Here is a 72,089-nt window from a genome sequence, read left to right as displayed (position 1 = left end):
GTTTCAGGTGCAGATAAGCTTAAAAGACAGCTTTTCAGCCTGCAAGTCACACTTGTATGAAAACTTGCATAACTCAAAAAGTTGAGCTTTTTTCACCAAATCTGCACTAAATATAGAAAATTCAGAAGATTTCCAACCCAGGAAAGCAAGAATTATGATTCTAGCATGTATGGTTCAAAAGTTATTGTCATTATTAAATGATTGCTTTTTTGGACGTTTCAGGCGCAGATGCGTGTAAAAGAGAGCTTTTCAGCCTGCAAGTCACACTTGTATGAAAACTTGCATTACTCAAAAAGTTGAGCTTTTTTCACCAAATCTGCACTAAATATAGAAAATTCAGAAGATTTCCAACCCAGGAAAGCAAGAATTATGATTCTAGCATGCATGGTTCAAAAGTTATTGTCATTATTAAATGATTGCTTTTTCGGATGTTTCAGGCGCAGAATAGCTTAAAAGAGAGCTTTTCAGCCTGCAAGTCACACTTGTATGAAAACTTGCATAACTCAAAAAGTTGAGCTTTTTTCACCAAATCTGCACTAATTATAGAAAATTCAGAAGATTTCCAACCCAGGAAAGCAAAATTTATGATTCTAGCATGCATGGTTCAAAAGTTATTGTCATTATTAAATGATTGCTTTTTCGGACGTTTCAGGCGCAGATAAGCTTAAAAGAGAGCTTTTCAGCCTGCATGTCACACTTGTATGAAAACTTGCATAACTCAAAAAGTTGAGCTTTTTTCACCAAATCTGCACTAAATATAGAAAATTCAGAAGATTTCCAACCCAGGAAAGCAAGAATTATGATTCTAGCATGCATGGTTCAAAAGTTATTGTCATTATTAAATGATTGCTTTTTCGGACATTTCAGGCGCAGATAAGCTTAAAAGAGAGCTTTTCAGCCTGCAAGTCACACTTGTATGAAAACTTGCATAACTCAAAAAGTTGAGCTTTTTTCACCAAATCTGCAATAAATATAGAAAATTCAGAAGATTTCCAACCCAGGAAAGCAAGAATTATGATTCTAGCATGCATGGTTCAAAAGTTATTGTCATTATAAAATGATTGCTTTTTCGGACGTTTCAGGTGCAGATAAGCTTAAAAGAGAGCTTTTCTGCCTGCAAGTCACACTTGTATTAAAACTTGCATAACTCAAAAAGTTGAGCTTTTTTCACCAAATCTGCACTAAATATAGAAAATTCAGAAGATTTCCGACCCAGGAAAGCAAGAATTATGATTCTAGCATGCATGGTTCAAAAGTTATTGTCATTATTAAATGATTGCTTTTTTGGACGTTTCAGGCGCAGTTACGCGTTAAAGAGAGCTTTTCAGCTTGCAAGTCACACTTGTATGAAAACTTGCATAACTCAAAAAGTTGAGCTTTTTTCACCAAATCTGCACTAAATATAGAAAATTCAGAAGATTTCCAACCCAGGAAAGCAAGAATTATGATTCTAGCATGCATGGTTCAAAAGTTATTGTCATTATTAAATGATTGCTTTTCGGACGTTTCAGACGCAGATAAGCTTAAAAGAGAGCTTTTCAGCCTGCAAGTCACACTTGTATGAAAACTTGCATAACTCAAAAAGTTGAGCTTTTTTCGCCAAATCCGCACTAAATATAGAAAATTCAGAAGATTTCCAACCCTGGAAAGCAAGAATTATGATTCTAGCATGCATGGTTCAAAAGTTATTGTCATTATTAAATGATTGCTTTTTCGGACGTTTCAGGGGCAGATAAGCTTAAAAGAGAGCTTTTCAGCCTGCAAGTCACACTTGTATGAAAACTTGCATTACTCAAAAAGTTGAGCTTTTTTCACCAAATCTGCACTAATTATAGAAAATTCAGAAGATTTCCAACCCAGGAAAGCAAAATTTATGATTCTAGCATGCATGGTTCAAAAGTTATTGTCATTATTAAATGATTGCTTTTTCGGACGTTTCAGGCGCAGATAAGCTTAAAAGAGAGCTTTTCAGCCTGCATGTCACACTTGTATGAAAACGTGCATAACTCAAAAAGTTGACATTTTTTCACCAAATCTGCACTAAATATAGAAAATTCAGAAGATTTCCAACCCAGGAAAGCAAGAATTATGATTCTAGCATGCATGGTTCAAAAGTTATTGTCATTATTAAATGATTAGTTTTTCGGAAGTTTCAGGCACAGATAAGCCTAAAAGAGAGCTTTTCAGCCTGCAAGTCACACTTGTATGAAAACTTGCATAACTCAAAAAGTTGAGCTTTTTTCACCAAATCTGCACTAAATATAGAAAATTCAGAAGATTTCCAACCCAGGAAAGCAAGAATTATGATTCTAGCATGCATGGTTCAAAAGTTATTGTCATTATTAAATGATTGCTTTTTCGGACGTTTCAGGCGCAGATAAGCTTAAAAGAGAGCTTTTCAGCCTGCAAGTCACACTTGTATGAAAACTTGCTGAGCATTTTTAATTGCAGCCCTCAGATCCGTTGAAAACAGTCAAGTTTAGTCAGAACTTAAAGGGACAGTCCGAAAAAACTTGAGAAACATTCAACTCCATTTTCTTAGTGTTTCTGTGAGCTGCAGTACCGCAAAAACGCCACCGGAGGGAACTCGTTAAATAGACACCCATTCATTTCCAAAGGCTCAATGTATTTACAATAGGACCTGCAGTACGGGAAAAATCCCACAAGATGGCACTCAACCCGAAAGTACAACACAGTTAAGGTGCCAATTCATTTCTATCGGGGGATTTTGAAAAAAAGTCACAACGGTTACAAAGTTATCGTCATTATTAAATGATGTTATTTTAAAACATTTCAGGCTGAGAAACGCATAATAAAGCAGTATTTAGGATTCCAGTCACATTTTTTTTTAAATTTGCATAACTAAAAAGTTGAACTTTTTACACCATTCCTGCACAGAATATATAAAATTTACAAGTTTTCCAAACCGGGAAAGCAAGTTCAATGATTCTAGCTTGTACGGTTACAAAGTTATCGTCATTATTAAATGATGTTATTTTTGGAGTTTCAAGCTGAAAAACGCATTATAAAGAGGTATTTAAGATGCCAGTCACACATTATTAAAAGTTTGCATAACGAAAAAAGTTAAAAATTTCCACCATTCCTGCACTAAATATATACCATTTTCAGGTTTTCCTACCCAGGAAAGCAAGTTTTATGATTCTGGCATGTATGGTTACAAAGTTGTTGTCATTATTAAATGATGTTATTTTCGAAGTTTCAAGCTGAGAAACGCATAATAAAGCGGTATTTAGGATGCCAGACACACTTTTTTAAAAGTTTGCATAACGGAAAGAGTTGAAATTTTCCACCATCCCTGCACTAAATATATACAATTCACAAGTTTTCCGGGAAAGCAAGATTTATGATTTTAGTATGTATGGTTACAAAGTTATTGTCAGTATTAAATAATTGTTTCTTTGAGAGTTTCAGGCTGAGAAATGCATAATAAAACATCCACAAGTGGCGGGCAAACACCAGCCCGGGGTTCGGCCCACTAGTCCCCAAACACAAGCCGGGAAAACATCCACTCGTGGCGGGCACCAGTCCCCAAACTCAAGATCCGGTGCTCGGCCCACTTGTCCCCAAACACAAGCCAGGTCTACATCCACTATTGGCGGCCGACAAGTTCCCAAACACAAGCCGGGAACATCCACTATTGGCGGGCACAAGAGTGTTATCCATAAAGGGACACCGTGTGAACAAACCTGAGTCCCATGAAATTATATTGACTCAAATTGTATTTAATTTGTGCCCACAGAACCCTTAAAAGCAGCCAAGTTTTGACAGAATTTAAAGGGACAGTGTGTGAAAAAATTTGAGACACATTCAACTCCATTGTCTCAAAGCATTTTTCTAATGTGAGCTGCAGTACCACAATATCGCCACCGGAGGGCCCTAGTTAAATAGGCGCCCATTCATTTCCAATGGCTCAATGTATTTACAACGGGAACTGCAGTGCGGCAAAAATCCCACAAGATGGAATTCAACCCAAAAGTGCAACACCGTTAAATAGGTGCCAATTCATATGTATGGGAGCATTTGTATCAGAAAAGTCATTGCTTTGTCAGTCATAAAGAGACAATGTTTAAATTCTAAAAAAAAAGTCTTTTTATTTACATTGACTCATAAGGTTTTGTTTTTACTACCGCCTGAAGAACAGTTGAAGCAGCCAAGTTTTGTCAAAAATTAAAGGCACAGTGAGTGAAAAAACGTGAAACCCATTTAATGACTTTGGCTCAAAGCGTTTTTTCAAATTTCAGGTTGCAGTGCCTCAGAAATGCCCCTGCTTGCCTCGGACATAAAGGGATAATGTGTATATAAAAAAAAGTAATTTTACTTAAATTGACTCTGAGCATTTTTAATTGCAGCCCTCAGATCCGTTGAAAACAGTCAAGTTTAGTCAGAACTTAAAGGGACAGTCCGAAAAAACTTGAGAAACATTCAACTCCGCGCCTCGACCGAGACATACCTAATTGGTATAATGGCGGCGCCCTCTGGCTGCGGCTGCATCGACTCGCTACAACGGGTCAGATGTATCGACATTTCGTTCTGTGTACATTGTTACAAAGAATGACAATACAAAGGAAATTGTTATTATTATTATTATTATTAAAGTGTTTCTGTGAGCTGCAGTACCGCAAAAACGCCACCGGAGGGAACTCGTTAAATAGACACCCATTCATTTCCAAAGGCTCAATGTATTTACAATAGGACCTGCAGTACGGGAAAAATCCCACAAGATGGCACTCAACCCGAAAGTACAACACCGTTAAGGTGCCAATTCATTTCTATCGGGGGATTTTGAAAAAAAGTCACAACGGTTACAAAGTTATCGTCATTATTAAATGATGTTATTTTAAAACATTTCAGGCTGAGAAACGCATAATAAAGCAGTATTTAGGATTCCAGTCACATTTTTTTTAAAATTTGGATAACTAAAAAGTTGAACTTTTTACACCATTCCTGCACAGAATATATAAAATTTACAAGTTTTCCAACCCGGGAAAGCAAGTTCAATGATTGTAGCTTGTACGGTTACAAAGTTATTGTCATTATTAAATGATGTTATTTTTGGAGTTTCAAGCTGAAAAACGCATTATAAAGAGGTATTTAGGATGCCAGTCACACATTATTAAAAGTTTGCATAACGAAAAAAGTTAAAAATTTCCACCATTCCTGCACTAAATATATACCATTTTCAGGTTTTCCTACCCAGGAAAGCAAGTTTTATGATTCTGGCATGTATGGTTACAAAGTTGTTGTCATTATTAAATGATGTTATTTTCGAAGTTTCAAGCTGAGAAACACATAGTAAAGCGGAATTTAGGATGCCAGACACACTTTTTTAAAAGTTTGCATAACTAAAAGAGTAGAAATTTTCCACCATTCCTGCACTAAATATATACAATTCACAAGTTTTCTAACATGGGAAAGCAAGATTTATGATTCTAGTATGTATGGTTACAAAGTTATTGTCATTATTAAATGATTGTTTCTGTGAGCGTTTCGGGCTGAGAAATGCATAGTAAAACAACCACTGGTGGCAGGCACAAGTCCTCAAACACCAGCCCAGGGTTCGGCCCACTAGTCCCCAAACACAAGCCGGGAAAACATCCACTGGTGGCGGGCACCAGTCCCCAAACACAAGCCCCGGAGTTCGGGCGACAAGTTCCCAAACACAAGCCGGGAACATCCACTATTGGCGGGCACAAGGGTGTTATCCATAAAGGGACACCGTGTGAACAAACCTGAGTCCCATGAAATTATATTGACTCAAATTGTATTTAATTTGTGCCCACAGAACCCTTAAAAGCAGCCAAGTTTTGTCAGATTTTAAAGGGACAGTGTGTGAAAAAATTTGAGACACATTCAACTCCATTGTCTCAAAGCATTTTTCTAATGTGAGCTGCAGCACTGCAATATCGCCACCGGAGGGCCCTCGTTAAATAGGCGCCCATTCATTTCCAACGGCTCAATGTATTTACAACGGGAGCTGCAGTACGGCAAAAATCCCACAAGATGGCACTCAACCCAAAAGTGCAACACTGTTAAATAGGTGCCAATTCATTTGTATGGGAGATTTTGTATCAGAAAAGTCAATGCTTTGTCAGCCATAAAGAGAAAATGTTTAAATTGAAAAAAGTCTTTTTATTTAAATTGACTCATACGGTTTTGTTTTTATTACTGCCTGCAGAACAGTTGAAACAGCCAAGTTTTGTCAAAAATTAAAGGCACAGTGAGTGAAAAAAACGTGAAACCCATTTTAATGACTTTGGCTCAAAGCGTTTTTTCAAATTTCAGGTTGCAGTGCCTCAGAAATACCCCTGCTTGCCTCGGACATAAAGGGACAATCTGTAAATAAAAAGAAGTAATTTTACGTAAATTGACTCTAAGCATTTTTAATTGCAGCCCTCGGAACCGTTGAAAACAGTCACGTTTAGTCAGAACTTAAAGGGACAGTGTGAAAAAACTTGAGACACATTCAACTCCATTGTCTTAAAGTGTTTCTGTGAGCGGCAGTACTGCAAAAACGCCACCGGAGGGAACTCGTTAAGACGCCCATTCATTTCCAAAGGCTCAATGTATTTACAATCGGACCTGCAGTACGGGAAGAATCCCACAAGATGGCACTCAACCCGAAAGTACAGAAAAGTCAATGCTTTGTCAGTCAAAAGGTGATTACCTTTTTGAAATATTTTAAAGGGACAGTGTGTAATATTTACTGCTTGGTGGAAACATCTGTTGGTCTGGAGAGAGATGGACGGGCGCGCTCAGGCTGTACTTACCCAAGACAGAACATAGTCAACTCATTTCATGTTTGTTTGTATAACCCTTGATCTATGATGATAAGGAGTCTCAAGGGCTGCACAGACCACCGATTATTCCAAACCAGACTATTACGACACCATCCCCTGATCTGAAACCTACATGAGGGCAAGGAAAAACTCAAAAATAAAGAAACCTTGAGAAGATACTGCACATGAAGTAATCCCCCTTCCAGGATGACCAGGCCGCAATGGATGTTGCAATAACAAATAATACACTGAAGTTGTCAACAGGATAAAAAGGTCATTCATAAACTAGAGAATAGAATTGTGTGTTTAAAACTGAGGTTGCAGGCCGAATCTCAGGAAATGATGCAATGGTGTGCTTAAGGGACTCACTCACTAAACGAGTGGTACAAAAAATATGTCTTTAGAGTAAAAAAAAAACCCTATTGTATATATATTCCCTACTTTTCGACTTTCTTTGAGAAATGCTGAAAGAAAATAGGTGTTTTTTTGCTCCCATTCCGTCTACGTAGTTTGTAGTCTTCCTGAGACTCATTTCTGTCTGCACTACACATGAAAGCAACATCTCGGGGACAGGACCAGTGGAATGTTTAATCAGCGCTGTTTTTTTTTTTTAGAGGCGGCACAGCAAGTGGATGGTTAGCGTACAACCCACAGTGCGGAGATTTAGGGTTCAAGTCCAGGTGCCGCGGGATTTGCATATTCTCCCTAGGCACTCTGGTTTCCCATATTCCAAAGACATGCATGCATAGTTAGTTCGCCGGTCCAAATTGTCCCTAGATGTCAATGAGCGAGTCAGTTTCTTGATTCTGTGACATGCAATTTGGCTAGCCATCAGTTCATAGTTTTCTCTGCCCACTACTGAAAGATAGCTGGGGGGGGTTCGAGCACCCCAGCAACCCTGGTACTTTTGAGTCACTTTTGAGAACTGTTATGCACTCCACAGTAAAGCTTATTATTCAGAAATAAGCTTCATAATAGAGGGCATAACAGTTTAAATACAAGCGATTTGAATAGAAAAAGGCAAAATAAACATGTTACCTGCTCAAAAGTGTATTGTATACGGTGTGCATTACCGTTCGATTACATTCACAACAAACACAAAGACGGAATGGTTTAAGTTGTATTACATTCCCAACAAATGCAAGACAAAGAGGTTTTGGTTATATGTTCGCCACTACATTCCCGAAAAGTGATATAAAAGTGAGATAAAACGAGGTAAAAATGGATATGGTAGCGAGAGGATGCAAATCTCGGCAGGGATGCATTTCTCGGCATAACACTAGCTCATATGGCCTATTAGATGTGACCGCTTTGGCGCACTGGCCTCTTAGATGCGGGTCTCACGCGACCGCCCTATAATATGAAAACTATTCTGCGTATTAGATTTTTTTTTAAAGCAAGAATACAACCGAATTGTAAAAACAAAAAACAAATTTAAAAAAAGATTAAACAGTTTGGTAATCACATTTTTCTAAACAAAGCTCTCAAACTCAGATAGTTGGGCAGATAGTGAAAAGTATCACTAGGAGGCGTGCTTTCACTATAAGTGTCAGACTGTCAGTGAAAGTTTTGGACTGATAAAGTGATTACGAATTAATTTGTTGTCTATCTCATCTCATCTCATCTCATTAGCTGCACCGCTTATCCTCAGTAGGGTAACTGGGGTGCTGGGCATCGGGCAGTGGGCAGGGGACACCCTGAATTGGTTGCCAGCCAATCGCAGGGCACACAGGGTCAGACAACTCGCTCGCTCATTCACACCTAGAGACAATCTGGACCGGCCAATCCACCTGAAATGCATGTTTTTGGAATGTGGGAGCAAGCACGGGGAGTACATACAAACTCCGCACAGTAAGTCCAGTAGCTGGATTTGACCTTAGAACTGTGCCGCACACGCGCTAACCACTGCGCTAACCACTGTCTATGTAAAATATTATTTTAACAGCACTAAATTACTAACACAAATCACATACAAAGCATGTTAAAACAACATTTTAAAAATAACAAATGAAAACGTCCTCACCCTATTAATCCAAAAGAAACACAAGGAACATTTCTCATTTATTTCTCGTGTTTGTTGCGGTGTTTTGTGAATAAAAAAATTGCACTGAGAACTTCAATTTCAATTATTTTGTGTGGTGGTGATGGGGGGCACCATAAAGCATTTGTGCTTAGGGCACCCAAATGACACTGCTCCTATGAGACTCAGGTCTGAGCATGACCCAGATGTGTCTGCGTTGTTCTACTGACTATTTTGCGATACATCTGTCATATGATTCGAGCAATAAATCACATATAAACGATCACCAACCCAACAAATCTAAAAAATAAAGGGAAAACATGAAATGGGGGTGTACCTACGTCGCCTCGACTGCTCCGGGTTTAACCGTCATTTCGATTTACCAAAACGACTTCGTCTTGCATTTTTTGGGAATGTAATACAACTTAAACCATTCAGTCTTTGTATTTGTTGGGAATGTAATCGAACAGTAATGTACACCGTATATAAATCATTTTTGAGGACTGTTATGCACTCTACCGTAAAGCTTATTATGCTGAAATAAGCTTTATGGCAGAGTGCATAACAGTTTAAATACGAGCGATTTGAAAAAGGCAAAATGAACACGTTACCTGCTCAAAAGTGATTTGCGAGGGGATGCAAATCTCGGCAGGGATGCGTTTCTCGGCATAACACCGGTGAGCAGTCCAATGGTTCGAGTTTGTCCAAAGCGGGCCCCGTCGGATTTGAAGTAGACAGCGGTATTGTTCGGGAGCAATTTCAGCGAAATGCCGATTTTTACAAGCTTTGGTACGTCTGCCATGTCCAAAACTGTGTGTCAAACCCTTCTTAGTGTCCTTTAGAATGGTTTCACACGCAAAGGTGAAGGGTTGCTCAAACTACCTGGATTTGCTGCTTTAATCCATTAGCCATTAGCATCATTCCCTAAACTGCCGCTCAGTCCCCCCACGACAACCCCCCCTCTCTCTCTCTCTCTCACTCGTTCTCTCTTTCTCTCCTACACTCTTTTTTTTCTGTCTAAAATGTTTTGGGCCACAAGATGCCCTCCTTTAAACAGAGCACTAAAGGTAAGTAAGAATAAACAATGAGTTTTTACCCCACAATGGCAAATGACCAAAAATAAAGTGGGCCTCGACGTGGATGAAGTCCAATCAATTTAAAATCAATCAGGTCAAGTCAAGTAATGTTTTTTATATATCCCTTAATCACAAGTAGTCTCAAAGGGCTGCAGAGATCAGACTATTGCAAAATACAGACTATCATTGCACCATCTGATTTAAACCTCCATTAGGGCAAGGAAAAACTCAAATATCTCAGCATGAGGAAAATGAAGAAACCTTGAGAAGGTACCGCAAATGAGGTAATCCCCCTTCCAGAATGACGAGGCTGTAATGGATGTTGCATTAACAAATTGTCACGTTAATTTTTTTTTTTATTTAAAAAAAGAAAAGTACAATATATAATGAAGAATGAAAATTTAAAATAAAAAGGTTGACCGGGTTGCAATGGATGTAGCATTAACAAACAGTACACAGATACTGTCAAAATGGAATATAGGTCATTCTTGTGATTTATAATATAAGTGTGTTTTAAGCCTTGTCAAGTCAAGTCAGATTCATTTATAAAGCCCTTAATCACAAAAATGTCTCAAAGGACTGTCAGGAACCAGGAACGGAGACGGGAACCCAATTGCGTTAGTTTCTAAGTTTTATTTGAAAAGAGATGTAAGCTAGCACCCACGATCCAGTGATCGTTGATTGTGGGGAGCAGGTCGCTTCGTGACGCGGAAGTCGCACTTCTCTTAGCGGGAGCTGAAGGTTCGCAGCGATCGGACGGACGGCAGTCCTGTGACAGGTAGGCAGAATCAATACGTCTTAGCGGGGAGGTCGATGGCCAGGGCAGGAGAGTAGCTCGTAAACGTGGGGCAGAAACAGGTCAGAATCGAAGGCAGGAATCAAAACAGGAGAGTAGTTTTTGGTACTTGTTAATCTGGCGAAACACACAGGAACACAGGAGTACAATCGGACGTCCTTGTCTGGACGCTGACCGCTTAAGAAGTGAACGTCAGCAAATTAGAGAGCGCGCTCCGGGGCGCCAAACGATTGCCACAGGTGTCCTCACTTCGGCAATCATGACAAGGACTGCACAGGATTACAATTACACAACTAGACAATTCCCGCGGCAATTGTAAGAGTTGTGATTGATCTGGAAGATGATCCCGGTACGTATATATAACCCCGGTTGTTAGCATTATGAGTTAGCATAAAGTTTTTAGCTCAGAGAGATGTTTCTGTTATTTTTTACTTGGTTATGTGGGGGGACTCTGCCCCCCCACACCGGTACTGGCAAGTTCATTTGAGATGGGCCCACAACCGTTAGCAACAAGGATATGCCTTGTGGAGGTCTAAGAAACACGTTCATGGTAAAAACCATAGTAATAACACTGTTATTACACTTTAAAAACTTTTGAAATATACATGTTCAAATAGAATGGGCCGTTCGATTTTAATTGGCCCATCCGGAATGCATTGAGCCCATTCAATTTGCTGAGTCGTTAGCATATTAGCATTAGAATAATTTTGCAGCATGAAGAAGTTAGCATTTAGCCGTTAGCATCACTTTTTAGCATGTATCCGTTAACATAACTCATCAAATGAGGCCATTAGCATAATTTTTAAATATTAATTCGTTACAATATTGCCATTACCAAAAATGTTTTGCATGAAGTTAGCATTTAGCCGTTAGAATCACTCTTTAGCAGTTATCCATTAACATAAGTCGTCAACACTGCAAAAACTGCCTCTAAAAAAACAAGAAAATCTAGCCACTATTGCAGGAAATTTACTTGTTTCAAGCAAAATTATCTGCCAGTGCAGCAAGAAAATCTGACTCATAAAGTTTTCTTGAAACAAGAAAAAAAGAAAAGAAAATAAGATACCTAAAAATTTTATTATATGCAGTAATACTATTAAGTGTACTTGTCAAGTTTTTTTTTTTGTCTCATTTTAAGATATTTGTGCTTGTTTTGGAGAATTATTGTTTAGAAACAAACTGGGTTTAAGCCAGGATTGCTCAAAAGTAGTTAGCAAGAAGGTTACAACAAGATCAATATTCTTGTATTAAGTTGGAAATAAATTAGAAAATGGGTCAAAAACAAGATAAATTTGCTTGTAATAAGTAATAAAAATCTTAGGCGAGAAAGTCTTGTTTCAAGAAATTCTCTACGTTTCGATATATTATACAAATGCAAAAATAGTTTTAATGTGAAAATTACCATTTTATTGGCAAACCACAAACCTTTGTCATTATCACAAAACACAATTGACATACCAGTAACAGAAATACTCATTTTCTTGACAAGATCCTGAAACGTTTGTTGGCGAACTGTAAATCAAAGTTATCACTTACACATGTATCAGTGAACTGTCAAACAGACAACACATTTTTTTGCCTACAGGATATAGAGTGCAAGTTACCAATTTCTAAAAGAGAACTGCAAACATTATTTTTTGTCTAATTTTAAGAACATCAGTTGGGTTTTTTTTTAAATCAATGCTTAAACTCAAAACAAGGCAATTAAAACACACACTTACAGGGAGACTGAGAGGCCAAAGTGTAAGGGGTCACAAATGTTTTATAACAGAAAAAGTTCTCAAAGTACGTACATGGCTGGGTGTGTGGGTGTGTTCCCGAGGGGAGGCAGCATTATACAAAGTTATGCAAAAAAGGCCATCCAATCACTTCTTGCTTGTTTGAAAGCTGGTGTGGCATCTTTGTCATGGATTGAGTCCCCCAGGACCTCAGTTTGTAGAAGGGAAAGAACAGAGGCCACACATTTAGGGTAGGTCATATTTAATACATAATAGTATGCAATTATGTAGAATACTGCATCCCCTAGGTACCTTTGGGGTGATGGGATTGCTTCGGTTCCAAGGCAGAGAAAGGAGTCGAGATTTTCATCCACCAAAAGGAGTGGTGTGGTGAGTGGCCTTCTGTTCAGGAACGTCTCGGGGTCCTCTGTGGGCTTAACAGAACACAACATCAGTAGGACAGCAATCACATCCCTCCATTCCCCGACTAAACATGACAATTTAGTATGAAGAGGACCAACAAAAGGATCAACCATATTTGAGAAAGTTTAGTATGCACTTATGTAAAAATTTGTGACTTAACAGAAGAACATGAATGAGCGCTTCAAAGGTGGATATCATCTTCTTGGGCACAGCAACATGAGACGGGAACAGAGCTAGCAGCATGGTCAAGAGGTTTATTGCTTGCTCCTCTAAAAAAAAAAAAAATCAAATCAAATATTTGTCTCTCAGTATACAGAAACAAACAAGGATACAGATTCTATTGGTATTTGTTGGCTGTTTGTACCAGCTGAAAGTGACATTGGAGGTTTCATTGCCCTCTTGTAAACCCCATAGAGGCATAATCTAGATTTGAATTCGAGCCACCGCTCCCTCATCATTTCATTTCATTTCATTTCATTTCATTTCATTTCATGTGAATTTTGCTACAAGAGGTAGGAACACATTAGACCTGGCCTACACAAACATCAAAGGTGTATATAAAGCAGCCCCCCGCCCCCACCTTGGCTCATCAGATCACCTTTCTGTTATGCTAATTCCAGCATACAAGCCCCTGCTGACCAGAGAAAAACCTACAGTGAAGCAGGTGAGGGTTTGATTTTTTTTTTTTTTGAGGAGCAAGCAATAAACCTCTTGACCATGCTGCTAGCTCTGTTCCCGTCTCATGTTGCTGTGCCCAAGAAGATGATATCCACCTTTGAAGCGCTCATTCATGTTCTTCTGTTAATGATGTTGGAGTTGTTGTTGTCTATTATTCGTCTTAGTTCATCAAGAACCTTTGGTGGGGAAGACACACAGAAGTGTTGTATGGAAATATCCAACACATAGTAGTTAAAGCATCACTTGAAAACAACAATTATATATAGAGGTATTCTGAAAAACTATGTTCCCCTGCCCCTCCTCCATTTGTGAAAATAATTCTATTCACACTGATGATAAAACGCTAATAGACAGGTGTGTTGCAAATAACTTGCGAAACAGATGGACTATGAGATATTCTAAAGAAGGGAAAATCACACCACAATGCATAAATGCTGTTTTCCCTGTCTACATGCAGAAATAAAACCAGATTGCTCATTTTCGTTTTTCAGATAAAATACATGAAAGGTTTTCCTGCATGTAAATGGGGTCTGAAACAGCTATTTAATGTATCAAAGCAGTATGCATCCAATGTTCAAAAGAACAATTTCACTGTTCAACTGAATCAAAGTGTGAATTGTGATCATACTTACATGGTCAATATCTCGAAAGCATGGATATGCCTTCAATATTTTTGCCGGTCTGTCTTGTTCCCTTATTGTGTCCGAATCAATGAAGGCCCTCTTCCCCTCAAACTCAAGGTCAAGAAGTTGTGCCACATCAGCTCTGTTCTGTTTGGTATTGCGATATAGCTCCTGCAGAGTTGTGTAGTGTTTAGCCTGGGCCATGCGGCTGTCCTGCCTACATTCTAAAAAGGTAAAAGAAAATATCACAACACAGTTGAGGTCAAAATTATTTGCTTCTTGCTAATGTTATTCATGCTATTGTTTCTACTGGAACAAAGACAAAATGTCCACTACAGCTAATAAAGACATTCATTAATATTACTTGAGTTTGTTTGTAATGTGCACCCCTAGGAACTTGATACTGCTGACAACCTCCACAGCCTTGTTGTTGATGCAAAGTGGGGCATGGTTGGGCTGGTTTTTCCTAAAGTCGACAATGATCTCTTTAGTTTTGTCAACATTCAGGACCAGGCTGTTGTCCCTGCACCAGGCCACCAACTGCTCCACCTCCTCTCTGTAGGCCAGGTCGTTGTCGTCCCTGATGAGGCCCACCACTGTTGTGTCGTCAGCATACTTCACGATGTGGTTTGTGGCGGACCTAGGGACGCAGTCGTGTGTCATCAAGGTGAACAGCAAGGGGCTCAGGACACAGCCTTGGGGGGAGCCCGTGCTGAGGTAGATGACATCTGAGATGTTCTGACCTATCCGCACTGATTGGGGTCTGTCACTGAGGAAGTCCAGCAGCCAGTTCCGCAGGGGGGTGTTGAAACCCAGGAGTCTCATTTTGTCTACCAGATGTTGTGGGATGATGGTGTTGAATGCTGAACTGAAGTCCAGGAACAGCATCCGCACATGGGTGTTCTTCTCCTCTAGGTGTGTCAGGCTCAGGTGAAGCGCAGAGGAGATGGCATCCCTGGTGGAGCGGTTTGTCCGGTAGGCAAACTGAAAGGGGTCGAATGAGGAGGGGAGACTGGAGGTGATGTGCTCTTTAACCAGTCTTTCAAAGCACTTCATTATGATAGGAGTCAGTGCAACGGGCCGGTAATCGTTGAATGATAAGATCTGGGGTTTCTTTGGCACAGGGATGATGTTGGCAATTTTGAAGCATGATGGTACTTTGGCTTGGTCTAGCGAGGTGTTGAAAATATCTGTTAGTACACAAGCCAGCTGATCGGCGCACTCCCTAAGTATCCGCCCCGGAATCTTGTCCGGGCCTGGAGCCTTCCTTGTGTTGACCCCTCTCAGGGTCTTTCTCGCGTCGGTTGAGTCCAGGTGGAGTGCTCTTTCGTCCTGATTTGGAACCGCTTTCGCTGCAAGGGTGCCGTTTTGTGCCTCGAACCTTCCAAAGAATTTGTTGAGGTCATTCAGAAAGTCCATGCTAGTGTCCTGCACTGGGGCGGTGGTTGGCTTGTATTTGGTGATGGCCTGAATGCCTTTCCACATATCCCTGGTGTTGGTTGTATTGAGGAAACGTTCCTGGATTTTTTGACTGTGCGTTCGCTTTGCTAGTCTGATAGCACGGTTCAGGTTAGCCCTCACTGATCTCAGCGCCTCCTTGTCACCAGATTTAAAGGCAAGGTTCCGTACTTTTAGTTGTTTGCGTATCTCAGCAGTCATCCAGGGCTTCTGATTGGCACGGGTGCATATAGTTTTGGTATTGCTGACGTCTTCTGCGCATTTACTGATATAGGCTGACACAGAAATGCCGTACTCATCTATATTTATTTTGTTGTTGTAAGTGGCAGCCGATTTAAACATGTCCCAATCAGTGCAATCAAAGCAGTCCTGTAGTGCCTCCATTGCCCCCTCAGACCACACCCTCACCTGCTTCACTGTAGGTTTTTCTCTGGTCAGCAGGGGCTTGTATGCTGGAATTAGCATAACAGAAAGGTGATCTGATGAGCCAAGGTGGGAGCGGGGGGCTGCTTTATATACACCTTTGATGTTTGTGTAGGCCAGGTCTAATGTGTTCCTACCTCTTGTAGCAAAATTTACATGAAATGAAATGAAATGAAATGAAATGATGAAATGAAATTTCAAATTTACGTGCTGATGGAAATGCGGGAGAACTGTTTTCATATTGGCCTGGTTAAAGTCCCCCGCCGCAATAAAAATGCACTCGGTGTAAGCATGCTGCAGTTCACTCACAGTTCGGTAGAGAACGTCCATTGCCTCCCTCGTATTAGCGCTGGGGGGCACGTACACGGCAGTAATGATGGTCGCGCTAAACTCCCTCGGTAGGTAGAAGGGTCTGCAGATCACCGTCAAAAGTTCAATGTCTCGTGAGCAGTGATTCGTGATTATCTTCGCATTTCTACACCAGTTGTTGTTTGTATAAATGCATAGACCGCCACCCTTGCTTTTGCCGGTGAGCTCGCCGCTTCTATCAGCGCGGAAAGCAGTTAGCCCCACAATGCTAACAGCGTCATTCGGGATAGATGAGTTTAGCCATGTCTCCGTCAGAATTAAAGCACAACAGTTCGTCAACTCACGGTTCGATGTGAATTCCACTTGTAAATGGTCCAATTTGTTGTCCAGGGAGCGGACGGTGGATAGGAAAATGGATGGTAGAGGCGTTTTGAAGGGTTTGGCCTTCATCCGAGCCGTTAGCCCGGCCCGACAACCTCGTTTCCTTCCCCGGTCACAGCGCTTCCGCTTGCCACTTTTACTCGCTGCTTTGTAGGCCGCTGTGTTCTGTTGACGTAGCACTCCGAGGCTAAGTAAAAACTCCAGAGTGATCGTCGAAATTTGCACTGGATTTCTGGATGTTCGCATATCCAGCAAAAAACTGCGATCGTATATTAATCTGCAGTTAGAGTTGTCTTTGTTCGCCCTCATAAACTGAGTCGAAGATTGGGGTTTTTGACCAGAATGTGAGAAACTGTCGGGAGCAGATGCAGCCCCAGCCATACAGGGCGCCGCCATTTTTGTCATCCAACTATGTGCAGTGCTGATTTATCTTGTATTTTGTGTAATTTCAATGAATGGGTCTACTCCATTGTGAATGCTACATTTTTTTATAAAATTACAGAGAGCATCAGCTTGTTTTGCTGGAGTGCTGGTTATGACCTTCACTTTCTGGGCTGCTGATGGTGCTACTGCAGCTTGGGGAGACAATGAAAGTGAAAGTGCTGGAGTCAAAATCCCCCTCATCTTCTTTCTCTGTGGCGCCAAACTCAAGGCGTCTCTTTTTTTCCCCTTGCTGGTGTAGCCCCCTGCGTTTTGCGTGGAGTCCTGATGTTTTGCAAAAGCAGGATATGCATGTGTGGATACTGTATATGAATTTATGTTCATGCTGAACAAAGAGAGAAACTGTTTAACATGTAATCCTGGTCGCTTAGATTAGTACAGGGCTCTTGTCGTAATGTTGACTAGTTTTAACGTTATATATTATAGTTAACAGTTTAAATCAACGACCATTTTGTAAGGGGTTAGCTCAATTCCATAGTTAACGGTTTAAATCAACGACCGTTTATTAAGGGGTTAGCTTAAAACTTGAGCTCACCCCTTACAAAACGGTCATTCATTTAAACCGTTAACTACGCATAAATACCGTTAAGAATCATATTTTACTTTTAATCACATTGTTTCTTGTTAAATGTTAAGACAATACAAACTTTTAGTTGTAAAAGTATTTTCACTTCTCTCGAAGTCAAAATACCGAATGGAGTTCGTCGAACGTTGAGGTAGTATGAGCGAGTCCAAGTAGTTCCGAATAAATGGGCGGAACCATACAAAGGAACGCAATATACAATTATCAAACAAAATCTATGAACTATCTCAGGGAAAAAATATAGTGTTCTCATTTATAAATATTAAATTTGTGTTTCGAAGTAAAGACTATCCAGTTTTAGTTAGGACACTGTACGGGTCAGCCACTTGCATTGTAAATGGCATCCCTATTGTTTTGATATGGAATTCTCCAGCGCGAAAAAGGCGGAAACTAAGCATCAGCTTGTTTTGCTGGAGTGCTGGTTATGACTTCGGGGTCCCCTTCACTTTCTGGGCTGCTGATGGTGCTACTTCAGATTGGTGAGACAATGACAGTGAAAGTGCTGGAGTCAAAATCCCCCTCATCTTCTTTCTCTGTGGTGCCAAACTCAAGGCGTCTCTTTTTTTCCCCTTGCTGGTGTAGCCCCCTGCGTTTTGCATGGAGTCCTGATGTTTTGCAAAATCAGAATATGCATGTGTGGATACTGTATATGAATTTATATTCATGCTGAACAAAGAGAGAAACTGTGTAACATGTAATCCTGGTCGCTTAGATTAGTACAGGGCTCTTGTCGTAATGTTGACTAGTTTTAACGTTATATATTATAGTTAACAGTTTAAATCAACGACCGTTTTGTTAGGGGTTAGCTCAATTCCATAGTTAACGGTTTAAATCAACGACCGTTTATTAAGGGGTTAGCTTAAAACTCGAGCTAACCCCTTACAAAACGATCATTGATTTAAACCGTTAACTTTGCATAAATACCGTTAAGATAATATTTTATTTTTAATCACATTGTTTCTTGTTAAATGTTAAGACAATACAAACCTTTTAATTATAAAAGTATTTTCACTTCTCTCGAAGTCAAAATACCGAATGGAGTTCGTCGAACGTTGGGGTTGTATGAGCGAGTCCAAGTAGGTCTGAATAAATGGACGGAACCATATAAAGGAACGCAATATACAATTATTAAACAAAATCTGTGAACTATCTCAGGGGAAAAATGTAGTGTTCTCATTTATAAATATTAAATTTGTGTTTCGAAGTAAAGACTATCCGGTTTTAGTTAGGACACTGTACGGGTCAGTCACTTGCATTGTAAATGGCATCCCTATTGTTTTGATATAAAATTCTCCAGCGCGAAAAAGGCGGAAACTAGCAACTAACGTGTGCAACACCATCAACAGAGGACAAAGACTAGGAACCTTCCCGTGGTGTCCTGCGAAGGGCTCTCTCCCGGGGGAGCCTTACGAATCCAACTCAGTCCACTCAGACTCGCTCTTTCTTTCTTTCTTGGTCCTCTCTCCTTCTTTGTCTCTCCTTTTCTCTCTTCCCCCTTTACACTCTTGTCTCTCATTTTCTCTATCCCTCTCTTTCCTACTCTCTCCCCACCTCTCTCACTCTCTTTTCCCCCTTTTTGCGTTTTACTCTGTCTGTCTTTCTCTCTTTCTATCTGTCCCTCTCTTTCTCTCTCTTCTACTCTCCTCTCTCTGCTCTTCTTAGGGCGGGCGACTTCGAGAGCAACCCTGGCCCCCAGTCCAAATGCCAGTGGTGCTTTCGAACCATTCACTGCGACCACACCCCAATCACCTGTACTATCTGCCCAAGGGTCTGTCCGAACGTACTAAGGACTTTAGAGGCTTCGTCTGCTTGGTTTGCTTGGGTCGCACCCCGTCAGGCCTGGCGGCACAGGACAGTCGCAGCCCCCTCTCCTTCGGAGAACTCCGTAGCCTCCCACGAGCGAGTCTGGCGCAACTATGGATTACCTTATGCGCCTTGAGTGACTCAACGACGACGACACCATCAACACAACCAAACTCGATTTGATTACAGTACAGTGGGACCTCGCTACTTCGCGGTTTGACGTTCGCGGGTTCAGAGCTTCGCGGGTCTAAAAAAATAATAAAAATATATATATATATATATATATATATATATATATATATATATCATCTCATCTCATTAGCTGCACCGCTTATCCTCAGTAGGGTCGCGGGGTGCTGGAGCCCATCCCGGCAATCATCGGGCAGTGGGCAGGGGACACCCTGAACTGGTTGCCAGCCAATCGCAGGGCACACGGGGACAGACATCTCACTCGCTCTTTCACACCTAGGGACAATTTGGACCGCCCAATTCACATTAAATGCATGTTTTTGGAATGTGGGAGGAAAACGGAGTCCCCGGAGGAAACCCACGCAAGCAGGGGGAGAACATACAAACTCTGGTCTGGAGCTGGATTTGAACCCACGCAGGAGGTTCCCATGACTTGAACTGTGCCACACATGCGCTAACCACTGCCCCACCGTGCTTTATATATATATATATATATATATATATATATATATATATATATATATATATATATATATATATATATATATATCATCTCATTAGCTACACCGCTTATCCTCAGTAGGGTCGCGGGGGTGCTGGAGCCCATCCCGGCAATCTACAGTGCATCCGGAAAGTATTCACAGTGCTTCACTTTTTCCACATTTTGTTATGTTACAGCCTCATTCCAAATTGTATTAATTTAATCTCTTATCTCAAAATTCTACACAAAATACTCCGTTATGACAATGTGAAAAAGTTTTTTTTTGAATTTATTAAAAATAGAAAAACTAAGAAATCATATTTACATAAGTATTCACAGCCTTTGCTTAATACTTTGTTGATCCACCTTTGGCAGCAAATACAGCCTCAAGTCTTTTTGAATATGATCCCACAAGTTTAGCACACCTATCTTTAGGCAGTTTTGCCCATTCTTCTAAACAATAGCTCAAGCTCAAAAAGGTTGGATGGGAGACGTTTGTGCACAGCCATTTTCAGATCTCTCCAGAGATGTTCGATCGGATTCAAGTCTGGACTCTGGCTGGGCCACTCCAGGACATTCACGGAGTGGTTCTGAAGCCAATCTTTTGAGATCTTGGCTGTGTGCTTTGGGTCGTTGTCCTGCTGAAAAATGAACCTTCGCCCCAGCCTGAGGTCAAGAGCGCTCTGGAGCAAGTTTTCATCCAGGATATCTCTATATGCATTCATTTTTCCTTCTACCCTGACTAGTCTGCCAGTTCCTGCTGCTGAAAAAACATCCCCACAGCATGATGCTGCCACCACCATGCTTCACTGTAGGGATGGTATTGGCCTAGTGATGAGCCTGGTTTCCTCCAAACATGGCGCCTGGCATTCACACCAAAGAGTTCAATCTTTGTCTCATCAGACCAGACAATTTTGTTTCCCATGGTCTGAGAGTCATTCAGGTGCTTTTTGGCAAATTCCAGACGGGCTTCCATGTTTCTTTTACTAAGGAGTGGCTTTCGTCTGGCCACTCTACCATACAGGCCTGATTGGTGGATTGCTGCAGAGATGGTTGTCCTTCTGGAAGGCTCTCCTCTCTCCACAGAGGAACGCTCGAGCTCTGACAGAGTGACCATCGGGTTCTTGGTCACCTCCCTGACTAAGGCCCTTCTTCCCCGATCGCTCAGTTTAGAAAGGCCGGCCAGCTCTAGGAAGAGTCCTGGTGGTTCCAAATGTCTTTCATTTACAAAAAATGGAGGCCACTGTGCTCATTGGGACCTTCAAAGCATCAGAATTTTTTTTGTATCCCTCCCCAGATTTGTGCCTCAGGACAATCCTGTCTCGCAGATCTACAGACAGTTCTTTTGACTTCATGCTTGGTGTTTGTGCTCTGACATGCACACTCAACTGTTGGACCTTATATAGACAGGTGTGTGCCTTTCCAAATCATCTCCAATCAACTGAATTTACTGCAGGTGGACTCCAATTAAGCTGTAGAAAGATCTCAAGGATGATCAGTGGAAAAAAGATGCACCTGAGCTCAATTTTGAGCTTCATGGCAAAGGCTGTGAATACTTTTGTAAATGTGATTTATGAGATTTCTATTTTTAAAAAATTCAAAAAAAGTTTAAAAAAAAAGTTTTTCACAATGTCATAATGAATTCTTTTGTGTAGAATTTTTAGATGAGAGATTAAATTAATACAATTTGGAATGAGGCTGTAACATAACAAAATGTGGAAAAAGTGAAGCGTTGTGAATACTTTCCGGATGCACTGTATTTTTATATACCGTATTTTCCGCACTATAAGGCGCACCGGGTTATAGGACGCACCCCGAAAAAATAGTTTTTGGTCCTAGTTTTGACATACATAAGACGCACCCGATTATAAGGCGCTACAATGGGAACGTGGACAAAACAGTCAGATAGTTCAGTCCAACTTATTACCCCCTTAATATTCCCAAATCTTGCAAAGACGCAAATACGTGTCGAGAACACGTGCGGATGCTGTGTCCGTACGATGTCACTTAAATGCATCGTTCCATCATTCAGAAGGTTAAAGTCTTGGGATTCAAGAAATGCCAACCATTCCCTAGTTTATATTTTCTTTTTCGCTCGCAACTTTACTGTGCATATGACAATAAAAACTTGGAATTGAGTTTAATTTAAAAATAGACACTCTATTCCATCCATTATCTGAACCGCTTATCACAGAAAAATCGAGTTCAGTCTGAAACAAGATATATAGCCGGAGTAGCTCACCGAAGTCGTTGTGTTCATGATAATGTGCAGCCGTGGTCCTCTTATATCCGTGAGTGTAGTAAATCCAGAATAAAATATTTACAAAGACAGTATAGTAAAAAATGCTTTCTGTATGCCGTCAGCCACGTGCTATACAAATTCATCTTTTTCGGCCAATTGCAGGCTTTGTTTTGCCGTGAAAGCCAATGCCAGCCTGTAAATGATAAAAAGGATCCGCCTCTTGACCTCCGATTAACTTTAGCCAATAGCGATCGATTCAACTGATGATTGACACATTGGTTAGCCAATGAAACGCCGGTAAATAAATCTCAGCATACACCGCGGACTACTTGGTGTTCGGGGGAAAATCTAATTGGCGGCTGCAAGTTAGTTGCAAGACTTTGCGAACTAATATTGATCCATAAATAAGGCGCACGGTATTATAAGGCGCATGGTCAGCTTTTGTAAAAAATAAAGGCTTAAATGTCTATTCTTAACACATCGTACCTTATAGTGCGGAAAATACGGTATATATATATATATATATATATATATATATATATATATATATATATATGTGTGTGTGCGGCACAGTTCAAGTCATGGGAACCTCCTGCGTGGGTTCAAATCCAGCTCCAGACTTCCTGTGCGGAGTTTGTATATTCTCCCACTGCTTCCAAGGGTTTCCTCCGGGCACTCCGGTTTCCTCCCACATTCCAAAAACATGCATTTCAGGTGAATTGGCCGGTCCAAATTGTCCCTAGGTGTGAATGAGCGAGTGAGATGTCTGTCCCCGTGTGTATATATATATATATATATATATATATATATATATATATATATATATATATATTTTTTTTTTTTTTTTAAGCATTTTTGAAGGGGCGTCGCTACTTCACGGATTTTCAATTTTTGCGGGTGGTTTTGGTCCCCATTAACCGCAATAACTAAATAATAAGACTTTCATCATCACGGATTCAAAAGACACGCTTCTTACTTTTGGATTGATAAATAATATTTTTGTTGTAGATTCATCTTTATTTCGTTGCGAATATCAAATATATGATACATTGGATTTCATTCGAGATTTACTGTCTTATGAAATTGCTGTACCAAATGCTGCCCTGGCAACAGAGTTCATAGATTTGGAGAAATTAGCTGATTACACTGCATACCACTTTGTACCATTTAATGAAAAGATATACGTTTTTAGAAAATATGACTTAACTGGTGTGCTCTTGAATTCGAGTGTTTAAAATGACACATTATGAACGGCAGAAATTGTGCTCATTTATGCATGAGTTTACATTTTGACAAACACTAAATATATTTGATATTTGGACTGAGGCTTGTGGGGGCTATCTGTATGAGCAAGGCCTAGCTGGCTCCGGACTTTGGACGCAGAATTAAATGTGATTCTATGCAATTTTAACATGTTCGTTCTATGTTGCCACTTTGTGCATGTGATTGGCAAGATATTTGTGTGTGTTTAGCCCCTGCCAAGCGGCTACAATGTAAATATGTGAACAAACCATGTGGTGAAATGCAGAGCTGGGGATTAAGATGGAAACTGGATGAGTGCTGTTGTGCCTACAAGCCAATCAAACTTAAGGACCTCTTACACAAATCTCCTGATTATTATTATTTTTTAACATTATATTGGTGTTTTGATGGGTATGTCATGTTGGATGAAGGCGTCTACCAAACATGTAACCATAGCTATAATTTAAAGTAGTTGAGGTATTCCCCACAGTCTTTTGAGAAAAGTTCATGCTTTGTTATTGTTAATGGCCGACTAAATTGATAAAATCAGATTTAAGTTTAGTGACATTTACAGACTAGACATTGTTTCCCACAGTGCTTTATAGTTAAGGCTACACCTGCTACCTTAACTGGCTAATGTCTATTCTTAAAACATCGTACCAAGAGTAAAAGGTTTAATATTGAACACTTAATTGTCCATCCATCCACCCATCTTCTACCGCTTTGTCCCTTTCGGGGTCACGGCTGGGAGGGCTGGAGCCTATCCCATTTACCTCGGGCGTAAGGCAGGGTACACCCTGGTTGAGTCGCCACCTCATCACATGGCCAACACAGACAGACAAACAACCATTCACACTGCCACACTGAATTGTACCTGAGTAAATGAATACATATAATGATTCATAAAATAAATTCTTACATTATCTCAATGAGTTGGGTTCCATTCTTAAAACAAGTTGATGTGAATCTTGAAACAAGTAAAAAATATCCTTAAGCTGAGTTGTTAATATGCCTATAGGCTATCTCTTCAACAATTTAAGATACATTTGCTTACAATTACTTGAATAATCTAAGTTAGTTGGCACAATATTAATTTTCTTGAAACAAGTGATAGTATCTTAACTATCTTCAGCCTGAATAAGTAAATAAGTCCCCAAAAAATTGTGATCAGATAAATACACTGAATTCAAGTAAATTACACTAGTCCATACTTTCAATTTTTGCAGTGAACATGAGACCATTGGCATAATTTGTAAATATGAAGTCATTAAAATATTGCCTTTACCAAAATTTTTTAGCATGAAAAAGTTAGCATTTAGCCGTTAGCATCACTTTTAAAAATGTACCTGTTAGCATAACTCATTAACATGAGGCCATTAGCATAAGTTGTAAATATGAAGTCGTTAAAATGTAGCCAAACTTACCAAAAAATTTTACTATGAAGAAGTTAGCATTGCCGACAGTGTTTACAGCTAGCTTGCGCTAATACTTGGGCTGGCTGCGCCAGCCCAACCCATTGCTGACAGTGTTTACAGCTAGCTTGAGCGAATACTTGGACTGGCTTAGCCAGCCCAACTTGTCACCAACAGTTTTTACTGCTAGCATTAGTAGGCATAGCATCAACCTCTCATCGCTACTACTTGGGCTGGCAACTGATCACCAACAGTGTTTACAGCTAGCTTGCGCTAATGTTGTGGCTGGCTATGCCAGCCCAACACTTTGCTAGCGGCGCACATAGTTAGCATCCTCTCGCTAGCATCCACTCTTTGGAATTCACCATTTACCCATGGTTAAAGGAAATTTGGGTCGGGCCACCCTGGACAGTCCCTGCTTACTATGACTACCGTCTGGAAAAGCCCTCATTTCCATGACTACCCATAGAAATGAATGGGCCCATGTATTACGGATGGGAGAATTTTAAAACCCATTATTCCAGATGGGGACTCGTATCGCTGTGAATAGACACACAACAAGAGTCCTGGTCGGGCCGAAATTTTTGGTATATGAATCGATGGGGTATTCTAAAAGCTCTGGGAGGAGTTCCCCGTTAAAAGTCGGCGGAAGAAGATAGATATAATAATAATATCTCGGAGGATTATAATAGTTGCAAGCACAACTACATTGCCCTGTGCTTACAGCACTTGGCAATGTAGTCGTGCCTTGCTGAAGCAACCAAAACTAATTACCTGATCTTAAACCAACATGCGGGCAAGGAACAACTCAAAACCTCAGCGTGAGGAAAAAGAGAAACCTTGAGATGGGACCTCACAAGTGGTAATCCCCCTTTCAGGATGACCAGGGTGAATTAGATTTAGCATTACAGTACACAAACATAGTAAACACTAGGTAACATGTTGAAAATTTGTCCGGAAAGTGCATGACAGCAACGATGCCCCCAGCCTGTAAATTAGTCCAGAAAGTCTATGACGGCCACGACGCAGCTTCCCATCTCTGCCAGCTGGTCAATGCAGGCGTTGACATGCTTCAGGTCAAACGCTGGTCCACTGACTCATCTCAAATCGTCCTTCTCCTTCGTATCACCACCAGCCAGGCAGTCGGAAAAAGACAGGACAGTACAGAATATGAGGTGGGCATCAATCATAAGCTTTGGAAAAGAAGTGTGTCTTAAGCCTTGATTTAAAAACTTCCATTGAGGTTGCAGATCTTATCTCCGGAGGCAGGGCATTCAATAGCACCAAGGCCCGGATGGAGAACGCTCTCAAGCCTGCAGACTTCTTGGCTCTCGGGGTCACAAGTAAACCGGCATTTTCCGAGCGGAGACTCCGTGCAGGAACATAGGGGGAAATCAAATCAGATAAGAGGGTGCAAGTCCATGCAAACATTTGTATGTTAATAAGAGAACCTTAAAGTCACATCTTAAGTGGACTGGGAGCCAGTGCAAGTTGGCCAATACAGGAGTAATATGCTCAAACTTTTTCGTCTTAGTCAAAAGTCTAGCTGCCGCATTCTGAACCTAGACATGGGGAGACCAGAAAGCAATACATTATAGCAGGGGTCGGGAACCTATGGCTCGCGAGCCATATATGGCTCTTTCTATGAGTATCTGTGGCTCAGAGACAAATTTGATTGCATGCAAAATGTCTCCATCTTGCTTAAAACTTGAGTTGTCTATCCTATTCTGATACACGCAAAGCCAAACCAAAGCTAAAAAACATGATCTTACTTTGCAGTATATATAGGGCATGTTTTTCACTACAATTTACAGTCAAGGTGTCACACAAAAAAAGGGGGAAAAAAACTCGTTTTGGTTGTACAACGCTAAAGAATCCTTTATATAAAAGTTCACTATATAATCTGTGTTCATTGTTCAGATACCTTATGATGAATCCACAGAACTGTAAATACGCCAAAACACCAGAAGAGAACTTAGTCATTTGATTGGGTGAGTGGGAGGGATGGGTGGAGCTATGCAATAAGTGCAAGCACTCCCTCCCATCTCTCGCCCTACGCTGTCTGCGCCAAAAGTGAGCTCATCAGGCTCCCTATTTGCAGAATGTTGTGACGTTTTTACACAATAACTGCTTGCATCTGGTTTTGAAACCAATATATATGAAAAAAAGGGTCAAAAGGAGTTTAACCGATCTTGATTAATTGCAAGAAAGAGACAAGTTTAAAGTGGTATGTTTGTTGATTTTGGGACAGGGGCTCTGGCATTATTCTCTTTTCATAATTTTTATCAAATCATCAAAAATAAATGTGCTGAAGACTAAGCTTTTGTCTGGGGCGCGGGTTTAGCAATTTAGTAAATTTGTCTCATAATATATGGCGTGACTCTTTCCCAAAATAAAATTAATATTTTTTGCTTTTATGGCTCTTTGAGTCAAAAAGGTTCCCGACCCCTGCATTACAGTAATCAAGCCGAGAAGTAATAAACGCATGAATTAAAACCTCTGCATCTGATTTGGACAGCATCGAACGAATCTTCGCAATATTACGGAGGTGGTAGAAAACTATTCTAGTAATATTTTTCACGTGTGACTGAAACGATGGATTAGGATCAAATATAACACCTAGATTTTTGACCCGAGTCAATATGGGTGATATTACATTTGTCTAGGTTCAGGGCAGTGTTTGAAAAAAAAACTCACAACATTGAGCTGGACCAATAATCGACATTTCAGTTTTTTTCTCGGTTAAGGCGCAAAAAAATAAGTGACATCCATCTTTGAATCTCAGTAAGGCAAGCCTCCAGATTTTGAAAATTTAACTGTCCAGTTGTCTCCAGTGGCACATACAGTTGAGTGCCATCTGCATAGAAATGGAAACTAATATTATACTTGCAGATAATGTCACCAAGTGGTGTTCCACAGGGGACATCAGAGTGTTTAGAGGTCAGATTGCCATAGTTAACACGTTGCATCCTGTCTGACAGGAAGGACCTAAAACACGAGAGTACAGTTCCTGAGATACCAATGCATTCCAGATGAACAAGCAATATGTTGTGGTCGACAGTATCAAAAACAGCACTGAGATCCAGTAGCAGTAACATTGATGAGGCACCGGAATATATTGCTAAAAGGAGATCATTGGTTACTTTAGCCAGGGCTGTCTCAGAAGAGTGATTTGCCCTAAATGCTGACTGGCCAGTTCAAAAGAGGGTATTTTCTGACACGAAGTCATTTAGCTGCTGTGCAACGACCTTTTCAAGTAAAAATGGCAGATTTGACACTGGCCTATAATTACCTAGGCTTTCTGGATCAAGGTTAGGTTGCTTAAGCAAGGGTTTAATGACGGCAGACTTGAAAGCTAAAGGAACAATACCCAAGGATAGCGATATATTAATAATATTTAAAACTGATGGTCCTAAGATCCCAAACAGATCCTTCACCAATGAAACTGGAAACGGATCAGGCAGGCAAGTAGTTTGTTTGGCCCTACTAACCATCTGTGTTAGACTATCAAAGGACAAATCATTGAAACTGGAGAATGTTTCTGAACAATCGCCGACACAGTCCTTTCTTAACACCTCCACATTTTTGAGGTAGGATGAGGTTGTAGAGCGTACATTTAAAATTTCATTCCTAATGAGTTGAATATTTCTATTAAAACATTCCATAAAGTCATCAGCAGAATAAGTAGAACTATTTGGGTTAAGTTGTTGTCTGGAAGGTTTCGCAATTGTGACAAACAAAAATTTCGGATTACACTTACGTATAACGATAATCTTAGAGAAAAACGATGCTTTAGCTGAGGCAAGAACTACTTTATATTTCAGCAAGCTGTCACACCAGGCCAGTCGGAAGACCTCCAGCTTTGCAGTGCGCCAATTTCGTTTAAGTTTCCTGCAACCTTGTTTGAGTGACCTGGTTTCTTCAGTAAACCAAGGTGTATGCTTCTTAGGTCGAAATGTATGCCTTAGGGGCGCCACAGAAACAAGAACATTAACCAAAGCAGTATTAAAGTTGTTTGTGAGTGAGTCAACAGACCCAGTGTACGAAGGGAAGGCTGCAGTTACCGTAGGTAATAGTTCTTTTAAAGCTAATCCCATTGCAGGGCGGATATTGTGACTGCTAAAACCTAAATTTTCCTTATCACTGTAAACATTGAACAGCACCTCTCACTTAACAAGATCGTGATCAGAGATGGCATTAGGATACGGTAACACTGTAACATTTGAGGCTACTACGCCCCGGGTCAGAACAAGATCTAGAGTTTTCCCATCTTTATGTGTGGGCACATCAACTATTTGATTGAAACCAAATGTATCAATCAGTGACTTAAAAGCATTTGCAAGTGAATTTGATTTTATGTGAACATTAAAATCACCAATAATTACAACATTGTCCGCATAAGTTACTAACAGTTCCGAAAATTCATCCAAAAAATGTAAGTATGGTCAAGGTGGGCGATACACAACAACTACATAAATTGGTGTTGACATTAAAGACCTCATAACAAGTGCTTAAAACGTTTTAATAACAGTAGGGGTACCAGGAGTAAATTTCAACTTACTTTCCGATAAAATAGCAACGCCGCCACCTTCTTTGCATGGTCATGCCAAGTGCGAACTCACAAAGTTAGGGGGAGAAGCCTCATTTAACACTACAAACTCATTTTGTTTTAACCAGGTCTCACAAAGGCCAACAAGTTTAAGATTGTTTTCATTAATAATAATAATAATAATAATAATTTCCTTTGTATTGTCATTCTTTAATAAGGTCATTGACAAGTAAAGCTTTGGAGGCTAGTGATCTAATATTCAGAAGGCCAAGCTTCAGCACTGGACTGAGCTGAGCCCTTTCCCGAGTTTTGAACCTTATGGTTACCTTGGTGGTAACCTCCACAGGATTATACTGCCAGTCCCGCGTCTTGTGCTTTGCATGGCGGCAGATGCGGCCCGAATTCCATACCACAGAATATTGTTGACAGGTGGAGTAGCAGGATGACTAGTGGTAGAAAATAATGTTATTTCTTCTCCCTCCTCACCTAACAAGGGAAAATCAGAGGTAAGAAGCACAGAAGAAGATGCTATTGAACACAGTACAGTTCAGGGTGTGTGGTGCAGGCAATGGAACGCTCTAAACTACAAAAACTATGTGAATCTAGCATAGCGCTAGTTACAGACTCCACACCCGTGATCACAGGTTCACTCAGGTTCATCACCTGTGACCTGGCCTGCACTAGTGTACGCTGTCATGGAAGGCTTAAACAGTAATATATTTTTAGAAAGAGTGAGAGCACCTTCCCAGTTAGGGTGAAGGCCGTTTCTCCTCAGCAGGTCAGGTCGGCCCCAGAAAGCAGGCCAGTTCCACATACCTAAATCCCTGCTGACTACAGAAACTTGCCAGCCACCGGTTTAGCGAGACAAGTCTGCTAAACCTCTCATCATTGCCTCTCGCAGGCAAGGGGCCAGAGACAATTACAGATGCAGAGTCATCTTTCTGGCGAGATTACAGGCCCTAGCAATATTTTCCTTTGTAATCTCAGATTGCCTCATTTTAGTATCATTAGAGCCGACGTGAATGACTATATCGGTGTAGCTAGCCCTGTCCTGGTGTCTAGATTTGCATGTCAGCTCCCTCAAATTAGCCTCAACGTCGGGTGCTCTGGCCCCAGATATACACATAATCGTGGCTGGGGTGCTAATCTTTATGTTACGGGTGATGGAGTCACCTATAACTAGGGTGCGGGCTCCAGTAGACCGGGGTGGAGTGGGACTAGCTAGGGGGCTGAACTTATTATGTGTCTGGATTGGCTCACCGCGATTAGCATGCCGTTTAGGGCTAATGCTAACCGGACTAGCAGGTTCGCTACAACCCACGCTAGCAGTGGTTTTCCTTTTAAACTGCTCTAGCTCAGGGACACGTCCCTCTAGAAGGGCTAAACACAAAACCATTGTTCGTGCGTGATTTTCACTGAAACCTGGCTAGACAAATAATTTCCAGATGTGGTTATCAAGCTTGCTAGCCGCCACCGCATACCGCTTCGAAGGACGGCGGACTCTCATAAAAATATCAGTGGCGGACTATTCATCTACATAAACAACTCCTCGTGCACAAATATTAAGGTAAAGGGAAAACTTTGTTGCTGAGACTCAGAATTTTTACTATTAAATTGCTGTCCTTTTTATCCCCGAGGGGAGTCCTCTTGTGTTTACATATGCACTGTATAAATTCCACCAGGCGCTAATGCTAAGCTAACATTAGCAAAAGTGAGCAGCTGCATCAATAACAGACTGATAGCACATTGGGACAGTGTTTTTATTGGTGCTGGGGACTTTAATCACCGGATTTAAAATCAGTGCTTCACAAATTCCACCAAAATGTGAAGTGTGCTACCAGAGGAGTTATAACTTTAGACCAAGTGTATACTGATATAGCAGATGCATACAGAGCCCAGGCCTACCCCCACCTGTGTCTGTATGACCACCTATCTCTTTTGCTTCACCCAGGGTACATACCAAAATTCAAGAATGTTGGGATTACAACAAAGACAGTGAGAATATGGCCACAGTCATCCCATGCTACAGGACTGTTTCCACCACACAGACTGGGATGCTTTAAAGGAACAGGACACTAATGATCGTGTCACACTGGACAGTTACACCTCTGCGGTGCTGGACTACATATGTTTCTGCATGGAAATCGTCACATTCTGGAAACAGTTCTGTGAGTTCACCAAAACACCACCATGGATGACACACGGTGTAACAACTTATAAAAGTAAAGGACCATGCTTTCCACTCGGGTGACAAGGAAGCATACAGCATTGCTAGGGCTGACCTTAGAGAAGCATCCAAACTGCTGTTGGAATCCTAACTATAAGAATGTACCAAACGTTTACCAAAATGATCGAATTAGTTATCTGACTCCATTAACCAAACACGACCTACATTCATTTAACAATTATGCGTTTTTTGAGAGAGACAAAAGACCAGGCAGTAGGCTGTTCCACACGGGGGCGGGTTTATTCACAACAGCAGATCTAAGTGTGCCCACAGGAGACGACTACCCCCCGATTTGTCCAGGATCATTTATACATTTCAACAAACAATTCAAAGACATCCCACTATTCCCCAATTTGCTATGTGTCATCTGCAACTAACTTTAGCTTTCTCTTATTGGCTATTTTCTCCCCGCATGATGGCGTCTCGGCTCCTCCTATGGGCGGGCTCCACAATCTCACACACCAGCGGCGCCCCGAAGTCTGACCTTCTACGTCTGACCTTCTGTGTCAGCACTCCCAGGCATTCTGTTATCAGAAGTGTCCTAGACAAAATAACTGCCATTTATGCATTGTGGGTCCGACACGGGGATCATCATGTACTGGCCACCAGGTGGCAGCAGGCCCAAGGTGTGCTTGAGTGTTTTAACCGTAAGAGATAAGATACAAGGTATACAACAACATCCGCAAAGCACCATGATAGCTGTATATACTGCCACTGAAATTAATATAGAGCTAATCAGACTTTTCCATTTACCAAAGACATTCAACCATCCTGACCACATTTCCGAATCTACTCCTGAATGTTCTTTTATCTTTTCATGCAAAGTTTGCAAACCTTCCAATGTCTTGGTGAGACGCCCATCCGGTGCCGTGTTGTTTGGGACAAAACTACAACATTGATCTTGAAATATCCCGCACACTCCTTGTTTTTCAGCCAATAACATATCTAAAGTAAACCTATTTAGTTTATGTTAGTTATTGGTCCATCTAAGTCCCGTGACTTATTCTCTAAAACTGCTGTGTACATCGACAATTGCCACATCACACAGAGCGACTCACTTAAAAATATAGGTGTCATATTTGACCCCGATCTGTCCTTTCAAACACATGTGAAGAAAATTACTAGAACCGCTTTCTTCCATCTTCGTAACGTTGCTAAAATTCGTCCTATACTTTCTCAGTCGGATGCGGAAATCATAATTCACGCGTTTGTTACCTCCCGTCTCGATTACTGTAATGCACTACTTTCCGGTCTTCCGATGACCAGACTCAAGAGTCTTCAGCTGGTACAAAATGCTGCAGCGAGGCTTTTAACTAGGACAAAAAAGTAAGATCACATCACCCCAATTTTGGCTAACCTGCATTGGCTCCCTGTTAGCCTAAGATGTGATTTCAAGGTTCTCCTATTACTATACAAAATCATACATGGACTTTCCCCCTCATATCTTTCAGATCTGATTTCCCCCTATGTCCCGGCCCAAAGCCTTCGTTCTGAGAGCGCCGGTCTCCTGGTGATCCCAAGAGCCAAGAAGTTTTCCGCCTGGTTCGAGAGCGTTCTCCATCCGCTCTTGTTAGGAAATAAATATACAAAACTGTATCGTTTACCAAATTTTCGAATTAGTTATCTGACTCCATTAACCAAACATAACCTTCATTCTTCCTCTTGAGATCCGATCTGCTGCCTCAGTGGACATGTTTAAGTCTAAGCTTCTCACTTCTACGCTATAGCATATGAATAACCTAAACTTCTTATATGTAATAACTTGTGAAGACCTTTGAGACTATTTGTGATTAAGGGCTATACAAATAAAAATGACTTGACTTGACTTGACTATTTTGAAACGTCATTAATGAAGTTTTTGATAATTGTTCATGTACCGCCTCTAAAGCTTCTCAAACCCTGATGCGATTTGGTCTGCCAATTTGTATTCGTCCGAGACCCATCTTGGTACACCTATTGCATCAATGTAGGTGGGGTCCCCCTGTTGTAACCAATCTCTCAGGCCTCTTTTTTGTCTATCCAAACCGGGATGACTTGATTGAATTGATCCCAATTTAACTGGTCTAAATCTGCAGGTGTCACACTCACCGGCATAATTAACGTCACCAGGGCACACCTGCCAGAGGCATTGGTCGGCAGCCTGTCGTTCAGAAATTTTCCACCACACCACAACCAGACGTCTGCACGGCAAAGCGGGGGTCCTGCTGGAAGAGACACATTCGTTTCCCACCAATCCCACGGTATTTGTCCGATTGTGTGTCCTGCTCCATTCAACTTCAGACACATGAAATTTTGCTTGGCTACCTTATTATCAAAAATAGGTTTTTGTTTCTCGAGGGTTGTAAGTGGGAATATTCGGTCCAGATACGCACAATTTCCCTTTAAGGTTGTATTGTACATAAATGGTATTATACACGACCGCCCTACGATATCTGCCGCGACGACTTTCAAAAGAGGACGTGGTCCTAAACAAACGAAGCACGTCTCATTCACCGCCTTGGCAGCCTGCTTTGCCATCAATGGCCAATTATTTGTTATTGCGGTTACTCTGTGTGGACTGAAAACCAATCATCCACTGAAACAACCGCTGTTACCTTGACTCTTTTTTTTTCGTGCATAATTGCCTAAACGTGGTTGGTCTTTATCTGCCATAGTTTTGTTTTTTTTTCGCAAATGACAACAGGAAAATATGGATCCGGGCCAGATGAATAAAGCCACAATAAAAAAGTCCAACAAGATGTATTATCGATCTGTATATCTTCATCTAGTGGCACAATAGTCTTATTCCCCATTGCCACCTTCAAAAGCAGTACTTCCTTTTTTTCGCATTGTTACTTTATTATAACATTTTGCCACTTTACTTGTTCCCAGAGGCTAAAAATCACCTTGTTGAGTTGTTATCAACGTCTCCCATCCTGAATCTATAACGTGTCCCGTCATGTACCACCAATGCCCGGGATATGAAACACCGCTTACTGGTACCCTGTTTCGAAACCCCTGTGACGTTTCTACCGGAACCCTTAATTCTGTCGTTGTATTCGAAGCCACTGTGACTAATACAGAATGATTGTAAGCCCATCGCACCAACCAGGGCTTGTCGTTTATCTGTTTGTTTTTTACTTCCCTTTTATTGCACTGGGGAGGCCATTTGGTTATTTTATATGGTTCAAAATTGTGCAATCGTTGCCTTAAATTCTCCTAATCAATTGTGTGATTGAATAATTTCGCATATATACCAACCTTGGTCACGAATTTTATAGAACAATATCACCTGTGCGTCCCTTAACCTGTCCGAGCTGTCCTCCCATTCCTTGTACATGACCGTCTGGTTGCATTGGTTCTGTAACATCACAATCTTTGTCTCCACTCCATCTGTCTGAAAAACAGTCTCAGTGTCGAGAAAGTACTCGCAAGTAGACGTAAGGCGTGAGTTGTGAATCCAAAGCGGGTCACCTGAGCAGACACACTGGAAACAAGTGCGTGTAAATATGACCAATATGATGCATGTGACAAGTCTGGCATAGGGACATCAATTGGAGGCATCAAGGTAGAGGTGGGCCCTGGCATTAGTCGGCCCGTCAAAAGTTCGAATGGGGCAAATCCTGTAATTTTTTTAACTGTTTGTCGCACAACTAACAGCGCCAATGGCAAAGCTTTTACCCACGTCATATTAGTTTGAGCCATAATTTTGGCCAATTTTTCTTTTAAAGTGCGATTCATGCGTTCAACTTTTCCCTGAGTTTGTGGATGGTACACACAGCCAAAACGATGTTGGAGGCCTAAAAGGGCTTGAACTTTAGCCATTGCCCTGTTGTTAACATGTGTACCATTGTCTGACCGAATCAACGCAATACGATTTCGGCCCCTGGCCATGCCAATGGCCAGGGGCCGAAATGTGCCAATGTGTGCGCCTCACTCAATACTGATGTCATCGACTCACCTTCAGGAAGCAAGGGGTAGCCTTTTGGACTGAAGGATTTTATGCATTTGTACTATAAAGGATACATACCTAATTGGTATAATGGCGGCGCCCTCTGGCTGCGGCTGCATCGACTCGCTACAACGGGTCAGGTGTATCGACATTTCGTTCTGTGTACATTGTTACAAAGAATGACAATACAAAGGAAATTATTATTATTATTATTATTATTATTATAAAATTAACTACAAAATAAGTACATGTACTCAGTTTGATGCAGTAGAGAGTTTCACTGACTGTTTTTCTTCAAGGTACATTAGAAGGTTAGGCTGTCTGGAATGCATCAGACGTATTCTGATAACAGAATTCCTGTGAGTGCTGACGGGAGAAGGCCAGACGTACAAGGACAAACATCGCGACACCCTTCGGCGAGGAGGTGGTGAAGCTGGCTCCTGGCGCGCCCATGGGAGGAGTCGGCACGCCCATGGGAGGAGTCAGAACACGCCCATGGGAGGAGCCGGCCCGCCAGCTTGTGAATAGACGTGGGAAGACCGGAGAAGATAGGAGAAGATCGAGGGAGAATGAGAGAGACACTAATTCGGCTAATTTCGCTAATTTGATGGAGTTCACTTAGTTAAATTATTTAAGAAAATAAATCTGCCCCCGTGTGGAAATGCCGGTCTCTTGTCCGTCTTGTCACAAAAAGAAACGAGCATGCATTGTTAGGTGAATGAAGGTTATGTTTGGTCAATGGAGTCAGATAACTAATTCGAAAATTTGGTAAACGATACAGTTTTATATATTTATTTCCTAACAGGACCAACCCACAGCCCGTCAGAGCGCTGGGTGGCCTTTGAGGCTAACCACATCGAATTTGTTGTGGTGCTTCTAAAATGCTACTTAAACTTATGGCGGGCCCCACCGGCTGGCCTGGTGGCTCCCCTTCCCAAATGATGGGTTCAGAGGCCGCCGGCGGTATGTAACCTGCCAAATATTTTGCCAAGATATCAGCCTTGTCGTTCCCTCGTGCTACAAAAGTGTCGGCTTTGGAGTGTCCCAGGACTTTGACAATGGCCAATTCACAAGGGCCTTTGATAGCTTGATACAACCGCTCCATCAATGTTTTATCAGCGATTTCAGTCCCCTTTGTAGTCATCCAACCGTTCCAAAGCCAACCTTGCAAATCAATCAAAGCCGCTGCGATGGCATGGGCTGAATCCGAATATATAGTCAGTTTTTCACCCAGGCACTCTTCTAATGCCAAAATCAAAGCCAACACCTCAGCTGCGGGCCTGTGAGTCACTCTCAATGCTTTCACTGGAATAAAAGTAGAATCTCGCCATTCTGCTACTGCGGCGGCGGCATGCAAGGCGCCATCTTTGGCCCGCCAACAGCACCCCTTCCAAGGGTTCCGAGTACAAATCTTGCCTTAAACGCTGATCGTTTTGAATCTTCAAAGCACATTCCTGTGCCCCCGTGAACAGTTGGTCTGCCATATTGACTCCATCATGCACGTACAGTGCATCCGGAAAGTATTCACAGCGCTTCACTATTTCCACATTTTGTTATGTTACAGCTTCATTTCAAATTGTATTAATTTAATCTCTTATCTCAAAATTCTACACAAAATACTCCATTATGACAATGTGAATTTTTTTTTTAACCTTTTTTCAATTTATTAAAAATAGAAAACTAAGAAATCACATTTACATAAGTATTCACAGCCTTTGCCATGAAGCTCAAAATTGAGCTCAGGTGCATCTTTTTTCCACTGATCATCCTTGAGATCTTTCTACAGCTTAATTGGAGTCCACCTGCAGTAAATTCAGTTGATTGGACATGATTTGGAAAGGCACACACCTGTCTATATAAGGTCCCACAGTTGAGTGTGCATGTCAGAGCACAAAGACCAAGCATGAAGTCAAAAGAACTGTCCGTAGACCAGCGAGACAGGATTGTCTTGAGGCACAAATCTGGGGAAGGATACAGAAAAATGTCTGCTGCTTTGAAGGTCCCAATGAGCACAGTGGCCTCCATTATTCGTAAATGGAAGACATTTGGAACCACCAGGACTCTTCCTAGAGCTGGCCGGCCTTTTAAACTAAGCGATCGGGGAAGAAGGGCCTTAGTCAGGGAGGTGACCAAGAACCCGATGGTCACTCTGTCAGAGCTCCAGCGTTCCTCTGTGAAGAGAGGAGAGCCTTCCAGAAGGACAACCATCTCTGCATCAATCCACCAATAAGGCCTGTATGGTAGAGTGGCCAGACGAAAGCCACTCCTTAGTAAAAGGAACATGGAAGCCCGTCTGGATTTGCCAAAAAGCACCTGAATAACTCTCAGACCATGACAAACAAAATTCTCTGGTCTGATGAGACAAAGATGGAACTCTTTGGTCTGAATGCCAGGCACCATGTTTGGAGGAAACCAGGCACCGCTCATCACCAGGCCAATACCATCCCTACAGTGAAGCATGGTGGTGGCAGCATCATGCTGTGGGGATGTTTTTCAGCAGCAGGAACTGGCAGACTAGTCAGGATAGAAGGAAAACTGAATGCAGCAATATATAGAGATAGCCTGGATGAAAACCTGCTCCAGAGCGCTCTTGACCTCAGGCTGGGGCGAAGGTTCATTTTTCAGCAGGACAACGACCCAAAGCACACAGCCAAGATCTCAAAAGATTGGCTTCAGAACCACTCCGTGAATATTCTGGAGTGGCCCAGCCAGAGTCCAGACTTGAATCCAATCGAACATCTCTGGAGAGATCTGAAAATGGCTGTGCCCAAACGTCTCTCATCCAACCTGATTGAGCTTGAGACTTATTGCAAAGAAGAAAGGGCAAAACTGCCTAAAGATAGGTGTGCTAAACTTGTGGGATCATATTCAAAAAGACTTGAGGCTGTATTTGCTGCCAAAGGTGGATCAACAAAGTATTAAGCAAAAGCTGTGAATACTTATGTAAATGTCTCATCTCATCTCATCTCAATAGCCGTACCGCTTATCCTCTTAGGGTCGCAGGGCTTATGTAAATGTGATTTCTTAATTTTCTATTTTTAATAAATTCAAAAAAAGTTAAAAAAAAAACGTTTTCACATTGTCATAATGGAGTATTTTGTGTAGAATTTTGAGATACGAGATTAAATTAATACAATTTGGAATGAGGCTGTAACATAACAAAATGTGGAAAAAGTGACTTTCCGGATGCACTGTACGTTATGTTAGGTGTGGTCAAAACTTTCATGATGCGCATCCGTCTGATGGGGGTCAACGAGAATGCTGCAAAAGCCACGAATGCTGACATAGAATAATCCGTCAACACCTTGACTGGATATCCCATAACCATATGGGCTGTTTTTTGCAGTACTTTGGCCAATCCTGCGGCAAAAAGAACACAGGCGGCTTGTCTCTGTTCCAAGCCGTCTAGCGACACACTCCAGTACATCAGGACCACCCTGCCTGGCCCTGCTTTTTGGTACATTTTGGTACAACACAGCATTCACGTTTTGGTCGTTGTCCGACACGTCCAAATGGAATGGTTTGCCATAGTCTGGAGTAGACAACACCTCAACCGATGCCAATTCCTGTATCAACTGAACAAAAATTGCGTCCGCTTCAGGTGTCCACTGTAAAATTGCTTTCACATTTTTATGGCCTTGTTCCTTGATCAATGCTCGCAAACCTGATGTTTTGTCTAAGTAACACGGAATGTATGCACGGCCGTAGCCACAAAGTCATAGGAATGACAACATCTCCTGGACAGTTGATGGTCGAGTGTGTCGCAAAATAGAACTGCGGTGCTCTGGGGACATGGCCAGACCTCCCGGTGAGAGCCCGTGCCCCAAAAACACCACTGATCTTCGTCAACACTGGAGCTTCTTTTTTGAAACTTTGAAGCCCAAGTAGGCCAGTCTCAACAGAACAGCTCGTGTGGCTTCGACACATTGTGTGGGTGTTTCTGCAGCAATTAGGAGGTCGTCCACATATTGGAGTAGCACAGCCCCCTGTGCGAGAGAGCACGGCGCAAACACATCGCTCAAGATTTGATTGAAAATGCCTGGTGAATTTTTGAACCCTTGTGGCAGTCTCGTGTATTGCAATTTGACCCCTCTGTATGTGAAGGCAAACACGTGCCTAATGGCGCGGTCCAATGGGACACAAAAGAATGGATGTGCCAAATCAATCACTGTGGACCACTGCTGGCTGGGGTTCAAGGAAGATAGGATGCGGTGGGGGTCTGGGACAGGCAACACCGGAATGTTTTTGACTTTGGCCATTCTCCAATCGACACCGTTTGCCTTTTGGAAGGGTCCCAGAGGAGTGTTCCACGTAGATACGGATGTCTCCTACACCCCCGCATTCCATAGTCCTGTCAAAGTGTCCTCCATGCCAGCTTCAGCTTAACTGGGCCAACAATATTTAGGACGGTGAATCGGGACCGTTTCATCGATATCCAGTCGAACTGGATCAACGGAGTGACAGTGGCCCACGTCAAAGGGGCCCTGTGCCCACACCTTTTGCGGCATTTGTTCCGACATTTCCTGAGCCTTCTCATGATCTGTGTGTTCTCGGCCATGATGCCGATTCAGAAAAAACATTTCCAAAAGTGCCTCATCCACCATGTTGGCCATGGTTGATGATTTTGTCTATGGTGAGTACCACACATCTGAAATGTGTGATTTGTGCCAATCTTGTAATTTCGTCAGCCGCAGGACCATGGGCCTCATGACCTGGGGCGATCGCGAAGGACACATGTGGCGGCCCCTCATGTGCCATTTCAAACCATCCTTTCTAGTCTGGTGTCAATTGGGTATAGGCTGCTACGCCTTCAGGGCCCACAAAGATGCATGGTGATTCCAACCTCGAATTATTACCTTGAATTTTTTCAAAAGCATCTCTATACACTTCATCTGATTCTCTATCATAATTCAGTGCAACAGGTCCATTGTGGGGGTGGTATGGGGCCAGGGAAACAATCCAAGGTTTCCAAAAAGGTAGATACCTCCCCCAAATGGGGTCTCTGGGTCCAGCTTGGCCCAGTAGATTCATGCGGTGTCTTGGACAGGGGGCAAAGGTGGCATTAACCATTGCCCTTCCCCCACTGTTTGTGTACACTCCACAGACTGTCCATCCGGAAAAGTCACAGTGACCCCAGTTGGTCCACACAACACTTGAGCTCGCAGCGTTGACAACATGTCTCTTCCCATTAAATTAATGGGAGCTTGGGTGGCATGGATGTACGAATGCTAAAAGTTCTGACCAGTTTTTGAAATTGTCGTTTGCAATGGCCTCGGGAGAGGCAGCGTCTGAGGTTGTCCCGAGAAGTCTACCAACGTTGTGTGTCGTTTTGACAATGCTGTCCTTGGCAGTGGCAAGTTAATGGATGAATGAGTCGCCCCTGTGTCCAACCAACATCTGGAGGGAATGGTCTGCCACTGTCAATAAGCATTGGCTCTGCCTGGCCAGTACTTCCCGAGCTTCTCAGGCCCCCCTATTCACTGGCGTCATACCTGCCTGGGGGGGCACCACAGCCACGGCCTCTGTATCCACCCCGAAACCGCCCCTGACCTCTCCCAACCCCCACAGGAGTCTGGTACATTTGATCAACTTTATTTTTTGTTTTTTCCTGTTTTGCTTCACCATGCAGCTTTGCCTACCGTAATCTTATCAAAATTTTAGCCAGATTATCAGTTTCACTTTGTTCTTTAACCTGTTTCTCACTATGAGCCCGGCAATAATGCAGAAAATGCCTTTTGAATCTTGCTTGTGGGCAAACCAGCAAATCAGCTTTCATTAAAGCTTGTAGTTCATTTGGCAGTCCACCTACTATCGCCGTTCTCAACATCATTTCCGCCCCTGGGTTGCACCCTGGGTACTGTACTGTCAATCCACAAATCTATACATTGTGCATAATGTTGTTCTGGCACTGTATCTGAATCATACACAAAAATGGTAGGCACCAAATCAGTTGGGTGAGGAAATGCTTGCCGCAGTTCCCTGAACAAGGGCTCCACCACCTCCACCAAGGAGACCTTTCTCCCCCTCTCCTTCCGAGAACTACGGAGCCTCCCACGAGCGAGTCTAGCGCTACTAAGGATTACCTTAGGCGCCTTGAGTGACTCAACAACAACAACAACACCAGCGGTACATACCGCGGACCATGTGCGGTCTCTACCAAGGGTGCCATGTGTCGTGGTTCTGCTGAACCATCTGCTACGCGTACCGTAGCCTTTTGTTTCCCCCTCGGGATCTTTGCCCTCCCCCTCATCTTTTTTACCCACATCATTAAGCACTTTCTACATATACTTTTGTTCCCGCATCAACTCATCTTCACTTTCTTCTTCCTTATCACTGTCTACTTCTCTGTCACTTATCTTATCTATTTATCTATTTGTGACTTCCCTTCCTCACGCACCCTCTCACACTGACTCTCAAACCACTTCTTTCTCAATTCTTGTTTTCCTGTTTTTCTCTCTGTATTTATCTCTTGGCTCCCTATTACTCTGCCTACTGTCCCCGAGACTCCTGGTGTAGTCATCGGGGTGGCTTCCTGAGTTTGGACCACGCCTCGCACTCTCGCTCGTTCCTGATTTATTGGTTGCTTGATCAACTGGACAGTGGCAAGTCCATTCGCGACTCACTTTCTTCCACATCCATAAGCAAACATCCTCCTAAAGTCACCACCGGTGCCATAACCTGGTTTTGCAGGTACGGTGGTCGCTCCCCACTGAATACATGTAACCTGCAATCAATCGTATAAAATCCTTTCTAGTCAAATGTAAAAAATCCTTTACCGCCAAACTTCACCATCTGAGGCGTATTGAGGCCAGGTTTGAAAACACCAACCCGAGACAGGTCTGGGAAGGTATCGGGGCCATTACAGACCACAAGAAGAAGTTATTATCCACATCAGCTGGTAATTCCACTTTGGCTGAGGATCTTAACTTCTTTCATCCCCGCTGGACAGGAAAAACGCTGCCCCCCTTACCCTCGACCGACCTCGCTCACGCACGCGTGAGGTGAGATGTGCCTCCCGCCATATTAACATCAGGAAAGGAGCCAGTCCAGATAAAATACTAGAACTGGTGCTGAAAGATTGTTCTGCGGGGCTGGCTAACATCTTCACCTCCATGTACAACAACTCGCTTTCTTGGTCACTGGTCCCTGCCTCTTTTAAATCAGCACCCACCATTCCCGTCCCAAACCAGTAAAATGTCACTTGCCTTAACGATCTCCAGAACCCTGATGGCAAACTTCAACAACTCAATCAGGAGTGTACTAATGTACGGATGCTTAGTGTGGTTTTTCAACTGTCAAGCAGGCTTTCCAGCGGTTGGTGAAAGCTTCCGGGAAAATTATGGAAAAAACTCTCCCTGAGATCAGCACCACCAAGACCACTCGTTGTCTGAGAAAAGTCTTAAACATCTTGCGGGACCGTAACTATCCTGCTCACCACCTCTTCCACCTTCTGCCCTCAGGGAGCAGACTGGCCAACAGTCTATATCAGGGTTGGCGAGCATGCTTCTCTAGAGCCGCATGCGGCTCTTTGCCTCATCATATTTTCTATATACAGTGGAACCTCGGTTCTCGACCATAATCCGTTCCAGAACCCTGTTCGAAAACCGATTTGGTCGATCACCGAAAATCGTGTTTCCCATTAAAAGTAATGTAAAATTGTTTTAATCAGTTCCAACACCGTGAATGTTTACCATGAACGTAAACATGAAGCTAACCCAGGCAAATCGTACGTTCGTGTTAGCGTAATCTTCCGTACGAAAGATTACGCTAACATGAACGTGTAAAAATAAAAAAAATCAGGTTGTTTACACGTCATTTAGCTTCCGGGTCTCCACAACAAGTGGCTAGCGCTTCATTGGAAAGGGAGCTCCGTTCCAACACCCTGAATGTTTTACGTAAACAAAGCTAACCCAGGCTAATTGTACGTTCGCGTTACCGTAATCTTCCGTACGAAAGATTACACTAACATGAACGTGTAAAAATAAACAAAGAAAAGAATTAGATAGATAGATAGATAGATAGATACTTTATTCATCCCCGAAGGCAAATTCACATTTCCAGCAGCATCCCTGAGCTAAGAATAATACAATAATAAAGCAAAAAAAATACATTATACAAATACCCAGTGTGACGTGCAAATGCCCACTGTAGCGTGTTATATAGAATAACTAAATAGTGCTACACAGAATACATATTGCAATAAGATTTGGTAATATGCAATGTAGGTGGTGTGGTTTACTGTGGGCTTTTACTCTGCCGGGTAGAGTTAAAGAGCCTCATGGCATGAAGAAGAAAAGATCTCTTCAGTCTGTCCGTAGTACAAGACAGTGACAGCAGTCTGTCGCTGAAACTGCTCTTCTGTCTGGAGATAATGCTGTGTAGTGGATGCGATGGATTGTCCATGATTGACCGCAGCTTTTCCAGTGCCCGTCTCTCAGCTACTGTTGTTAGGCTGTCCGGCTCTTTGCCCACAACAGAGCTCGCTTTCCTAGCCAGTTTATTGAGACGAGAGGCATCCTTCTTCTTGACGCTGCCTCCCCAACACGCTGTCGCATAGAAGAGGGCGCTTGCCAATACTGTCTCATAGAATATTTTCAGGAGCTTTTTGCAGATTTTGAAGGAGGCAAGCCTTCTGAGGAAGTAAATCCGGCTTTGCCCTTTCCTACATAGAGCTTCTGTGTTGGCAGTCGAGTCCAGTTTGTTGTCCAGCTTCACACCCAGGTATTTGTGGGTCTGGACAAATTATACACATTCTCCTTTGATGGTTACAGGAACCGGGTGAGTTCTAGTTCTCCTGAAGTCCACCACCATCTCCCTGGTCTTGGTGGTGTTCAGGTGCAGGTGGTTTGCGTCGCTCCATTGGACAAAGTCCTGAATCAATTTCCTGTACTCCTCCTCCTGCCCATTTCTGATACATCCCACAATCGCAGTGTCGTCGGCAAACTTTTGCACATGGCAGGAGTTGTACTTAAAGTCCGATGTATATAGATTGAATAGGAACGGAGAGAGCTGTATTGTTACTCTGTACCTCAAAGGTAATTTTTTTAATAGAATTTAAAAAAAGGTAGAAAAAAAAACACGGAAAAAAGAAGAAAAAGTTTGTGTTGCATTCAAATAATTTCCAATTATATCAAGTGAATCTTGTTGCCAACATTGTACTTCCACTAAAAATGTGATTAAGTGCAGTTCTGTATCTTGCAACCGACTAAATAAGCCCCCACGATCCATCAATTCTCAGTATTCCTTTCACATAAAAATGATCAGACATACCACTCATTTCACCTCTGTAAACATGCACATCCAACAATCTACTTAACATCCCTTTCTTAACCACTACATAATCCATCAGTGCTCTGTTGACCATCTTGCCACTATCCACTCTGACAAAGGTATACTTATTCATGTCCCTCTTCTTAAACAATGTATTTCCAATCACCAACTCATTTTCCACACATAACTAAATCAATTTCTTCCCACTCTCATTTCTTCCTGGTACTCCATATTTACCAATCACATTTTCAACCGTTTCATCACCCACTCTAGCATTCAGGTCACCAGTATTACCACTTTCCACCCTTATTTCGCACTTGCCACACATTCGGACAAGTCCTTCCAGAACTCCTCTCTCCTCAGCGCTTCTTTCTGAACCAGGTCCATATGCACTTATAAACATTCATACTTCTACACCCCACTTCAACCTCACCCACATCAATCTGGAAGATATCTCTTTCCACTCCACCAGTTTTTCCTTTGCTTTCTCACTCACAAGCACAGCCACTCCTTCTCTAGCATGTCCACCCGTAACTCCAGACCTTCTACCATACATACCTCCAAGCTGTAATTCACCCCTTCCTTTCATCTTTGTTTCACTCAAGGCTAACACATCAAGCTTCCTTTTAGTCATCATCCTTCCGATCTCCTCTTTCTTCCACTCAGTCGCTTAACTTCCACATCCTGTCACATTTAAAGACCCTATAACTAGGGTTTGCGAGACCTTTCGGTCTCCCGCCCCCCTTTCTTTGCCTTGCTGTCTCTTAGGGAGTAGAGATAGAGAGGAGAGGATCCCCAGTCCCCTCGCTCCCTCCACTTTAGTCGCCTGTTACGACACACAGTGGACCATGGTCCAACCGCAACTCCCAGCCAATAATTAATTTTATTTCTGTCTGGATACTTCTCCAAAAATTTTATATTACAGGGCAATTCCAGGAAATATGCATGAAGTCAATCATCATTTGAATCGATCACTATTGGCTAAAGTTATTCGGAGGTAAAGGGGGTGGATCCTTTTTATCATTTACAGGCTCGCATAGGCTAAAGGGGCAAAACAAAGCTTGCAATTGGCCGAAAAAGATGAACGTGAATAGCATGTTTGGTTGTCTACGGCATAGAGAAAACATGTTTCACCATTCTGTATTTGCAAATATTTTACTCTCCTGGATATACTACACTCACGGATATAAGAGGACCATGGTTACACATTATTATTGAACGCAACGACTTCGGTGAGCTACTCCGGCTATATATTTTCCCAGTATCTTGTTTCAGAGTTATCTCGATGTTTCTGTGATGGGTCTTTTTTAAATTAAACTCGATTCCAAGTGTTTATTGTCATATGAACAGTAAAGTTGCGAGCGAAAAAGAAAATAGAAACTAAAGAATGGTTGGCATTTCTTGAATCCCAAGACTTTAACCTTCTGAATGATATTTGGAACGATGCATTTGAGTGACATCGTATGGACACCGCATCCGCACGTGTCTACGACACATATTTGCTTCTTTGCAAGCTTTCGGAATGTTAAGGGGCTAATAAGTTTGACTGAACTATCTGACTGTTTTGTCGACGTTCCCATTGTAGCGCCTTATAATCCGGTGCGCCTTATGTATGGAAGATATAGGACCAAAAACTTTTTGGGGTGCGCCCTATAACCCAGTGCGCCCTATAGTGCGGAAAATACGGTAATTTTATATTTTGAAGTGATAGAGGGAGTATAGAAGAATTGCATTTTTACTTTCCATTCAAACTCCCTCCATGTCGGGCTGTTGGTTATTTTGTGTCCCTCTTTCAATGTTTTTTCCCATTCGTTGTCTTTTATCACTACATTAGTTTCTTGTTCCCATTTTTCCTTAACCACCATGTCATCATAACTGAGATCCATTCTCAGGGCTTTATATAGTTTTGATATAACCCCCTTTATTGATTGTCCTTTTGAATATAATATTAATAATTCCTCAACTTTAGTTGGCTCCTTACAAATTTTCCCCCATTCATCATGTTTCTGGAGGTAATGCCTTAGTTGCAAATATTTGTAAAAATCGTTTCTAGTAGGTCAAATTCTTGTTGGAGTTGTTCGAATGATTTCATTGCCTGTCCTTCGAATACTTGGGTAATCAACATCAATCCTTTTTGGGCCCATTTTTGAATTCCTACCTCCATAACCCCAGGTTTAAAGTCTGGGTTTTTCGCTATTTTTGTAGCCCTATTCACAGATCTTGATATATTTTTTTTTTGTATTGTTGACTAAGTTTTAATAGTTCCCTTAATCCATTCATTCTGGATTTTTGATTTCTTCTACCTCGTGACTGATATGTATGGTAACGATTTCACAGGCATATTTGTACAAGATCGCTGCTCCATGTCCACCCATATCGTATCTTTGTCTGTAGTAATCCACAAAATAAGTGCTTTAATTTGAGCTGCCCAATAGTAATATTTAATATTGGGTAGGTCTAGGCCCCCTTTTTCTTTAGAAGCTAACAGGTATTTTATTCTAGGTTTCTTGTTTTGCCAAAGGAATTTTGTTATCAATTTATTTAACATTTTAAATGTGGAGCCGGGATCAGAATAGGAAGAGATTGAAACAGAAATAATAGTCTTGGTAATATATTCATTCTAATTGTTTCTATCCTTCCGGTAAGGCTTAAGGGCAAAAATTCCCATCTTTCCAAATCTTTCCTTATTTATTTTATCAACATTCCATAATTTGCATCAAACAGCTGTGTGGAATGTGGTGTAATGGTCAACCCCAAGTATTTAAACCCTTTATTTGTCCATTTGAAATCAAATCTTTCAATCACATCTGTTGGACATTTTCCTGATATCATCATTTCTACTGATTTGCTCTCATTATTTAAATACCCAGCTACTTCTCCATATATTTTAAGGCTCTCCAACTGTGGTGGTATTGATAACGAAGGTTCTTTCAGCATTATCAACAAGTCATCTGCAAACAATGATATTTTATGTTCTGTTCCTCCTTCATCTAATATCCCCCTTTTTTCCTCTTTTCGTCTTATTGATTCCGCGAGTGGTTCTATGCTCATTGCAAACAAGAGTGGACTTAAACAGTCCCCTTGCCGGACTCCTCTTTTGATATCGAAGAAATCTGAGCGGTGAACTTTTACTCTTTTGAGGGAAGCCAAAAGCTATAAGTGTTTGATGTTTGATGTAAGAAGTTTCATTTCACCCTATCGAAAGACTTTTGTGCATCTAAGCTTAGTAACATCGAGGGTTGGGTCTTAGATTTTGTGCTCGTAATTATGTTTAGTATCCTCCTAATATTGTTTGCACCGTGCCTTCCCTGAATAAACCCCGTTTCATCATTTCTAATTAATTCCGCTATGAATTTCTGCATTCTTTTTGCCAGTATGCCTGTAAGAATTTTTAGATCGTTACACAATAAACTAACTGGTCAATAGCTTTCACACAATATTGGGTCTTTTCCTTCTTTGTGCAAGACTGTTATGATGGCTTCTGACCATGATTTGGGGGGGATCTCCTTTTGTTAGCGCATAGTTAAATACTCTATGCAGTACCGGTGTTAATTCTTCCTTAAAGCTTTTGTAGAACACCCCCGGGAATCCATCCGTTCCTGGTGATTTATTTATTTTTAAGTTATTTATTGTATCTTGTATTTCCTGTTTTGTAATGGGGCGAATAATTTCTAATGTATCCTCCCCTGTTAGTGTTGGTAAATGTAGTTTTCCCAAAATGTTTTATGCCGTGTAGTTATCCAATTGCAGCTTTCCCTCCCTCCCATAATATTGATGGAGAAACCTCCCCGTTGTCGTTGATTTGAAAAAAATTATACACTGTTTTATTTCCTGTACTACGTTCTTATCTGAGAGGAGAGATACATTCATCCTCCAATACCTAAAATGTGGTTCATTGTCTAATCTTAATTTCAAAGTAATTGGAGGATGGTCACTTATATTGATATTCTCTATACCACACTCCACTACTGTATGCATATGTTGTCTTGAAATGTAAAATAAATCAATTCTTGAATAGCTGCCATGAGGGTTTGAATAGAAAGTATTGTCTTTAGTTTGGGGATTCTTCCCTCTCCATGAATCTATCAATCCCAAATCTTTAGTTATGTTATTTAACATCCTCGACCTCTTTGTATTTGTTCCATGTACTGATGGATACTTGTCCACTTTGCCATTTTGTACAGTGTTAAAGTCACCTCCTATAAGTAGCATTCCCTTCGCACAGTTGGTAATTACTTTGGCTAATACTTGAAAAAATGTCCCCTTTTCCTCAATTGGTGCATAAACATTCATTATTGATATTTTCCTACCGGCCATTGACCCTATAATCATTATATATCGCCCCAGATTGTCCTTCTCTTCTTTTTCGACTTTAAACGCCAAGTAAAATTGCTACTCCCCTTCTTTTACCATAAGAGCCGTAAACACCTGGTTCACCCATTCTCTTTTTAGCTTCTTATGTTCAGTCTCTGTCAAATGTGTCTCTTGTAATAAGGCTATTGAGCTTTGCAATGTCTTGAGTTGATTCTATATCTTCTTTCTCTTGATGGGGTGGTTTAGCCCATGTACATTATATGAAACAATAATTAGATTGCTCACTGATTTTTGAAGCATACAAAAGCAATATATTGACTACTAACACCTCCATTGTCAAAACAAACCAACTGACTTGCAAACATATTAACAAGCACACATAATACCCCACAAAAAAAAAAAACAAAAACACATGTCTTCCAAGAGTCCAATCGGAGAGTTGTGGCTACCCTCCTGGAAATATGCACTCAGTGCGTGGACAACTTTTGTACAGTTGTCCATAGTTATAACTAACTACATATTTTAGTGTAGCTCTATACAAAAAAAAAACAAATATTGTTTTAATTTAAAGATAATAATTTTACTTACTTTTAACTTATTGAATACTTAATAGAAAGGGCAGAAATGGTCCTTACTCCTTCACCCCACATCAGGATTTAGCTTTGTTTTGCTCCATGAGAGCTTGTAAGTCACCTTCTGTGTTAGGGGTGTTCCTTCGCCTTCCTCTCGTTCTGGTCACTGTGGTCCAAATGATCTTTGACAACATCTTTTGAAATGTCTCCGTATTGTCTTCTTCCACTACGATCCTCATTTCTTTTAGCAATGTTGCTGCCTCCGTCAGTGTAGAAAATGTTTTTATTCCTGAGTCCAAAAACATCTTCATTCTATTCTATTCTATTCTATTCTAATTGCCCGTGGCGGTGCTTTACCTTGAGACTTGTTCACCAGTGAGCGGTGTGCCCTCTCAATGCGCAAATCCGTATGTCCCGTTGTCGGAATGTTCGACTTCACGAAGTTTGTTATGAAGCCGATTGTGTCGATCCTCTCGGCACCCTCCAGAATGCCATGTATTCGAATGTTGTTCCGTCGTGATCTTGACTCGAAGTCCTCACACTTTGTTGCTAGTTTGGCGGTTTGTTGGAGCAGGAAGCCTGTGAACTGTTCTAGTCGTATCGTTCGCGCTTCTGTGTTAGCATGTAGCTCCTCCATGCCTTCCACCCTCCACTCCAGCAACACAGTGCGCTCCAGAAGCTCTTCAATGTTTTTTTCAAGTCTTGCCATGGCAATCTTGTTCTCGTTGGCTGCTTCGGTATGTTCTCGCCTTAATTTACGGATTTCATGGGCGATGGCCGAGTCACGTCCCTCGTGGACCGGTGACATTCCTTCTGCTCCCTCGATCTTTTTCTCCTTACACTGCAAAAACTGCCTCTAAAAAAACAAGAAAATATAGCCACTATTGCAGGAAATTTACTTGTTTCCGGCAAAATTATCTGCCAGTGCAGCAAGAAAATCCGACTTATTAAGTATTCTTGAAACAAGAAAAAAAAAATAAAAGAAAATAAGATACCCAAAAATGATATTTTAAGCAGTTAATACTTATATTAAGTATACTTGTCAAGGTTTTTTTTGTCTCATTTTAAGATATTTGTGCTTGTTTTGGAGAATTATTGTTTAGAAACAAACTGGGTTTAAGCCAGGATTGCTCAAAAGTAGTTAGCAGGAAGGTTACAACAAGATCAATATTCTTGTATTAAGTTGGAAATAAATTAGAAATGGGTCAAAAACACAATAAATTTGCTTGTATTAAGTATTAAAAATCTTAGCCAAAGAAGTCTTGTTTCAAGAAATTCTCTACGTTTCGATATATTATACAAATGCAAAAATAGTTTTAATGTGAAAAAAAACATTTTATTGGCAAACCACAAACCTTTGTCATTATCACAAAACATAATTGACATACCAGTAACAGAAATACTAATATTCTTGATAAGATCTTGAAACGTTTGTTGGCGAACTGTAAATCAAAGTTATCACTTACACATGTATCAGTGAACTGTCAAACAGACAACACATTTTTTTGCCAACAGGATATTTCCAAGAGAACTGCAAACATTCTTTTTTGTCAGTTTTTTTTTTTTTTTTTAAATCAGTGCTTAAACTCAAAACAAGGCAAATAAAACACACACTTAAATTACAGGGAGATTGAGAGGCCAAAGTGTCAGGGGTCACAGATGTTTTATAACAGAAAAAGTTCTCAAAGTGTGTACATGGCTGGGTGTGTGTTCCCTAGGGGAGGCAGCATTATACAGTTATGCAAGAAAGGCCATCCAATCACTTCTTGCTCGTTTAAAAGCTGGTGTGGCATCTTTGTCATGGATTGAGTCCCCCAGGACCTCAGTTTGTAGAAGTAAAAGAACAGAGGCCACACATTTGGGGTAGGTCATATGTAATTCATAATAGTATGCAATTATGTACAATGCTGCATCCCCTAGGTACCTGTTGGGTAATGGGATTGCTTCGGTTCCAAGGCAGAGAAAGGAGTCTAGATTTTCATCCACCAGAAGGAGTGGTGTGGTGAGTGGCCTTCTGTTCAGGAACGTATTGGGGTCCTCTGTGGGCTTAACAGGAAAAACACAACATCAGTAGGGACAGCAATCACATCCCTCCATTCCTCGACTAAACATGACAATTTAGTATGAACAGAATAGTGGACCAACAAAAGGATCAACCATATTTGAGAAAGTTTAGTATGCACTCATTGTGACTTACCAGAAGAACATGGATGAGAGCTTTAGAGGCAGATATCATCTTCTTGGGCACAACAACATTAGACGGGAACAGAGCTGGCAGCATGGTCAAGAGGTTTATTGCTTGCTCCTCTAAAAAAAAAGAAATAAAATAAAATATTTGTCTCTCAGTATACAGAAACAAACAAAGGTACAGATTCTATTGGTATTACGTTGGCTGTCCTTACCAGCTGAAAGTGACATTGGAGGTTTCATTGCCCTCTTGTTAACCCCATAGAAGCATAATCTAGATTTGAATTCGACCCACCGCTCCCTCAGCTCTTGCACAAAGTTGGAGTTGTTCTTGTCTATTATTTGTCTTAGTTCATCAAGAACCTTTGGTGGGGAAGACACACAGAAATGTTGTATGGAAATATCCAACACATAGTAGTTAAAGCATCACTTGAAAACGACAATTATATGTAGAGAGGTATTCTGAAAAACTATGTTCCCCCTTCCCCTCCTCCATTTGTGTAAATAATTCCATTCACACTGATGATAAAACGCTAATAGACAGGTGTGTTGCAAATAACTTGCGAAACCGATGGACTATCAGATATTCTAAAGAAGGAAAAAAATCACATCACAATGCATAAATGCCGTTTTCCCTGTCTACATGCAGAAATAAAACCAGATTGCTCGTTTTTTTTTCAGAGAAAATACATGAAAGGTTTTCCTGCATGTAAGTGGGGTCGAAACAGCTATTTAATGTATCAAAGCAGTATGCATCCAATATTCAAAAGAACAATTTCACTGTTCAACAGAATCAAAGTGTGAATTGTGATCATACTTACATGGTCAATGTCTCTAAAGCATGGCTATGCCTCCAATATTTTTGCCGGTCTGTCTTGTTCCCTTATTGTGTCCAAATCAATGAAGGCCCTCCTCCCCTCAAAATCAAGAAGTTGTGCCACATCAGCTCTGTTCTGTTTGGTATTGCGATATAGCTCCTGCAGAGTTGTGTAGTGTTTAGCCTGGGCCATGCGGCTGTCCTGCCTACATTCTAAAAAGGTCAATGAAAATATCACAACACAGTTGAGGTCAAAATTATTTGCTTCTTGCTAATGTTATTCATGCTACTGTTTCTACTGGAACAAAGACAAAATGTTCACTACATCTAATGAAGACATTCATTAATATTACTTGAATAGAAACAGGAAAAGGCAAAAATTACAAGGTCAAGATTTTCACCCCCCTTGTAAAAAAAATAGTATTTTTGAGTTTTTTGGTGCCTGGCCTTGTTCTTTTCTGCTTTTTCCTGTTTCTGTTCAGCCCACCAGTTGAAAATTTCAATAAAAGCTGGAGATTTTGTCTGTGCCCTCCTAAAAGAAGTAGAACGATGTGCAATGCTGATTTATCTTGTATTTTGTGTAATTTCAATGAATGGGTCTACTCCATTGAGAATGCCACATTTTTTTTATACAATTACCAAGAGCATCAGCTTGTTTTGCTGGAGTGCTGGTTATGACTTGGAGGTCCCCTTCACTTTCTGGGTTGCTGATGGTGCTACTGCAGCTTGGGGAGACAATGACAGTGAAAGTGCTGGAGTCAAAATCCCCCTCATCTTCTTTCTCTGTGGCGCTAAACTGAAGGCGTCTCTTTTTTCCCCTTGCTGGTGTAGCCCCCTGGGTTTTGCGTGGAGTCCTGATGTTTTGCAACCTCTTGTTCAGTTGCTTAAAGAGTTTGAACTGAAACATGAAATATAAAGACCATGAGTAAACAGAAACATTTAGGACAACACATGGACTAACAAAGACAAACAATCCATTTACTTGTGTTGGTTAAGAGTGTGCAAGGGTAAAGATGTTAATACAGAACCATTTTGTTCCAAGATATCAATACGTTTATCAAACTTAGTTACTTGTCTATAGATAAGATAGACAGCATACTATCTAGATCCCAATTCCCATATTGTCTGAGACTGGAAACAAATTCCCATCAGTCAAATTAAGTGGCTGACTATATCCATTTCATCAATTCATATAATAAATAATGACAACAGAGGATTCCAATCACCAAGTCATTGTACTCTTTCACTCATATTTTGATGAAATGATTACATGTTGAAATGCTTGCTTACCCATCGACGTTGTAGATCCAGTTTATCGGACAACATTGGGTAATACAAAACAAGTCTCCTTGCCATTGACTGCAGGTCTTCTTTGGTAGAGTATTTTATGAAGTCTTCGACGGTCGAGGCCCTCAATGTAGAGACCATGTTAGTCACTGTATTTCGAATGAGCCTACAAGACAGCTCTCTAGAGCACACACTCTCCTCCTCGTCCAATTTTTTTCATTTCAAAATAGTGTTTTCTAACATGCTCTAATTCACTATCTGTGTAAATAACATATTGGAGGCTCGGAAGTTGTATGGTTTTGGCTGGACTTTCCTCTTTGTTGGTATCGTCGTTTGTTGGGTGTTGGTTGCTGGATGAGGCCTGCTCCTGTGAATAAATCCATGAAAAGAAGACAAATTTACCCTTGCTGAGATGGTGTTTTAAGAAAATCTCATGGGACAATGAGACAAGTTTGTCATACCTCAGGATGCACAACATTCCAAATGGATTTTCTCCTAAAAAAATGTTCAGGCCCTGGAAAAAGGTCTGAAAGTGTGTGCAGAGCATCTGCATCAATTTGTGCCACTGTGTGACAAATAGAGACAGAGGAAAATGAATTGAAGAATAATGACAACTGATTAAGAATAATCCAGAGATTATGTTGTTCTGGCACTGTTACGTTCCTTTACCTAAAACTCTTGTTCCAACATTCTTAGAGGTTAAGACATGTAGGTCATAATAGAGACAGCCGTACAATATCTCTAAATTTTGTAGTACTGAATAAACGCATATTTCATAAGAAACTATTACAGAAATATTATGAGTAAAGCAAAACGAACTGAGAAAAAGTTGAGCGGGGCAAAGACATACAATACCCGTGGAACCTATCCAGTAAACTTGAGTGTGGATGAGTGTTCAACATGCAGCAAAGATTACTATATTAATGCTGATATGTTTTTATCCAAACATTTGAAGTCTACATAAAATAGACTGTTAAATGGTCACTCAAACACATAGTAAATCTAAAATGCTGCTAATCTGTACATCTGTGGGTTTTCTTGAGTTTTTGCACTACTGGCAGTTCTTTATAGCTAGCCACTCCTTGCACATCTGTTTCTCTGCACTATTGTACTTACAGCGTTATTTTTACAGTGTTATTGTTCTGTTTACCTGACTTGGTTACCTGACTGCACATTTTGCACATCTGGTTAGCTACTCCTCTTGCACTATTTGCGCTACTGTAAAATACTATACATAGCCATAATTATTTAGTATATTATTAGCACTCAATACTACAACTCAATACAACATATTTTTTATATCTGTACATTCAAGGAAACTGTGCGGGTCAGATGTATCGACATTTCGTTCTGTATACTGTACACGTGTACTAGAATGACAATAAAGTAGATCTGATCTGATCTGATCTGATCTGATCTGATCTGATCTGATCTAAATAAGATAAATCACCCAGTGTTGGTTTAAGACTAGTGCTATACAGTTAAGCTGTGTGTGATGTGCAAGTAGCGTGCTGTTGATATTGCTACAGTAAGAATTGTGTGCATTCAATTGTCAACATCTTGTCCAATTAATTCATAGTCTAAATATCCAGACCCATATCTACATCTGGCCATCCAGGGTAATTGAATGATGTACCTTGCTGTGGCTAAAGCCAGACCACAACTCAATCACCTCTAAGATTGAGAATTGGTTAGGAATTTTTGTGGTACACCCCTTGCCTGGCAAATGCCAGACCAAGCCCTTGTCATGCACAACTTTGAACAGGACTGATCAACAGGAGAAAAGCCTGTTTGTAGCTGGGGTAAGGCTAAAGTGCAAAACGGAATCCCTACCCAGGCTATGAGCCACCAATAGTTGTACCAGGGATCATGTGACAACCAAACCCAATGTAATTTGTTAAATAGTAAAATATGACATCATTCTTACCTGCTAGAATGTCCTTTGCCACGTGGTCCAATTTTTCTGGGGCATTCATGCTTCTGTTAAAATGTAAACAATTAATTTGATGCATTATACCTTGTTTACAATTACCCAAATAGGTTCATTACTACTCTTACTTTAGCAAAATAGTTTAAGTTAATCAACCTAATTAATAAATCATTGATTATCAATCAACCCAATGTTAAGCTAAAGCAGGATATGCATGTGTGGATATATGAATTTATATTCATGCTGAACAAAGAGAGAAACTGTGTAACATGTAATCCTGGTCGCTTAGATTGGTACAGGGCTCTTGTCGTAATGTTGAATAGTTTTAACGTTATATATTATAGTGAACGGTTTAAATCAACGACCGTTTTGTAAGGGGTTAGCTCAAGACTCAAGCCAACGCCTTACAAAACGTTCGTTGATTTAAAACGTTAACTACGCATATATACCGTTGAGAAAAATATTTTATTCTTAATCACATTGTTTCTTGTTAAATGTTAAGACAATACAAACCTTTTAATTGTAAAAGTATTTCACTTCTCTTGAAGTCAAATTACCGAATGGAGTTCTTCGAACGTTGGGATTGTATGAGCGAGTCCAAGTAGGTCCGAATAAATGGGCGGAACCATATAAAGGAACGCACTATACAATTATTAAACAAAATCTATTAACTATCTCAAGGAAAAAATATAGTGTTCTCATTTATACATATTAAATTTGTGTTTCGAAGTGAAGACTATCCAATTTTAGTAAGGACACCGTACGGGCCAGTCACTTGCATTGTAAATGGCATCCCTCTTGTTTTGATATGGAATTATCGAGCGCGAAAAAAAGGCGGAAACTAGCACCTAACGTATGCAACACTATTATCACAACCACACTCGATTTTATTACAGTAATGCTGTAGCAGACATGGGTGGATGGCGCTGCCTTATTTGTTTTGTATTTATTGCGTTGACTTTGAAGGCACTCCTAAGTCACATTAATATAGCCCACGGACGTAATAGGAACTTTCGTGCAATTTGTGGAATTGATGAATGCAGAGAACAGTACCGAGTATTCAATTCGTTTTACGATCACATCAAACGGAGGCATGCTTCATATATGGCCAATGGACGCGCACTTATGCAGTGCGTGCCGTTTCGCACAGGCTGGGTTGGAGGTGAGAGGTTCGATACAGCAATATTTTCAAACTGTATTACACCCACCGGCAACCAAATTGAAGAGTCGACCTCAAGTACTGTGACTTGCGATGATGCAAATTGCAATCAGGCCGCCTTCTCGCAAAAAGATGCTTTCCATTGTGAGTGCGCCAGAATGCCAAACCAAGAGCGAGTCCACGATACTCAGCCAACTATCAAGGAACATGTAAGCTCTCATATTGAAAGCGACAAAGTACAATAATTTGGCTTTTTTTAAGCAGTTCAATTAGTGTGACTTGTTCTGACATGTTAAGCTAAATCCAGGCTCTCACAGCTAGTTCTGTTTATTGCTAAACAATAAGTTGAACTTAGCTGCTAAAATATGACCATAGGCTATTTTGTTCATGTCATTTGTACTTTTGACATGATTTGCATGTTCGTTGGAACATGACAATATCCTACATAACTTATGTTCACGTCAGATATAGGCCTATTCTGATGCACCCGAAAACAATATTTAAAAAGTCCACTGCACGGAAATCATATAGTGTTAAGTTATGGAGAGATGTGGGTAAATGTTCATTTTGGAATGAAGAATATATCATTAACGTCAAGACTAATAGTTTGATGATTTGAAGGGCAAAATACAGTGGGACCTTGCTACTTCTCGCTTCGATGTTCGCGGATTCAGAGCTTTGCGGGCCTAAAAAATAATTATGATGAAATAAAATATTATTTTATTTTTTTCTCAAGCATTTTTGAAGGGGCGTCGCTACTTCGCAGATTTTCACTTTTCGCGGGTGGTTTTGGTCCCCATTAACCGGGATAACCGAGGTCCCACTGTAGTTATCATAAGGCTGAATATATTTATTTTAACAGGACTTGTCCAGACGTGCAGCTGCCTTCACTGTGGATATTCGTGAAATACTGTATATTGTCTGTCTCGGGTAGGCTATATGCATTTAGTAGACACTTTCTAGAGTGAGGATAAATCATATTGTCACATTAATATCAAAAATATTTGTGACCATACAAAAATACTTACTACTTGAAATTGAATTGTTCTTCAGGGCTAATAAAGTATTCTGATTCTGATACTACTGCCGTCATATTTTGCACTTTTCTTGAGAATTTACTGATTAAAGGACAAGGTTGTGTTTTTAGACATTAAGCCTGGTTTGCAGATTAAAATGGTTCTTATTAAAATATTGACAAATGCTTCTGTTTCGTGACCCCTCTACCCAATCACATTACTTGTGCTGTAGTTGATTGATCTTATCAAATGAGATCTCTCTCACTCTCTCTCTCTACAGAGGAATATAAACAGCATTGTGTCAGAAGTACAACAATTTCAATTTCATCTTGTAGAAACCTTGAAAGAAAGAGTAAAAGACATTTTTGACACTCATGGCCATTCAGACAACATAGAACATCTACGGCATGAGGCTCTGGCAACATTTGATGACTTTCCAGATCCATTCTCCATGTTGACCACAACATTCATGCAAGACCAAACCATTAAGGAACATTTTACCCCAGTTGAAGCGGAGGAGGTTGTAACATCCCAAAGACTGTGTAAAGTTAAGAGAGGTTCTTCACGGGTTCTTAAACTTAAAAACAAGGTTTTTTTCTATGTTCCCCTCATCAAGAGCCTAGAGCAGCTGTTGTCCAACCCAAGAATACACGGTATGGCCAGTACTCCTCCAGAGAATTGTAACAAAGATGGATTTCTCTGTAACATAGTGGATGGTAGCCTTTTCAAAAGTCATCCGTATTTTCATCGAAGCCCACTGCTTTACAGTTGACATTGTATTCTGATGAGATAGACTTATGTAACCCTCTTGGACCGCATACTTCTGTGAACAAGTTACTCATGTTTTATTATACACTAGGAAACATAGACCCCAAGTTTAGGTCAAAACTGGCTGCTATATGACTACTTGCTATTGCCAAAGCTAAGGACATTGCACAAGCAGGTGTTGATGTTATTTTAGAACGCATTGAAAAGGATTTAAAAGAATTGTACAATGGTGTCAAAATTGGGACAGGTCAAATTATACATGGTGCAGTAATATCTATATGTGGCGATACTCTTGCTCAGCATGAACTGGCTGGGTTTAAGTCTGGAGTTGGGTTCTCTTTCGGTGAATGTAGGCATTTTGAATGTGATTTTGAGACCATGCAGAACAATTTTGATGAAAAGAGTTTTACCATGAGAACGTTAGAAAATCACATGAGACAGTGTACAGAAATAGAGAGGGCCAGAACAGACCACGTTAAAAATGCTCTTAAGACTACCTTTGGTATTAACAGGAGTAAACTTACAGATTTTCCAGCATATGACCTTATCCAGCAAACTCCTCAAGATATAATGTACGTTATGCTTGAGGGTGTTGTGCCCGTAGAAATTAAATGTGTATTAAAATTCCTAATTTTGTCAGGAGAGATTGATCTGGATTATATTAATTCAGGTATAAATTGTTTTAGATATTCACCCAGTGATATACAGTAAAAGACAAACCATGCCCAATCAGTGTCAGTACAATGACATCTAATGACAACAAAACTTAAACAGTCTTCTGGGCAGATGCTGATACTTTTGAAGATACTTCCTTATATTTTGAATAGTATCAAGGACCACAGCCATGTTAAATTCATCTTAGAGTTGATTCAGATAACCCGGATCCTCTTTGCTCCTCTACTATTTAGGGAAACCCTTCACAAACTTAGAGTGATGATAGAGAAGCACCTTAAAACATTCAAGGAGCTGTTCCCTGAGAACAATATAACACCAAAGCAGCATTATATGTTGCATTTCCCTTCACAAATTGAGGCGCTGGGTCCCTTAACAAGGCACATGTGTATGAGATTTGAGTCGGAGCATCAATTTTTTAAAAAGTGGTCTTCAAAATTAAACTACAAAAATGTTTGCAAATCTCTTGTAGGTCACAGTAAAGTGGTAGAAAGTGTTCATAGTCACACAAATGAAATTTTTGCACATGAGAAAGAATTGGGTTCTGTATCAGAAGTGTCAAACTTGGAATATGTGAATTCAAAGATAAGAGATTTCTTAAATATTTACCATTTCCAGCATATCATATCTGTTAAGTGGATTATTGTCAATGGTAACAAGTATATAAATAAAAAGACTCTCATCATCACAGATTCAAAAGACGGGCTTCCTATTTTTGGATTGATAAATAAGTCTCATTACGTCCATTGACTTAGGGCGTTTTTAATTTCCGCCCATAGAAACGCTGAAACAGCCAAATTTGTCCGAACTTAAAGGAACAGTGAGTGTAAAAAACGAGAAAACCATTGAATGACTTTGGATCGAAGTCTTTTTCAAATATGAGGTTGCAGTGCCTCAGAAATACCCTTACTTGCCTTGGACATAAAGGGACAGTGTGTAATTAATAATGAGTCATTTTAGGTCCATTGACCCAGAGCGTTTTTAATATCCGCCCACAGAAATTTTGAAAGAGCCAAATTTGTCTGAACTTAAAGGAACGGTGAGTTAAAAAACGTGAAACCCATTGAATAACTTTGGCTTGAAGTGTTTTTAAAATTTGAGGTTGCAGTGCCTCAGAAATGCCCCTGCTTGCCTCGGACATAAAGGGACATTGTGTAATTAATAATAAGTCATTTTAGGTCCGTTGTCTTAGGGCGTTTTTAATTTCCGCCCACAGAAACGTTGAAGGAGCCAAATTTACTATACTAAATAATTATGGCTATATATAGTATTTTATAGTAGTGCAAACAGTGCAAGAGGAGCAGCTAAACAGATGTGCAAAATGAGCAGTCAGGTAAACAAGTCAGGTAAACAGTAACAATAACACTGTAGTACGAATAGTGCAGAGAGGAACACTGTGCAAGGAGTGGCTAGCTATAAAGAACTGCCAGTAGTGCAATAAAGTCAAACAAAACCAACAGATGTACAGATTAGCTGCAGTTTAGATTTACTATGTGTTTGATTGACCATTTAACAGTCTAATGGCCAGGGGGTCAAGACTATTGTGGAACCTGGTGGTCCTGCACCACACACTGCAGTACTGCTTCCCAGAGGCTAGCAGTGTGAACAGTCCATGATGGGGGTGAGAGGGGTCCCTGCTAATGTTCTTGGCTTGGGATGGGCAGCGCTTCTGGCCAATGTCCTGAGTGGAGGGGAGAGAAGTCCCGATGATTTTCTCTGCTGTCCTTGTCACCCTCCTCACAGTACCCCAGTCGGAAGCGCTGCAACTTCCACACCACACAGAGATACAGCTGGTCAGGATACGCTCTATGGTGCCCCTGTAGAATGTGATGAGGGAGGGTGGGGGCAGGTGGGCTCTCCTCATCCTCCGCAGGAGGTACAGGCGCTGCTGTGCCCTCTTCACAAGTGATGCAGTGTTCACGGACCAGGTGAGTTTGTTTGTGATGTGCACCCCTAGGAACTTGATGCTACTGACAACCTCCACAGCCTTGTTGTTGATGAGAAGTGGGGAATGGTTGGGCTGTTTTTTCCTGAAGTCGATAATGATCTCTTTAGTTTTGTCAACATTCAGGACCAGGCTGTTGTCTCTGCACCAGCCCACCGACTGCTCCACCTCCTCTCTGTAGGCCAAGTCGTTGTCGTCTCTGATGAGGCCCACCACTGTTGTGTTGTCCGCAAACTTCACGATGTGGTTTGTGGCTGACCAAGGGACGCAGTCGTGTGTCATCAGGGTGAACAGCAAGGGGCTCAGGACACAGCCTTGGGGGGAGCCCGTGCTGAGGGTGATGACATCGGAGATGTTCTGACCAATCCGCACTGACTAGGGTCTGTCAGTGAGGAAGTCCAGCAACCAGTTCCGCAGGGGGGTGTGAAACCCAGGAGTCTCATTTTGTCTACCAGGTGTTGTGGGATGATGGTGTTGAATGCTGAACTGAAGTCCAGGAACAGCATCCGCACATGGGTGTTCTTCTCCTCTAGGTGTGTCAGGCTCAGGTGAAAAGCAGAGGAGATGGCATCCCCGGTGGAGCGATTTGTCCTGTAGGCAAACTGAAAGGGGTCGAGTGAGGAGGGGGGACTGGAGGTGATGTGCTCTTTAACTAGTCTCTCAAAGCACTTCATTATTATGGGAGTCAGTGCAAAGGGCCGGTAATCGTTCAATGATAAGATCTGGGGGTTCTTTGGCACTGGGATGATGGTGGGAATCTTGAAGCATAATGGTACCATGGCTTGGTCTAGCGAGGTGTTGAAAATGTCTTTGGCTCGAAGCGTTTTTCAAATTTGAGGTTGCAGTGCCTCAGAAATGCCCCTGCTTGCCTCGGACTTAAAGGGACTGTGTGTAAATAATAATAAGTCATTTTAGTTCCATTGACCCAGAGCGTTTTTAATATCCGCCCACAGAATCGTTAAAAGAGCCAAATTTGTCTGAACTTAAAGGAACAGTGAGTGAAAAAAACGTGAAACCCATTGAATAACTTTGGTTTGAAGCGTTTTTCAAATTTGAGGTTGCAGTGCCTCAGAAATGCCCATGCTTGCCTCGGATATAAAGGGACAGGTTGTAAATAATAAGTCATTTTAGGCCCGTTGACTTAGGGCGTTTTTAATTTCCGCCCACAGAAACACTGAAACAGCCAAATTTGTCCAGACTTAAAGGAAAAGTGAGTAAAAAAACCGTGAAACCCATTGATATGACTTTGACTCGAAGCGTTTTTTTCCGAATTTGAGGTAGCAGTGCCTCAGAAATGCCACTGCTTGCCTTGGACATAAACGGACAGTGTGTGAATAATTGTAAATCATTTTATGTCCATTGACTTAGAGCGTTTTTTAATTTCCGCCCACAGAAACGCTGAAACAGCCAAATTTGTCCAAACTCAAATGATCAGTGAGTGAAAAAAATATGAAAACGAGTAAATTATATTGGATCAAAGCCTTTTTCAAATATGAGGTGGCAGTGATTCAGAAATGCCCCTGCTTGCCTCGGACTTAAAGGGACAGTGTGTAAATAATAATAAGTCATTTTAGGTCCATTAACCCGGAGCGTTTTTAATATCCAGCCACAGAAACGTTGAAAGAGCCAAATTTGTCTGAGCTTAAAGGAACAGTGAGTGAAAAAACGTGAAACCCTTTGAATATCTTTGGCTCAAAGCGTTTTTCAAATTTGAGGTTGCAGTGTATCAGAAATGCCCCTGCTTGCCTCGGACATAAAGGGACAGTGTGTAATCAATAACAACTTATTTTAGGTCCATTGACCCAGAGCGTTTTTAATATCCTCCCACAGAAATGTTGAAGGAGCCAAATTTGACTGAACTTAAAGGAACAGTGAGTGAAAAAACGTGAAACCCATTGAATAACTTTGGTTTGAAGCGTTTTTCAAATTCGAGGTTGCAGTGCCTCAGAAATGCCCCTGCTTGCCTCGGACATAAAGGGACAGTGTGTAATTAGTAATATGTCATTTTAGGTCCATCGATACAAAGCATTTTTATTTTCTGCCAACAGAAACCTTGAAAGAGCCAAATTTGTCTGAACTTAAAGGAAGAGATAGTATAAAAAACGTGAAAACCATTGAATGACTTTGGCTCAAAGCCTTTTTCAAATTTGAAGTTGCAGTGCCTCAGAAATGCCCCTACATGCCTCGGACATAAAGGGACAGTGTGTGAATAATTATAAATGATTTTACGTCCATTGACTTGGGCGTTTTTAATTTCCTCCCACAGAAACGTTGAATGAGCCAAATTTGTTCAAACTTAAAGGAACAGTGAGTAAAAAAACACGTGAAAGCCATTGAATGACTTTGGCTCAAAGACTTTTTCAAATTTGAGGGTGCAGTGCCTCAGAAATGCCCCTGCTTGCCTCGGACATAAAGGGACAGTGTGTAAATAATAATAAGTGATTTTATTTCCGTTGACAGAGAGCATTTTTAATCTCTGCCCACAGAAACGTTGAAAGAGCCAAATTTGTCCAAACTTAAAGGAACATTGAGTGAAAAAAACGTGAAACCCATTGAATGACTTTAGCTCAAAGCCTTTTTCAAATTTGAGGTTGCAGTCCCTTAGAAAGGCCCCTGCTTGCCTCGGACATAAAGGGACAATGTGTGAATAATAATACGTAATTTTATGTCCATTGACTTAGGGCGTTTTTAATTTCCGCCCAAAGAAACATTGAAAGAGCCAAATTTGTCCAAATTTAAAGGAACAGTAAGTGAAAAAAACGTGAAACCCATTGAATGGCTTTGGCTCGAAGCATTTTGAATTTCATCCCTCAGAACCCCTAAAACACCCAAATTGTGTCAGAACGTAAAGGGACAGTTTGTAAAAAAAATAGTCATTTTACATATATTCTCCTCAGAGCGTTTTGAATTTCATCCCTCAGAAACCCTAAAACAGCCAAATTGTGTCAGAACGTAGAGGGACAGTGTGTTAAAAAAGGACGTCAATTTACATCCATTCCCCTCAGAGCGTTTTAAGTTTCCTCCCTCGGAACCCCTAAAACAGCCACGTTTTGCGAGAACTTAAAGGGACAGCCAGAATGTGTTTCCAACGGGAGTGCAGTACTGAAAAAAACCCACAAGATGGCACTCAACCCAAAAGTGCAACACCGTTAAATAATCGTCAAATCATTTGTATGGGAGGATTTGTATTAAAAAAGTCAATGCTTTGTCATCCATAAAAAGACAATATTTAAATTGAAAAAAAAAAAAAGTCTTTTTTATTTACAATGACTGAAAGGTCGGTTTTCTTTTTTATTTTCTGCCAGCAGACCCGTTGAAACAGCCAAGTCTTGTCACAACTTAAAGGATCAGTGAGTGAAAAAACCGTCAAACCGATTTAATGACTTTGGCTAGAAGCGTTTTTCAGAATTTTAGGTTGCAGTGCCTCAGAAATGCCCCTGCTTTCCTCTGACATGAAGAGACAGTGTGTGAATAATAATAAGTCTCTTTACGTCCATTGAGTTAGGGCGTTTTTAATTCCGCCCCCAGAAACGTTGAAAGAGCCAAATTTGTCCGAATTTAAAGGTGAGTGAAAAAACATTAAACCCCTTGAATAACTTTGGCTCGAAGCGTTTTTCAAATTTGAGGTTGCAGTGCGTCAGATATGCCCCTGCTTGCCTCGGACGTAAAAGGACAGTGTGTAATTATTAATAAGTCATTTTAGGTCCATTGACCCAGAGCGTTTTTAAAGTCCGCCCACAGAAATGTTGAAAGAGCCAAATTTGTCTAAGCTTAAAGGAACAGTGAGTGAAAAAACGTGAAACCCATTGATTAACTTTGGTTTGAAGCATTTTTCAAATTTGAGGTTGCAGTGCCTCATAAATGCCCCTGCTTGCCTCGCACATAAAGGGACAGTTCGTAATTAATAATAAGTCATTTTAGGTCCATTGACACAGAGCGTTTTTAATTTCTGCCCACAGAAACGTTGAAAGAGGGAAATACATTGGAGTCAACGGAGCGCCCATTCATTCCTATGGGCAATGCATTTCCAATGGCAGCTGCAGTACCGCAAAAATCCGCTAAGGGGCCCCGAACTTGAGGTCCCGGTTTTTCCCTCAAGTGCCGATTTTATACCCCCAACTCCAGCCGATAGCCAGAATGTGTTTCCAACGGGGGTGCGGTACTGAAAAAATCCCACAAAAATGGCACTCGACCCAAAAGTTCAACACCGTTAAATAGGTGCCAATTCATTTGTATATGAGGATTTGTTTCAAAAAAGTCAATGCTTTGTCAGCCATAAAGAGACAATGTTTAAATTGAAAAAAAAGAAGAAAGAAAAGTTTTTTTTATTTACGTTGACTAGAAGGTTGTTGTTTTTTTTAATTTCTGCCTGCACAACCGTTGAAACAAGTTTTGTCACAACTTAAGTGAGTGAAAAAAACGTGAAACCCATTGAATGACTTTGGTTTCAAGCGTTTTTCAAACTTGAGGTTGCAGTGCCTCAGAAATGCCCCTGCTTGCCTCGGACTTAAAGGGACAATGTGTAAATAACAACAAGTCATTTTACGTCCATTGACACGGAGCGTTTTTAATATTCGCCCACAGAAACGTTGAAAGAGCTAAATTTGTTTGAACTTAAATGAACAGTGAGTGAAAAAAAACGTGAAAACCATTGAACGACTTTGGCTAAAAGCCTTTTTTCAAATTTGAGGTTGCCTCAGAAATGCCCCTCTTTGCCTCGGACATGAAGGGACAGTGTGTTAAAAATATTAAGTAATTTTAGGTCCATTGGCCAAGAGCGTTTTTACTGTCCACCCACAGTAACGTTGAACGAGCCAAATTTGTCTGAACTTAAAGGAACAGTGAGTGAAAAAACGTGAAACCCATTGAATAACTTTGGTTTGAAGCATTTTTCAAATTTGAGGTTGCAGAGCCTCACAATTGCCCCTGCTTGCCTCGGACATAAAGGGAGAGTGTGTAATTAATAATAAGTCATTTTAGGTCCAATGAAAAAGAGCATTTTTAATTTCTGCCAACAGAAACGTTGAAAGAGATAAATTTCTCCAAACTTAAAGGAAGAAAAGTCTTTTTTATTTACATTGACTGAAAGGTTTTTTTAATTTATTTTCTGCCCGCAAAACCGTTGAACAGCCAAGTTTTGTCACAACTTAAAGGAACAGTGAGTGAAAAAAAACGTAAAACCCATTTAATGACTTTGGCTCGAAGCATTTTTCAAATTTGAGGTTGCAGTGCCTCAGAAATGCCCCTGCTTGCCTCGGACATAAAGGGACAGTGTGTGAATAATTATAAGTGATTTTATGTCCGTTGACTTATGGCGTTTTTAATTTACGCCCACAGAAACGTTGAAAGTGCCAAATTTGTTTGAATTTAAAGAAACAGTGAGTGAAAAAATGTGAAACCCATTGAATGAGTTTGGTTCGAAGCGTTTTTCCGAATTTGAGGTTGCAGTGCCTCAGAAATGCCCCTGCTTGCCTTGGACATAAAGGGACAGTGTTGAATGATAATAACTCTCTTTACGTCCTTTGACTTAGGGCGTTTTTAATTTCCGCCCACAGAAACGCTGAAACAGCCAAATTTGTCTAAACTTAAAGGAACAGTGAGTGGAAAAAAATGTGAAAACCATTGAATGACTTTGGATCGTAGCCTTTTTCAAATATGAGGTTGCAGTGCCTCAGAAATACCCCTGCTTGCCTTGGACATAAAGGGACAGTGTGTATATATTAATAAGTCATTTTAGCTTTAAACTCAACGCTCACAAACGGCGACAACGGGGACATCTTGTGACGATCTCTACAATGACTTCAGCTAAGTCAAATGATTCAGCAAAGCTAAAATTTGGTCTTTTAAATATTAGATCGCTTGCTCCTAAAGCTTTACTTGTTGATAACATTATTCGTGATTATAAACTTAACTGTATCGGTCTTTGTGAAACTTGGTTACGCTCGGATGAGTATTTAGCGCTAAATTATGCTTTACCCCCAACTACGTGAGTAGCCATGTAGCACGCACGTTGAAAAAGGGTGGCGGTGTCGCGCTCATTTCTGAAAAAAAAAACCTCAAATTTAATCCTCGTACCTCTAATAATTACAAGGCGTTTGAGGCTCTTGTGATGCGGTCCTCTCTATTGTCAATTTATGTAATAACTATATCGCGCACCTGGGCCATACACAACTTTCTTAGACGAATTTGCTGAACTTTTTTCTGAACTAGTTACCTATGCAGACAAAATTGTAATTATAGGGGACTTTAACATTCATATGAAGTCCCCACTCAGTTCACTAACTATTGCGTTTCGGTCTCTAATTGATGCATTTGGTTTTAATCAACTGGTTGATTTGCCAACACATTAAGATGAAACACGCTAGACTTGGTTCTGACTCGAGGAGTTTTAACCTCAAACATTATGGTGTTACTGTGTACTACCGTTATCTCAGATCATCATTTAGTTACATTTGAGGTGCTAGCTAAATGTAGTGCTAAAAAAGCTGAAGGATTTAGCGGACGCAATATAAGCACTGGCACAGTTTCTGAGCTCTTTGAACTCCTTCCTGGAGCAGTTGCGTCCTTTCCTTCATACAATGGCTCGATTGACTCACTCATGAATGAGTTCAATACTACCCTGACTAGTGTCCTGGTTTCAATAGCGCCCATAAAGCTTAAATCACGTCCTAAAAGACACACGCCTTGGTTTACTGATGAAACTAGAACCCTTAAACAAGAATGCAGGAAATTGGAAAGAAAATGGCGCGCTACCAAGCTTGAGGTTTTCCATCAAACCTGGTGTGACAGCTTGTTAAAGTATAAAGCGGCCCTTGCCTCTGCAAAATCGGCCTACCTTTCGAAGGTGATTGCGTCTCAAAAGAACAATCCCAAAGTCATTTTTGACACGGTAGCATCGCTTACAAGGCAACAGACTATCGCAGATAGTTTGACGCTCTCTGCTCATGACTTAATGGTCTTCTTTACTAAGAAGATTCAATGCATACAGGAAGAAATTGCGTAAGACATTATTAATACCACACATATTAAAGGGCTGAAATCTACAGATGCACGACAGGATGGCTGTCCAGAGAAATTGTCCAGTTTTAGTGAACTGTCACTTAATGATCTCAAACAGGTGGTGAATGTTGCCAAACCGACAACTTGCCAGTTCGACCCGCTCCCAAGTTCACTTATTAAAAGTCTTTTTGGCGTCCTTGGACCTTCAGTTCTAAATATTATAAACATATCACTCTCCTCTGGTGTAGTTCCAGCAGCTTTTAAGTCCGCCATTATTAAACCCACACTGAGACGACCCAACCTTGATCCAGAAACCTTAAGTAATTATAGACCTGTGTCAAACCTACCTTTCCTTTCTAAAGTACTTGAAAAAGTAGTGGCACAGCAGCTGAATGATTTTATATCCGAGAATAACCTTTTTGAATCCATGCAATCAGGATTCAGGGCTAACCACTCTACTGAGACAGCTCTGATCAAGGTAACAAATGATCTCCTACTGGCAATGGACTCTGGCGCTTCATCACTTTTGCTGCTGCTGGATCTTAGTGCTGCTTTTGACAGAGTGCACCACAATTTTCTACTAGAACGGTTGGAAAAATGGATTGGTCTCTCAGGAACCGTCCTCTCGTGGTTCAGATCCTACCTCTCAGATAGGACACACTGTGTTAAATATGGCGAAATGACATGTGAGCCCTTTAATGTTACCTGTGGTGTTCGCAGGGTTCAGTGCTTGGCCCCCTTCTTTTCAGCATTTACATGCTTCCATTAGGTGATATTATTCGCAAGTACAATATCAGCTTCCACTGCTACGCAGACGACACTCAACTATATCTTCCGTTGGAGGAATCTCCCACACTAAACTGTGGAAATTTGGAGGCCTTCCTCATTGAGATAAAAGAGTGGATGTCACTCAATTTCTTGCGTCTTAATTCTGAAAAGACAAAAAAGGTTAGTCATTGGTCCATCTAAATGCCGTGACTTATTCTCAAAAACTGCTGTGAACATTGACAAATGTCACATCACACAGAGTGACTCAGTTAAAAATTTAGGTGTCATATTTGACCCTGATCTATCCTTTGAAACGCATGTAAAGAAAATTACTAGAACCGCTTTCTTACATCTTCGTAACATTGCTAAAATCCGTTCAATACTGTCTCAGTCGGATGCGGAAATTATAATTCATACGTTTGTTACCTCCCGTCTAGATTACTGTAATGCACTACTCTCTGGTCTCCCGAAGTCTAGAATCAAGTCTCTTCAGCTGATACAAAATGCCGCAGCGAGGCTTTTAACTAGGACAAAAAAGTACGATCACATAACACCGATTTTGGCTAACCTGCATTGGCTCACAGTTAGCCTTAGATGTGATTTCAAGGTTCTCTTAGTATTATACAAAATCATACATGGACCCTCTTATCTTTCAGATCTGATTTCCCCCTATGTCCCGGTCCGAAGCCTACGATCTGAGAGTGCCGGTCTTCTGGTGATCCCAAGAGCAAAGAAGTGTTCTGCTGGTTCGAGAGCGTTCTCCATCCAGGCACCGGTGCTGTGGAATGCTCTTCCCCCTAAGATCCGATCTGCAACCTCAGTGGAAATGTTTAAATCTAAGCTTAAAACTCACTTCTACTCCATAGCATATGATTAACCTACTCTTCTCGTCGGCTGAAAAATAGTCTGTGTAATATAGTGTAATAATCTGTGAAGCCCTTTGAGACTCTTCGTGATTTAGGGCTATACAAATAAAACTGACTTGACTTGACTTGACTAGGTCCAATGACCCAGAGCGTTTTTAATATCCTTCCAAATAAAATTTGAAAGAGACAAATTTGTCTGAACTTAAAGGAACGATGTGTGAAAAAACGTGAAACCCATTGAATAACTTTGGTTTGAAGCTTTTTTAAAATTTGAGGTTGCAGTGCCTCAGAAATGCCCCTGCTTGCCTCAGACACAAAGGGACAGTGTGAAAAAAATAAGTCATTTTAGGTCCAGTGACACAGAGCGTTTTTAATATCAACCCACAGAAACGTTGAAAGAGCCAAATTTGTCCGAATTTAAAGGAAAAGTGAGTAAAAAAAAGTGAAAACTATTGAATGACTTTGGTTAAAAGCCTTTTTCAAATTTGACGTTGCAGTGCCTCAGAAATGCCCCTGCTTGCCTTGGACATAGAGGGACAGTGTGTGAATAATTATAAGTCTTTTTACGTCCATTGACATGGGGCGTTTTTAATTTCCGCCCACAGAAACGCTGAAACAGCCAACTTTGTCCAAACTTAAAGGAACAGTGAGTGAAAAAAACGTGAAAACAATTGAATAACTTTGGATCAAAGCCTTTTGCAAATATGAGGTTGCAGTGCCTCAGAAATACCCCTGCCTGCCTTGGACATAATGGGACAGTATGAAAATAATAATAATTCATTTTAGGTCCATTGACACAGAGCGTTTTTAATATCCACCCACAGAAACGTTGAAAGAGCCAAATTTGTCTGAATTTAAAGGAACTATGAGTGAAAAAAACATTAAAACTATTGAATGACTTTGGTTGAAAGCCTTTTTCAAATTTAAGGTTGCAGTGCCTCAGAAATGCCCCTGTTCACCTCGTACATAAAGGGACAGTGTGTAAATAATAATTAGTCATTTTAGGTCCATTGATGTAGAGCGTTTTTAATTTCTGCCCACAGATACGTTGAATGAGCCAAATTTGTCCGAACTTACATGAACAGTGAGTGAAAAAACCTGGAAGCCATTGAATGACTTTGGCTCAAAGCCTTTTTCAAATTTGAGGTGCACTGCCTCAGAAATGCCCCTGTTTGCATTGGACATAAAGGGACAGTGTGTAAATAATAATAAGTCATTTTATGTCCGTTGACTTAGGGCGTTTTTAATTTCCGCCCAAAGAAACATTGAAAGAGCCAAATTTGTCCAAATTTAAAGGAACAGTAATTTTCGCCTACAGAAACGTTGAAAGAGAGAAATATGTCTGAACTTAAAGAAACAGTGAGTGAAAAAACGTGAAACCCATTGAATGACTTTGGATGGAAGCCTTTTTCAGATATGAGGTTGCAGTGCCTCAGAAATGCCCCTGCTTGCCTCAGACATAAAGGGACAGTGTGTAATTAATAATAAGTCATTTAAGGTCCATTGACCCAGAGTGTTTTTAATATCCGCCCACAGAAACGTTGAAAGAGCCAAATTTGTCCGACCTTAAAGGAACAGTGAGTAAAAACTTGAAAACAATTGAATCACTTTGGATTGAAGCCTTTTTAGAATTTGAGGTTGCAGTGCCTCAGAAATTCCCCTGCTTGCCTCGGACATAGAGGGACAGTGTGTAAATAATAATAAGTCATTTTAGGTC

The 72,089-nt window shown here is 40.9% G+C and overlaps 2 long non-coding RNA genes and 3 pseudogenes across 3 annotated transcripts; 1 reads left to right on the top strand and 4 right to left on the bottom strand.

Moving 5' to 3' along the window:
- Window positions 1-12,564: 12,564 nt before the first annotated feature.
- LOC148362008 (uncharacterized) lies at window positions 12,565-13,284 on the bottom strand. Its single transcript, XR_015851053.1, has 3 exons — window positions 13,195-13,284; window positions 12,720-12,841; window positions 12,565-12,616 (listed from the first exon to the last, which is right to left on the bottom strand). It is a non-coding gene; the product is annotated as an uncharacterized LOC148362008 (long non-coding RNA).
- Window positions 13,285-13,641: 357 nt separating this feature from the next.
- On the bottom strand, window positions 13,642-30,126 carry LOC148362006 (uncharacterized). 2 transcript variants are annotated; one of them, XR_015851052.1, is made up of 3 exons: window positions 29,971-30,126; window positions 14,141-14,355; window positions 13,642-13,684 (listed from the first exon to the last, which is right to left on the bottom strand). It is a non-coding gene; the product is annotated as an uncharacterized LOC148362006 (long non-coding RNA). The 2 variants fall into 2 exon arrangements; XR_015851051.1 differs by lacking the exon at window positions 29,971-30,126 and adding an exon at window positions 19,091-19,340.
- On the bottom strand, window positions 24,534-29,585 carry LOC148362007 (uncharacterized; annotated as a pseudogene).
- Window positions 30,127-51,695: 21,569 nt separating the features above from the next.
- Window positions 51,696-54,728, bottom strand: LOC148362005 (uncharacterized; annotated as a pseudogene).
- A 4,077-nt stretch (window positions 54,729-58,805) lies between these two features.
- On the top strand, window positions 58,806-59,833 carry LOC148362004 (uncharacterized; annotated as a pseudogene).
- The last annotated feature ends 12,256 nt before the right edge of the window (window positions 59,834-72,089 follow it).

Source organism: Urocampus carinirostris, chromosome 8 (assembly GCF_059441175.1).
Source record: "Urocampus carinirostris isolate Australia breed hairy pipefish chromosome 8, RoL_Ucar_1.0, whole genome shotgun sequence".
In the NCBI taxonomy this organism is placed as follows: Eukaryota; Metazoa; Chordata; class Actinopteri; order Syngnathiformes; family Syngnathidae; genus Urocampus; species Urocampus carinirostris.
This window is presented reverse-complemented; position numbering and strand designations above follow the sequence as displayed.